Here is a 71,501-nt window from a genome sequence, read left to right on the forward strand (position 1 = left end):
ATGGAGATCCTGTCTTCATAGAGGACTTTAAAAAAGTAGCTCTACCAGAGACTGACAGAGCCTGGAAGACCCTGCCTCCTGGATTTAAGGTAAACATTCATTCATACATTCATGCATACATACATACATACATACATGGTAAAATGGTGCATTTATATAGCGCTTTTATCCAAAGCGCTTTACATATGTAGCAGGGCTATGTAAAGCAATGACTACGCCACCCACACATATAGGAGTGAGGGATCCTTTAAACACATTAACCATGTACTGTATATATAGACATATAGGACTGAACAAGGTAAAGTTCCCCAGAAAGGTACGGGTTCAGAATGAACAGAACCAGAGGCTGATGTATCAAATGTGTCAAGTTTATTCAAACAGTTGGTATAAAAAGTAGTCAGGTTAAAATACAGAAAGGAAGAAAGCGATTAGTATTACTGGGAGTTCTGCAAAGGGACTAAACCCAAAAGGCAAAGGGGCAATAAGGGTAAGGGCTTCGGGGCCTCTAAAGTAAATTACCGAAATTAAACAAATCAAATCCAAATAATGCAAAACCAAAAGCAAATAAAGCAAATAAGCAAATCAACACAAAATACAAATACGCAAAACCAAAATCAAACTCATGCAATGCTACTTAATGGCCCAGTATAGCTCTGTCCTCAGGTTAACCCTATTGCACACAGTCCAATAGCAAAAACCCATCTAAATAGTATATATGGCACGGTGGGAAAAACAGTGATGGTTAGTTCAGCTCCTACAAAAAAATCTAATATTAAAGCATTAGACCAACCCTCCAACAATTCATCCCAGACATTAGGCCCCTATAGCAAGATGACAAAATACAGCAAAATAACAAACATACCCAATGAGTCAATATATGCTCATGGCTCCCATTGATATAGGCCTGCACAGCCACAGGGTACTGCTGCTCAAAGGACATGGAGGCTTCTGGAAATACAGATATATATTAGTATAATTAACAACAGGCCTAATATTGTCAGCCTATCTAAACTCTTATATATATACACTATTGCTACAATGAGTTATAAAAACCTTGTCATTTGTTTCAGATTGTCTTACCGAGAATTAGTCTGTACCCCTCATGCCTCCAGGTCTCTCTCACAAACACTCAAGCCAGGCTTCTGGGCGTTCTGGCTAGACAGGAGGCCACAAACCTGGCCACCCCTCTTTATGCACTTTCCTTAAAGGGCCAGTGCTACACATAGATTGTGCATTACATTCACCCACACATTCATACACCGAGGGCGGAGGAAACCATGCAAGGCACCAACCTGCTCATCAGGAGAAATTAGGGGTTCAGCGTCTTGTACAAAAACAAATTTCACCCACTTTTTTACCTTGTAAACCTGTGATGTGACAATAAACCTGATTCTGATTCTGATTCTGTCTTGCTCAAGCTACCGGCCACTCTACCCCTGAGCCACTGCCGCCCCATACTGTACATATGTTATATATATACATACATTCATGCATGCATGATATCTTAATAGCAATTAAGATATGCATATCTTAACAACTGTCTCTCTCCCTCTCTTTCTCTATCGAACTGCCTGTATGTGTGTGTGTGTGTGTGTGTGTGTGTGTGTGTGTGTGTGTGTGTGTGTGTGTGTGTGTGTGTGTGTGTGTGTGTGTGTGTGTGTTCAGATTAAGCAGTCAGGCATTCCAAACGCAGGTCTAGGAGTGTTTTACTGTGGACACACTAAGCTTGTTGCTGGGACTCACTTTGGGCCGTATGTGGGAGTCAAGACAGACAAAGAGGAAGCTGTGAAGAGTGGATACTCCTGGGTGGTGAGTGTGTGCGTGCGTGCGCGTGTGTGTGCGCGTGTGTGCGTGCGTGCGTGCGTGTGTGTGCGTGCGTGGCAAAATGTGTTCAAGTGGAAGTTTTTGCCTAATGGTGGCGCTAGAGCAGTTATTTGAAGCTTGTAGATCTGCTATTTTCGGCAAATGTTCCCCCCAGAAAATGGATGCTAGGGTGTTTTACGTAAAAAATGTAAAAGATAAAGATACAAATCCTATCCAAACATTTGGCTGTAACAACTCCCAGAGCCCCCTGTTGAAGGCCCGTGATATATTTGTAATGTCAGTATATGATTATAAAACATAAATATGTTTTTTCTTTAGATCCGGAGGGAGAAAAGCCGGTATGACTACATCGATGCTAAGGACGAAACTCGGTCCAACTGGATGAGGTGGGTCATCATTTTCTGGTTGTAAACTGTCCATACAGACAGTACTTGAGTAAATGTACTTAGTTACTTTCCATTAGCAGTGAGCGCTATTAGTAGGCTACAGCAGCAGTTAGGGGTTAAGTGTCTTGCTGCAGTGGCTCAGGGGTAGAGTGGTCGGGTAGAGTGAACTGGAAACCGCAAGGTTCCCAGTCCGATCCTGGGCTGGGGGGCTCCCCCAGAGTTAGTGTCGAAGTGTCCTTGAGCAAGACGCTGAACCCCTAATTGCTCCAGATGAGCAGGTTGGTGCCTTGCATGGTTTCCTCCGCCATCGGTATCAAACACACAAGCCAGGCTTCTGGGCGTTCTGGCTAGACAGGAGGCCACAAACCTGGCCACCCCTCTTTATGCACTTTCCTTAAAGGGCCAGTGCTACACATTTGTGCATTACATTCACCCACACATTCATACACCGAGGGCGGAGGAAACCATGCAAGGCACCAACCTGCTCATCAGGAGAAATTAGGGGTTCAGCGTCTTGCTCAAGCTACCGGCCACTCTACCCCTGAGCCACTGCCGCCCCATACTGTACATATGTTATATATATACATTCATGCATGCATGATATCTTAATAGCAATTAAGATATAGAGTGGTCGGGTAGAGTGAACTGGAAACCGCAAGGTTCCCAGTCCGATCCTGGGCTGGGGGGCTCCCCCAGAGTTAGTGTCGAAGTGTCCTTGAGCAAGACGCTGAACCCCTAATTGCTCCAGATGAGCAGGTTGGTGCCTTGCATGGTTTCCTCCGCCATCGGTATGTGTGTGTGAATGGGTTAATGTAATGCGCAATCTATGTAAAGCGCTTTGGATAAAAGCGCTATATAAATGCACCATTTACCATTTACCATTTTGCTCATGGACACTTCGACACATAGACCAGGGCTGGGATGTGAACTACAGACCCTCTGTTTCCCATTCAGCTATGGCCTATGTGTCAGGAAGGTGAATGAGTAGATGCACATAATGCAGATACAGGCATATTCACCTTTAATGTGACATGTGACCACTCTAACTAAACCACTTGTGGTCTGAATCAAATACATATAGGCCTACAATAAAATTGTATTTGTTATGATACAGTATAGAATAGATTTGTATTTTGCAAATACATAAAATAAATGGGCCTCTATCACTTAGAATGGGTGAATGTAATGCACAATCTATTAAAACGCTTTGGATAAAAGCGCTAGGCCTATATAAATGCACCATTTACCATTTACTTATATAATCTGTCTATAATGAAACAGACAGACGGACGATACTGACACTGTGTGTGTGTGTGTGTGTGTGTGTGTGTGTGTGTGTGTGTGTGTGTGTGTGTGTGTGTGTGTGTGTGTGTGTGTGTGTGTGTGTGTGTGTGTGTGTGTGTGTGTGTGTGTGTGTGTGTGTGTGTGTGTGTGTGTGTGTGTGTGTGTGTGTGCGCGTGTGCGCATGTGTGTGTCAGGTATGTGAACTGTGCCCGTCATGAGACAGAACAGAACCTGATAGCGTTCCAGCATAAAGGACGGGTCTTGTATCGTTGCTGTCGTCCTGTGGCCAGAGGAGAAGAGCTGCTGGTTTGGTACGGAGACGATTATGCCAAGGAGCTGGGAATCATCTTTGATGAGCTGTGGGACAACAAGAGCTCTGCTACAGGTAACATGTAACCTTTATGTCTGAATAGTGTATGGATCAGTCTAATCTGTAGATTGATCTGTCTATCTATCAGAAATGGATGCATATAGGCTATAAATGTGTATATACTGTATATATATGTGTTCACTCATTCACTCACTCTGTGTGTGTGTGTGTGTGTGTGTGTGTGTGTGTGTGTGTGTGTGTGTGTGTGTGTGTGTGTGTGTGTGTGTGTGTGTGTGTGTGTGTGTGTGTGTGTGTGTGTGTGTGTGTGTGTGTGTGTGTGTGTGTGTATATTTTTTAAATGTATGTGTTATTTGTGTTGCCCTTGACTTTTTGTAATGTTCTGAACTGTAGAGGGTTGAAGTGGACATGACAATAAAGCAAAGATGTGAGAATGTGTTGTGTGTTGTTAAATTCAGTGTTGCATCCCTGATATCTCTGATACTGATTGTATCCACGTCTTCTCTCTGCTCTCTCTCTCTCTCTCTCTCTCTCTCTCTCTCTCTCTCTCTCTCTCTCTCTCTCTCTCTCTCTCTCTCTCTCTCTCTCTCTCTCTCTCAGGAGTGAGGTCCAAGTCCTCTCAGACTAAGGTCTTCTCCTGTTCAGAGTGTCCCTATGCCTTCACGTCTCAGCTCTACCTCCATAAACACACCAAGAGGAGCCACAACGACCTCTACTGGCAAATGGTGAGGAATGGAGAGATCGACTCCGCAGCCTGTCAGCCAATAAGCAGCTCTGTGACCAGTCAGAAACAGCCAATAAGCAGCTCTGTGACCAGTCAGAAACAGCCAATAAGCAGCTCTGTGACCAGTCAGAAACAGGGAGACGCAGACAGTCAGTTAAATACTCTGAAGAGACTCCAGTTAATCCACACTGGAGAAAAACCTTTCCACTGTAAAAAGTGTGACAAGAGTTTCAGTCAGTCATATCTCCTGAAGAGACACCAGTTTGTCCACACTGGAGAAAAACCTTTCCACTGTAATCAGTGTGATAAGAGTTTCAGTCGGTCAAGTCTCCTGAAGACACACCAGTATACCCACACTCGAGAAAAACCTTTCCACTGTAATCGGTGTGATAAGAGTTTCAGTCAGTCAAATCACCTGAAGACACACCAGTTTGTCCACACTGGAGAAAGACCTTACGCCTGTAATAAGTGTTACAAGAGTTTCAGTGATTTAAACACTCTGAAGACACACCTGGTTGTCCACACTGGAGACAAAGCTTACGCCTGTAAACTGTGTGATAAGAGTTTCAGTCTGTCAAGTAGCCTGAAGAAACACCAGTATACCCACACCGGAGAAAAACCTTACGCCTGTAATAAGTGTGACAAGAGTTTCAGTCATTTAGGTAATCTGAAGACACACCAGGTTGTCCACACTGGAGACAAACCTTTCCACTGTAATAAGTGTGACAAGAGCTTCAGTCAGTTTGGTAATCTGAAGACACACCAGTATACCCACACTGGAGACAAACCTTTCCACTGTAATCAGTGTGACAAGAGTTTCAGTCGGTTTGGTCGTCTGAAGACACACCAGGTTGTCCACGCTGTAGAAAAAGCTTACAACGTGTAATCAGTGTAAAAAAAACTGTTTCAACCAGCGGGGTCGCCTGAAAATACACCAGCATACACCAGCATATTCACACCGAAGGATAAACATCAGATCAGCAGATTCACACAATGTTTTTCAATGTTTTATCATAAAGCATAATCAGTCAAATAAAGTCTTCCATGTTCCACTTTCTCTCATGTACAGTAGGTGTCTTGAGAGATGTTTTAACATATCGTATTGTTAATTGTGTGTCACTGTAACTTTTAAATGTTGCCCCACTGCCTTTCTTGACTACTGTATAGCCTACCATGAAAAATAAATGACATCTTAAAGACGGGGTGCCGTGATTTTCAGTGATTCCCCCCCCCCCTAAAACATAATTATCAGGTATTATGGTTATACTAGGAGGAAGATTTTTTTCAAAAAAGTGTACAGAAAGTGTTAAAATTATGTTTTTATGTGGACACGCCTCCAGTTCATTAAGTGTACCTGGTTCTCACCTTAGCACCTCCTCCACCACCTTAGCACCACCCACCTGTCCTAGTCCCTCCTCCTCCTCATGCCCACACCTGTTGTGTTATGATAAGGGGGAGGGTATAATTTTACTGTGTCATTAAAGTGCTGTTTCTCTATTTGCACATTTGACCCTCAAGGTTTCAGCCTCCAGGAAGAAACTCAAAATAGTCAGAGAAGACATAAAACACCATAAAAACACCACCAGGGGGCTTAGTGAAGTTCTATCAACCTCATAGACACAAAAGTGCAAAACCATGGCGCCACCTCTTTAAATTATTGTAATTATGGTTGTTCATCAGGAGTGTGGCATTGTGAAAGAGAATACATTTATGTCTAGATAATGGCTTCAGTGTTCTAAACCTTCATCCTGCCATGTCTATGGGTGCAGTGTATCTCATGGGACCCTGGAAGACCTTTTTAGGGTGGCACCACCTGATGGCATAAAATAAAACTCTCATATAAAATTCTCATGCAGCGTGGATGATGGTCTCAGCCACGGTGTCTGGGAGTGAGGGCCAAATTATGATTTGGTAATAATTGAGGCTAGTTCAAAATTCAATTCCATTCAAATTCAATCTATTTCTCTCTCTCTGGCCCCTCTCTTTGGCTCTCTCCTTTTGTCTTTGTATTATAATTTGCAGAAGTATTGCTGTAATTACTGCATGTTATAGGATTCATTCATGTATTTATTGTGTGAGAGCAAAACGTCTGTATAGGTTCAGAAATTGAGCTAAAATGGAAAAAAGAAACCTTACGCTCTTGTTCCACTAGATGGCGGCATTACAATATGTATTGATTATGATGAACCATGTTGCTTCTACAATCTCCCTGAGAATCCTAATAAATCACACATCACAACAGTCCTATATAATGCATTCATTCACATCTATCGTATAAACCCACTACCCTATAAAACAGGGTTAAAGTAATTCAACTGTTTTCGATGCTATATCAGCAGAGGTTGCTGGGGACCCCCTCAAGGACCCCCGGACCCCACTTTGAGAACCACTAATGCTTGATCTAACATGATAACTGGTTACCACAGTTGACGTATAGGCTACAGTATAGAGCAGTGATTCTCAACCATTTTAATTTCAAGGACCCCCAGTTTGACATGCATTAGGGTATACAGACCCCCATTTAATGGCATTTTAAAATCTATGTCAATGTAACTCTGAGAGTGTACACATGTTGTACAAACATTTGTACAGACCCATAAGGGTCCATTTGGTGCCTAATATATCATTTAGCTGGGGACCCCCTGGAACTCCCACAAGGATCCCTGGGGGTCCCCGGACCCCACTTTGAGAACCAATGGTATACTATAGACTATAGAGTATAACCCAATTTCTTCACTTTAACAGGATCATTTTCAGGGGCGGACAGGAGAACACATTCAACCTTTGTGATTGCATTACTTTGTACTACTAATACTAAGCACTAATACTTTTGTACTTTTGAAGTACTTTTGAAGTACTTTTGAATACTCCAGTACTCTAACTCAAGTACAAATTTGAATTTTCCCCCAAAAGTTATAATGAAAAATTGTTTATTTTGGTCATCCTGGCCCCTTGCTGTGACCCCCACGTATGTTTCATGACCCACAATATATATATATATATATATATATATATATATATATATATATATATATAAAATACTTTGCATTCAACATTCTTTTTTCTCAGAAGAGACCACCAGCCAGTGAGTAATTCACAGGCCCCATGAATTAATCTTTAACAGGGATTCCCTGGGTCAAACTTTGTACGGTGCACACCGGTACAAAGTTTGACTCTGGGCGGCCAGTAGGCATTCAGGGTGGGAAAAGCAAGTGTTTGGAACGAACGAGGACTCTGGAGGGGCGCAGAATTACTATAAAGGTGAGTGGAGCAATAAATGTCATGATAGTTGCGTAGTATTAATTGGTGAAAGATTGAGGGAAAGCTGATAGGAAGAGAGCAGGATCAAAGTTAGAGCTAATCAAACCTATGCACACAGATCTGTCTGCCGGAGAGCAACAGTGAATGGTTAGCGTATGTGTAAATGTGTGTGTGTGTGTGTGTGTGTGTTTGTGTGTTTGTGTGTTTGTGTGTGTGTGTGTGTGTGTGTGTGTGTGTGTGTGTGTGTGTGTGTGTGTGTGTGTGTGTACTTGTAAATGTCCCAGTAAGTATAGTAGAATTTGAGAAAAGGGGCAATTTTCCTCAACTTCACAAGAGAAATGGTTGTTTTATGGTTAAAGATTTTTTAGAACTATAGACTTACAAGTAGGAAAATATTCAGGATAGGGTTTAGGATAGACATTTAGAGATTAGATTTAAGGGTTGGGGTTGGAGTTAAGCATGCTTTATATTTATACAGCTGTCTTGCTGCCGATCTGCCGATCTTGTAGATCGACTATTTTCGGCCTCAGGGTTATGGTTAAAATAGCAACAAATTCACAAATGTGTTAATGTTCTTAGGACAGATCTTAGGACAGATGATATGTTCATTGTTTACCTGCAAGGTTACCCTAGTTTCTTTGCACTCTAGGCACTATTTTTCTTTGCACTCTTCTTATGTGACTATTTTGTTGTTTGTAGTTGACTATTCATGTTCATGCTTACTTTACTAAGTTGCTCTGGCAAAATGGCTAAATCGTAAATGGTTATTAATATATTACTGTCTTCCTTTGGACAGGATATGGCTTCCAGTTCTTCTACGCTAAGGATCGGAGTCGTAGGATATGGGCATCTAGGTACTCAGCCAGCTAGCGATGAATGTATATTCCACCACCACCATCATTCTAGTTAATAACATAATCAATGAAATTGTCAATCAATTTTCTAATTTGCGCTTCTTTAAATAATTATCACACAATGTTCTATCCATAGCTTTCCTTGATATAATATGTGTGTGTGTGTGTGTGTGTGTGTGTGTGTGTGTGTGTGTGTGTGTGTGTGTGTGTGTGTGTGTGTGTGTGTGTTGTAGGACAGTTCCTGGTGGAGAGGATCCTAAAAGAAGGATCTGGTGCAGGTGTGTCACTGGCCTTTGTTTGGAACAGAAATACTAATAAACTCAAGGGTTGCGTTCCAGAAGACCTTATACTGAGCGACCTAGCGACCTTTACAGACAGGTGCACACACACACACACACACACACACACACACACACACACACACACACACACACACACACACACACACACACACACACACACACACACACACACACACACACGCACGCACGCACGCACGCACCCACCCACGCAAGCACGCATGCACCCACACACAAGCACACACAAAAAAATTGAACAATATTTGTTTTTCAGCATAAAATTAACAAGTATTTGTGTTACAGGAAATGTGATGTCATTGTAGAGGTTTGTCACCCTCAGATAGTGAAGGATTTTGGGCTCCAGTTCCTCTCTCAGGCTAATTTCTTGGTAAGAAACGCCTCTTCTGAGACATAAGGTCAGATATTGTGTACATGCATCTCTTTAAAGTGACATCACTGTTTGAGTTTCAATCTGAACACATACTGTTTCCTATCATGTAGGTACTTGATTACCACACACCAGTGGTGGAAGAAGTACTTTAGCAATACCACAGTGTAGTGTATCTCAGGGTTGTCTGTTTTCAAATAGCACAAGTACAAAATAGGGCTAAGTGGGTAATGTTTGTTTAGTAATAATAATCTAAATCCTCAAAGTAACCAGCAACTAAAGTTTTCAAATAATTGTAGTGGAGTAAAACGTGCAATATTTGCCTCAGGGGTGTAGTGATTAGGAGCATAAAGTATCAAAAATGCAAAACGTAAAGTAAAGGTAGGCTACCTCAGAATTGTACTTAAGTACAGTACTTGGGTAAATATCGTCTCTGTCAGGTGGAAACCTCATTATGTCCAAAACTGTTACTTTTCAAGATTCAAATTCTAAAACAGCAAAAGAAGCAGATCTGCTCAGCACGTCGTGCTGAGTTTCGAGCTTGTAGATCTCAAGATCTGCTACTTTTGGTGCTTTTGTGTGACGCTGTAGTATGATGAAGTATCAGGTTAATTTAAAAGAAAACACAAAAAACACTGTGCGTTTCTCCTCACAGGTGGGTTCTCCCTCGGCCCTCTCTGATCCCACACTGAACCAGAAGCTGCAGCAGGCTGCCAGGCAACATGGCAGGACTCTCTACATCCCCAGTGGTGCATTGTGGGGCGGCCAAGACATCCAGAGGCTGAATGACAGCGGGACGCTGAAGGTATAAAGTGTGTGTTCTGTTTCTGCATAGTGCAGGTTACTGTATAGGGCAGTGTTTCCCTTTTCAATGGTTCGGGACTCATTTTTGGGGCTGTGGACCCATTTTATGGGTCACAAGTAAATATATATGTCTATTGAGAAATAGTAGCTATTGCACCGTTATAGGCTACAAGAAAAAGAAACGTGAATAAAATAGGCTGCAATATGCAAATATTATCAATGTATGGTTTTCATTACAAAGGCTTGCACTTGAAAATGTCTATAATTTAATAGTAGTTCTCTCTCAAATGCTAGGAGAACCTTTTACGCTACTGAGGCGTTGTTGAGGGTGTGAATTGCCCACTTCCCCATCATCTTTTCTTACGCAATGAGCGATTAATCACAGCCGCTTTAAACAGAAATTTGTGATGCTCCAACAGTGGACATGTTTGGAGGTGTTGTTGGGAAGATGACTTGCTGCCTGAGTGACCAGCAGCGGGGCAAGGGCTCAATTGGGTGGGCAGCTGCCCGCATTGCCCAGTGCTGGCTGCAGTGGTTCTCAAAGTGGGATCTGAGGACCCCCAGGGGTCCTTGAGGGTATTCCATGGGGGTCCCTGGCACAAAACCTTTTAAATTGGGTGGCCAAATACATATCATTTTGGGGGTCCTTGACATGAAAATGTTTGATAACCACTGTTGTACTCTACAGAGTGAGGCAGACGCTCAGCAGAAGGGCTAAGTACTGTAAAGTTACAGAAACTGACTCCAAATCCTCACATGGATGCTGTTTTCATGGGGAGAACTGACTGATGTGAATCAGTCCATCGACTTTTCAGTACATCAGCTCTCTGACCCACATAGATAGTGGCATAGTAACAAATGTGGTCGTATTTTCGTTCCAGTGAGCCGACTTATAAAGATTTGCTTTCTAATCTCATGGCACAATGATAACCGGCTAAAAACATATATTATTTGATAAAATGCTGATAGTTTCCTTTAAGTCCAATTGAGCCAGGCTATTGAAAACAGTGAATAATTTTTACTTGTCACCATGAGTTTGAGTTAAGGCACCATGTCAGTGATCCGAGGTCAGGCGTTGTGAAAAAGTCAACAGAATGAGTTTCAGTGGTGATAACATGCCTGTGTCATGATTCAACTCTCTCCATTCTCATGATCACTTTGCAGGCTTTGTTCATAAGAATGTCCAAACATCCTTCATGCTTCCGGCTGACAGGAGACATGCTCTCTGACTGGACAGAGGGAGAGGGGAGGCGGGTCTTGTACAGTGGCTCGGTGGCTGAGCTGTGCCCTCTGGCCCCTAACAATGTTAATACCATGGCAGCAGCGGCGATGGCAGCTGGAACGCTTGGCTTTGCAGGCGTTCAGGGAGAGATTGTTTCTGACACAGCGTGAGTTTCCAAATAAGAACTGCACTGAAACACACATGAAGCAACTCATATCCCAGAGATGTTTTTTTTTCATTCATTCAGTCATTTGAGACGCATCCAAGTCAAGTCGTCACGATTTTCATGTACTTACTATTATGTCCGACTCAAGACTGAAGTCTACTGTTACAGTAGACTTCAGTCTACTGTAACATTTACATTTCTTATATGTCTCAGTGAATCTCTAAATAGTACAAATCAGAAGTTTTCAAAGTGGGGTCCGGGGACCCCATGGGTCCTTGAGGAGTTACGGGTCTGTAAGTCTGAGTGTACAAATATTTGGTCCGATTTCTGACTACACTCTGAGTTAAATTAACACTGAATAGTTTACATTGTAGATTGGGGTCCCAGGGATACAACAAAATCATATCAGACTGGAGGTCCTATATTTATATATATATTTTTTGTTGAGAACCATTGGTATAAATTAGGTTTAAACTAGGCTAATACATCTCTCCCCCCGCCCCAGGTTAAGTGACTTCCATGTGGTGGAGGTGGAGGTTACTGGCTCCAATGGTTTCTCAGTGCACACAGTGAGGAGGAACCCAGCCAAACTGGGAGCCGTGACGGGCAGTGCCACTTATAACTCCTTCTGGAACAGTTTATTAGGTGGGTCCTGCCATGCATCCCACAAACTCCTTTCATACGTAGTTGTACGACGGTGTCGCATGTAAGTCAATGACTTGCTCAAAACAGGGACGACAGCTAGGTTCAAAGGGGTTAATACCCATTGATCCGATGGAAGGCTCCATTCATTTTAAGATTGATCAGCTGTGATGATGCATTGCATTGGAAACCTGTAGTCATTAAGGCTTGTCGTACGCTGGTCATCAGTAATCACAAACATGCAAAAAATATTTCAATGATAAGCTAATGGGTCCATGGATTAATTTAAATGTAAACACATTTCCCCAGAGATTAAATTGAGAGATCAATTTGCTAAATGTTGTTTGGTATATAGCACGTTAGCAATGAGGATATGTTTGTAGAATTTTTCATCTCTGGCCATTGTTTTCACTGATGGTGTAATCAAACTTTGTACATCTCAACGGCATGCCTTTCGTTAACTTTCCTCACTCTTGTCTTTTCAGTGTGCCAAGGGCACGGGGGTCGAGTTTACTTGTGTTGAAGGAGGTGGAGACTCAGGGAAATACACAACACATGGTGAGACGTTACTGACAAGGGTTGCCTCTTTGTGCCACTGTGAAGTAAACAAAAGGTGCAAGTTACTTTTAACCACTAAAGCCCTATACATTTCGTTGTACGTCAAATAGTGGAAATAGGCGATCTACATGCTCACAACGCGACATGTTGTGAGCATGTAGATCTGCTATTTTCGCCTAATGTTCTATTATGACATGCCCAGAATAGGGATGCTAGGGTTCATGTGGTTCAGATGAAAAATATTTTGCTAAATGTTAAGACATGTGGAGGAAGTCTATCGCTGTGGTCTCATATCTGCAGGGTCCAACACCCACAAACCCCTGATTCTACAATAAAACACATCTACGCAAAGAATAAAGAGGCTGTTTTGTCATTCCTAAACACACATAGCATACAGGTATATAGACTTTATTATATTTCAACTGGTGCAAGATTGTAACAAATACAGGGAGTGTGTTTGCTCCTGGTAAAATTATCTTTCTCTTCTCAGACAGGCAAGTAGATAGACGTGCAATGGCTGCCTGTCCCTTTTCTCTTACATCCCTCACCTACAGTAAAAACATGGCTGCTATCACAGGGCTTGTTCCTTTTCTCCCCTTTCTCTAGAGTGGACGGTATAGCATTTCATCACCTTACAGTACATTCCTTACACATATAAATACCCATACAAACACTGGCAATACCATCTACATACACGCACACGCACACACACGCACACAAACACACACGGATAACCAGCACAGAAATATCCTCAGTGTTAATTTAATTGTGTAAAAATTGACCCGTAAGGGTCCCTTTTTGGGTCCACTGGTGATTTTACTGTGAGGAGTGTTGAGGTTACTGACCGATAGTTGTCACGCAAAGGCTCTGATACAGTAAGGCGAAGAAACGGAAAAATTATAATAAAAAAATATATGTGCAAAAAAACTCTAATCTCAGAATAATAGAACAATGAGCTTTAGAGCCTTATGTTCTGAAGAAATGTTGAGTGTTTCATCTTGCTTTCAGAGAAGACGAAATAAGTGCTATCACCAGGTGGGCAATTGAGTTAAAAACAGTATGTCGAACGATCGTCTGTTTGAGCATGATAAATTAGTTACATTAGTGCTCTCTCTATGGTTAAATCAGTGTTTACACAGTTAATTTCTATCAGGACACTGGCCGTAGTAATCTTCCTTCAACTTATGGCAACGATGTCAAGCTGGTAAAAAGGAGGCCTACATGTATACTTTGCCACAAAAATGGTGTAACTCGCTGAAATCTCTTAGCTAATTCTATCATTTTTGGCAAGTAACACCGTTGTGTGATATAGATTTGGCTTAAATTGTCCCTCTTTTGCCTTCCTTTCAAGCTACCATGAAAGCCTTGGTTAAAGATCCAATAGTTTGTAAATCCAGTGTTAGCAGAACGCTACAAAATACAGCTATGACGTGTTCACCTGCTGAGCTTTCATTTAGCCCTTTCTAGCCACTTAAATTGTTCCATCAAATAAAGCCACTGGCACAACTGCTGGTGTGGCGATTCCACGGCACATTCAATCAACAGACATCTGAAAAATACTGAGGCGATTGCAGACTAGCCTAGGAAGACACTGAGGGTAATGTGGTTTTCACAGCAAGCCAATACAACATCTTCATGTCCGTATAAGGATGGCTGCAAGGATTGCGATAGGAAAGTATCACTAGTGAGTTCAGCGGTGGTGTTTGTGTGTGTGTGTGTGTGTGTGTGTGTGTGTGTGTGTCTGTGTTTGTGTGTGTTGCCATGCATCTGTATCAGTTCTCGCCGAGGTCATCTTCTCCATCTCCACTCCCATTGGCCCCGGGGACGGCGTAGAGCTTGCTTTTCCCTGGCAGTGCATACGGCTGGCGGATGTTCTGGCGGTCCTTCTCCGCCTCCAGGTCCTCGTCGTAGCGCTCGTCCTCGTCATCGTTGTCCTCGGCCTCGCTGTGGTGGGGCGAGGAATGGCGGGAGAGAGCCGGAGACGGCGGCACGGAGGCTGGGCGTGGGTAACGGAAGCCAGAGGCCTGGGGAACAGAGGCAAAATGATGTCAGAACCACAGGAGGGGGTTGGAACTGTACTCCTAAGAGAGAGGATAGTGTGTATATCTGCATCAGTGGTTCTCAATCCCAAACCTTTTTGGATCAGGGCCCACTTGAAAATCTCGAAAGTGTTGGCGGGCCACCAATCTGACCACTTAACATGGAAGCCAGATGGCATGCATTTTCAGACCATGTTCATTGTCTTCGCCAGGGGGAAGGCTGTTTGTGCTTGATAACATTTTCTGCTACTACTCCTACAGATTTTGCTACTACTCCTATAGATTTTGTCCAAAACTCACATAAATTATACACACAATTGTACACATTATCTCTGAGGTTATGTGATCAAGGAGGAGCACACCTTTCTAGTTTTAATGATCAATCAATCGATTTTGTTTCAGCTCAGATCAATGGAACTAACAGAGTATACTTTAAGTTCCTATTTATCAGTATCACAATGAAAACTAATTTTTCAAGGTTATAGAGCAAAAATACCATGGCTGCCTGTTCAAGTCAACTTACCGAGGTGGGTTCATGAGGTTCATATATGTAGGTGTCAGGGAAGGCCTTAGCAAGCGCCATATGACGGGCACATATGTAATACTAGAGTGAATCAACACAGAGAGAGAAAACAACAGAAGTCAGGTTAAGGTACGTAGGTCCTGTTAAACTAGCGATAGGGCTGTCAAAATCATAACATTTTACTTTACAATTAATCATCATCATCATCAAATTATTGTGATTAACTTGGTTTGTGTTTTGGGCGTTGAACATCGGAACAAAAAAAAAAAACACTTCCGTTTTCCTTTCGGGCTGTTTAAACAAAGATTGCTCAAGGCAGATATGACAACTTAAATATACAAAAGAAATGACTGACAATGACTGGTACCAATAATCAAAATAAATAATGTACTATGGCCAAAATAGAGTGGAAATGGCCGATCTACATGCTCTGCTATTTCCACTATTTTTGAAAATGTGAACATTTTCAACAGATTAATTTACACAGGTGAATAGAAAGGATTCTGACGAGTGTGCAAAAATAATTGCGATTATCTCAAAATAATTGCGATGAGGTGATCATGTCACACTTGTGACAGGCCTAACGAGCGAGCGGATTGTTCTGTTTGGCTGAGATTGCTCCCGCACCCTGCCTAGGTATCTCCAGTCCAGGAGGTCGCTCAGACGTTCTGTGCGGTTCCTCTGGATGATCCGCTGGCGTCGACTCTGCTTGCAGAACTGGAACAGGAAGGAAGTGAGCTGGTTGCAAGATTCATCAACCCCCCGGTACCTTCGATCCAGTATGTAAATTCCTGCAGTGTGAAAACAGCATCCGAGAAGAGGAAATGACAATAATGTATTAATTCCCATAGATGTACGGCATGCAGAATATGAAAAGACATGTTTACAAATGTTCTGGTCCGCTGTCTGAGAATCACTACAGTACATAAAAGGAACAAACCGTATGCTGAAGGGTCTGCTATGTGCTCCTCCATGAAGCAGCCAAAACCAGACAGGTTAGTGGAGATTGATGGGATTCCCATGACTGTGCACTCAGCTGAGAGGGAAACAGAGACAGGCCTGTCTTCAGTGTTTCAATGGGCTCCATCAACAGACACATGAAACATAAACACACTGTGTGTCGTTTGCTGAACCTCCATCAAGGACAAAGCCAAGGTGGTTATTATAGCTCCTGACAGTAAGGTTCCAAAGGTCATGTCTGACCATTCCTTTGCTTTATGGTCTATCCTTAGAAACCTAGGAGTTATTTTTGACCTGTTCTTGTTTTTTTGTTTTGTTTCTCAATTGAGAAACATTGCTGATCTCAGGTCTGCTGTGTGTTCATGCTTTTATTTCGTCTGGCCTGGACTAGTACAATTCCCTTTTTACTTTCCTCAGTAGGTCATCCGTGGACCATCTACAGGCCTAGAACGCTGCTGCCAAGCTTCTCACATCACACCCATCTTGACCTCTTTGACTGGCTGTCGATCGAATTCTTAGTGATTTTGTCCTTATTTACAATATAGTGTGTAGCACTTTTCCAGATCAGTGTCACAAATAACTTTGGCTCATTTATACAAAGTATGACTCATACAGTACCTGGAGTGTATCCCCAGGGCTCATAGTAAGAAGGGAAGACGCCAAGATGGCAGCCTCTTACAAACTCCTCATAATCCATTGGAAGAAGAGGAGAGGTGGATGACAGAAACTCTGGGTGGAAGATAATCTAATGGATGAAAACAGAAGTATCAAATAGCAGAACTACTGTGTGTATATCACATTACACAACAATTATTGCAGTAGATTTTCTTTAAACACATTTGATTCACTGCAGTGATACTCCCATGCACTAGAACATTTCCAATCAAACCGGGGACTTGCCACCATGGCATTAAAGCCCATGTGGTATGCACCTTAACCACTCAGCTATCGGGTCGTCCTGGTAACAATGTTTTTTTTACAATTTATGACATAACATTTATGATGTACCTTGACTCGGTCCGCAGAGCTGTTGAAAAGGCCGATGCGACGGACGCAATTAAGAATGGGGTCAGAGCTGTCCTCCAGCATGTTATGGGTACAAATGGGAGGCTGACACGTCCTCTGGGTCGCAAAGATGGCACGCTTCATTATGGTGAAATCCTCCTTGTCCAGTATCTTTGACACATCTGGTAGCTGCCCGCTAAGAAGGGGGGAGGGGGGGGGGCCCGCACAAAATTAGAACAGCAAAATTATAGCCTTCATCAGATCTTCCAATATATTTTTGGTAATTTGTCCTCACAAATATTTTGAATGAGGGCACCGATAGCCGAGTGGTTAAGGCGTGTACCACAAAGGCCCCCATGAGCATGGATAGAAACACGTGCAGTTTAAGCTGTTTATATTTTTAATAGCTATTGTGTATTTGTGAGGCAGTCAGTGGCTTCCAAAACGAGTATTGCGGTCCTGTTTAAGTTCAACACACCAAAATCATGGAGCAACTAGTTCCACACAATACCGCTTGTTAAGGTGTATATTCATTTGATGCTCTTTTTTTTATGAATGTTCCCCCCCAGAGTAGGGACCCTAGTGCTCAAGTGGTAAAAGACAATCCATAAATCACAATTTTGCACCTAGAAGACCACAGTCTAGAAATGTTATATTAGTAAAGTTGACCCTTTTTGAGAAATTGCTGGGCGTCATCCACTCTTTTTAAATGTTATTACAGTTCCATTATTAAATACATTTTAATTTATGTTGTCTTTAGAGAGAAAACTGCAGTCTACTTACACTAGCAGAGACTCGTAAAGTTTCTTTCCAAAGCGTTCCTTAACGGTCTGAGCCGTATCCCTGTCAATGAAAAACAAAACACAATCCAATAACAACACAGAGAAACATCACAAAAATACAAACTAGAGCTCATATATTTGCCTACAGTATAGGGCTGGGCGATATGACTTCAATTCCTTTAGGATTAATGAACGTTTCTTTTAGTTTTGTGTGTGTGAAAATAGCAGATTGATGCAACACATTGTGAGCTTGGCTATTGTCACTACTTCTGTACGCCCCATTGTACAACAAAGTATAACACAGGGTTAGATGGTTAATCAGACTAATCGATTTAGTCGATTATAAAAACTGAGTCAACATTTTTTGTGTAAATTTGTTGATAAATGTATAAAAAGAAAAAGAAAAACCTGCTTTTTGATTATTCTATTAACCTCCATCAAGGAATGGATGGCAAACAATTTCCTGCAACTTAATGCAGATTAAGTCGGTTATTGGTTCTAATTATCTGTTCCGATATACTTTCGGTTAATTGCCCAGCCCTCCTACAGTATTTACTGTATCAGGGTAGTCGTACCATAGCTGCTTCCTGACTGCTTGGCCTTTCAAGGTCTCCACGTTGAAGTTGTTTGTCCTGGCTGGCATGATGAAGAACGCAATGACAGTCACATCACTGTGGTTGACCTGTGACATGCAGGTGGGTATCAGGGTTACGGTTCAATGCAAAGGCACACACACACACACACACACACACACACACACACACACACACGCACACGCACACGCACGCACACACACTTACTCTCAGCAGATAGTTGAGTCTGGCTAAAGACTCCAGGAAGAGGTCGGCTCCTTTATTAGAGAATTCATATCTTCCAGCAATGAACAGGAACACACACTTGTCCAGGTTAAAGTCTAAGTGTCTGTCGGAAAAGGAAACATTTATACGTAATTTAGCCACAACATATGGACCAGTAAACATTTTAATTTTGTCCACAAAGTCTGTGGCTATTAAAATACAACATAAAAATTACAAAAAACTTTACAATTATCATGACCAGAAAATTAAATAAATCACAAAACACATCCACTGTGGTGCTAATGGTAATAAATATTCACTACAAACTTGAATGATAACCTGTTCATAATGTACATATAGTGATGGTAAAAGAAATGGTAAATGGTGCATTTATATAGCGCTTTTATCCAAAGCACTTTACATAGATTGTGCATTACATTCACCCATTCACTCACACATTCATACACCGATGGCGGAGGTAACCATGCAAGGCACCAGCCTGTTCATCGGGAGCAATTAGGGGTTCAGCGTCTTGCTCAAGGACACTTCGACATTAACTCTGGGGGAGCCCCCCAGCCCGGGATCGAACTGGGAACCTTGCGGTTTCCAGTTCACTCTGCCCGGCCACTCTACCCCCTGAGCCACTGCCGCCCAGTGATGAGCATTTAACATTGTTTTGTATTTTATTTTACATTTTATGGTCTAAATTAACTTCATAGATTAATTGAATAACCAGAATTGTTAGTTGTGGCCCTTATGTCATCAACATTCCTTGAATGTGCTATGAGTGGTAGGAATGTCTGGATTGCTTGTGCAATATTAGGAGAGAGAGAAATGGAGAGAGAGTGAGAGAAATGGAGACAGAGGTGTGTGTGTGTGTGTGTGTGTGTGTGTGTGTGTGTGTGTGTGTGTGTGTGTGTGTGTGTGTGTGTGTGTGTGTGTGTGTGTGTGTGAGAGAGAGAGAGACACATACCCATAGAAGTGTCCCCTAACAAACTCCTGGATGCGGCTCTTGCTTTGAGCGTGGAGATTCTGGAACTCGTGCATGGCTGAGAACTTCTTCACATTCAACCCGTTTGGAGTGATAATGTCTGTGTGATGAGAAGGAAAACCATGTCAGTGTTAGATTTTTTACCTTTTGGTACAGTAGCTACTGGTCTCTATGACAGAGGTTGGACAAATGGAACTTTACAGTTCAGTTATGGGGGTCCATAGCCTAATCATGCACACCAAATTAAAGTTTGATAACCACTGGTCTATGACACTTCAACAGTGAAGAGGAGTCCCACTGGCTGGTCCTGTAATTCAAGCTGTCCTTCCCTGAACATAGACTAAAGGTCTCGAGTGCCACAGCCCAGACTAGAGACTTCTATTAATACAAGTGCTCCCGTCTACTATGGTGACAATGACCTTGACCTTTGACCTCAACCTTGGGAGCAGAATGCTGAAACCCGAACTCATTGAACCCCTGCATGAGTTTTCATTCAAATCAAAGCCCAAATGAACGTGATAGATTATAGAGCGATGACCTCTCTATAATTTTTAATTCTATGGTTCATTCCAATACAAGTGGACACACACACACACACACACACCTGGTTTCCTTTTTAGCAGGTATTCTGCCTCGATGGCTGTGATCTGCGACACAGTGGTGAAGACGTGAGCGCAGCGCGCGGCTGATCGCTCTATACAGTAACGGTGGTAGATCTGTCTGTCGCCTGCTTCCTTGTCCACGTTGAACTGGGGATAAGAACAAGACATTTAACAGAATCAGAATCAACTTTGTCACATCGGACGGACGGTGTCACAAACATAACATCCGGACTTCATTGGCCAACCCTACCCATCGGCTTTGCGTGTTGGCCAAGCTTCTCGTGAAGTATTCCTCTGATCAGTATGGAGACCACTTTAAAGTAGATTTTCAGACATGATGTTCAGAGGCTTTCACATATAGATTTTTTTTTACAATTGAAAAAGATCTATAAAGCTCTCAATGCATCATCACGCCTTGTGAGCTTGTAGATATGCTACTTCATCATAAGTATAAAGTAGGGCTTGGCCACTTGAACTCTAGGTCAAAGCCTTAGACCCTTAATCAGGCAAGGGAAAACCCTTGCGTCAGGGGTGCGTCCATGCCAATTTGACAAGTTAGATCAACGCAGTGGATGTATTAAGACATAGTGGGCACTGGGTCTAAAAATGACTTGTGCGAAAGTAGCAGTGACAGTTCCTTTGCGCCGGGCAGAAAATAGGACCCTTAGACTCTTAAGGGACCAGTAGGTGTCATTTGGATGTTAATCTTCTTAAGCTGGCCATTCCACAATCTAAATGTTGACATTTTAAACGCACTCCATTTACACCTCCAACTTCACTTCAACTCTGAAACGGATCACCTACAGAAGTTCTCAGATGTCATTGTCAGCTGCACAGACGAACACAATGCCCTGGTAGAGAGCTTCGTGAGGTCGAATGACAGTAACCCCCTCCCGATCAACACAGGCAAGACCTGGTGGCCACGATTTGTTTGTCCCCACACATTTCAGTCTGGCTGTTCCCGTTATGTACACTAGTATGTTTGTGCTCTGCATTCCCGAGATCTTGAAATTGTTCCCGAGAACAATTTCACCTGCTTCATAGAAAATGATAGGGGAGCGTGAAAAAATAAAAAGAACATGCACCGCTTGGGGCATGTGTAAACGCACCGTTAGTATTTTGTAGCTCCCTTAGCTGTATCTACTTTTTTTCTTCTATATCTGCCCTGTGTTTTTAACTGCCTCCGGCAACTTAATTTCACTTTTCCCAAATTTAAGCTGTTCATTACCGTTTTTGTGAATGGTCCTCGCAGACTATGGGATCTGTAGTCGTCGTGGTTGCTGTCCTTTAGCCCGGATGGACAATGGGTGGACATTATGGGTATATGGACTAGTCTTTATTATTATAATAATATGTGGATGTGGATGCATAAGTAGGGAAGTCATAAACATTGCAAAGGTGGATGCAGAACATATTTATTATAATGCCGTGTTGGATCATTTACTCACTGAATTTCTGCCTTCCTGTTGGAAATGAAATGAATTGCATATTTGCAGGGAATGAATCTCTGTTACACTGTTTTCAGGTCCTGTGCTGTGGATTTATTGTCTTGTTTGCTTTCAATTCATCCACAATAAAGCCATCTCAAGTTAAAGCCAATTAAGGCATCTGATCTGAGTGGACATTACTGTCTCCCCACCTACCTCGTCCAGGTTGTTGTAGAAGTCCACATTGCCAGCACACAGGTAGCGCCCGAGCAGGGTGGCGTGCGTTGTGAAGATGGTGGCCACAGGCAGCTTCCTCTGTCGACACAGCATCAGACCCAGGCCCGCCAGCCACTCATGGAAATGGGCCAGAATGTGGGGAGGCTCCTCACACTGGGATGCATACTGGAACACAGCAGAGAGCATGTCGAGACTGTACGTCAAAGTACAACACATACACACACTGTGGACCACTATAGAAATAAGCTCTCTCAAGCTTTATCGTTTTATTTTTTTGACAATCAATCCACACGCATGCACGCACACTTTCTGTTTGGCTTTGTAAACAAAAATTGCACAGGGAAGATATGAAAACTAACAAATAACAGAATTTTATCATTTATATACTTTATACAAAAAACATGGAAATGATGACGATTATGCAAATAATATTGCTATTATTACAAATAATTGCGATTGGGCAAGTTTGTAATAATTGTGACATGAGCATCTACTGACCTCTCCAAGCAGCCAGGCTGTCAGGAATCCAAACAGCACACAGTCGTTGGCTTCACGGTCGAACCATGGCACGCCGATGCCAGTGTTCTCCCACAGCTCAGCCTTCCACTTGTCCAGAGACCAGGCCGTGAAGGCCACGTCAATCAGCACCACATAGGGACTGCCCTCAATAAGCCAACGCCCAAAATACACCTGAGGAGGAGGGAGAGAGTAAATGGGTGCACTTGCTTTTAACCACTTTCAAGATGGCGTAAAGACTTGCTGTGTTGGTCAATCTTGATAAGCTGTGTTGAAGGGATTTAAGCTGACAAGCATCAGCGTAATATAAATAATACAAATTAACACATTTTTACAGATGTTTTGTACCATTTTGTTATTCTATTGTTTGAGGTCAAATAGTACCATATATTCCAAACCATGCCTTATTATGTAACTTTGTGAACTATTTTTGTCCAATCTGTATGGTAGAGGATGTTAACACAATTTAACTTATACAATCCTGTTTCTGGTTTGACACACTTTCTCCCCAGAGCAAGCAGGCAGCTCAGTGGTAAAAATGTCAGCACTTAAGTTGTGCAGGGGATCCGGATTCGAATCCGGGGTAGAACAGGAAAGTTACATAGTGCAGCTTTAACTGTTAAGGCATGTTCAAAGGTATAGTTAAGGGTTTAAGACGTGATCATAAAACCATTGTCCCTTTAAGATAGTACTGTAGTTCTAATACTCCTACAAGAACTAGGGCCACCCTGCGTAGCCTTGACCCAAAAGTCTAGGGTGCTCCCAAAGTCACATGGCATGTGGGGTGCTCCCATGGTCACATGGCAATCACACATAAAGCATGGAAAGGTTATCGGCACACAAACGCATGCATCTATTTCTGGTGTGTGTGTGTGCCTGTGATACTGGTATAACCTCTAACCTTTGAGGGGAAATGCCACACAGATTACAGCCATGACAGACCGATGGACCTTTTCGACTATGAAGGGTAACCCAGAACCTTCTATAACCTGAAACGTTCCATAACCCGTGAGGTTCTGTGATGTGTACTTGTTTACTTTTACCATTATATTCAGAACCAGCCCTGAAGGGGTAGGTACCGTTATTAAAAAAGAAAAATGAAAATAGCCGCTCATTGTGAGCTTGGCCTTGTATATCGGATATTTTTGCTATTTCAGAAAAGAAAAAAAAGCTCTCTAGATAGAACGTGAATTGATGCCGTATATTCGTATGGTAGTACCTTACACCCATTGGAGTTCATCTTGTCGATGGTTCTCTTGAGGACCGGGTTGGTGGGCTCAATCAGCTCCACCTGGGTGCGCACGTTGCTCTCCACGTAGGGGCCCACCAGGAAGTAGTTCTCCCCCCATTCCTCTGCTGTCAAACGGGCTTTGGTCTGGATAACAGTGTAGATCCCTCCGACTGTACACATGCAGTATACATGCAAACACAAATACAACCAAGATAAGGACATCTCCTTAACCCATTAAAACGTGTGGGCGATTCCACAAATGCCTTCTAAATCAATAGCTCACACTTTCAAACATTTTCAAAAAATGATCAAAAATAGCAGATGTACAAGCTTGCAGCGCTGTGAGCTTGTATATCGCAAGAATCTAAAATGACACAGATGCTTTCCCGGTTTTAATGGGTTAAGAATGAGTCAAGTGTGTAAATAAAAAGGCAAAGAAGTGCTCCAAAATAATTCCAAAAAAGAAGAATGAGCATATAAATGCACATAAGGCACCAAGCGGCATACAATATGTGTGCTTGTACATGCTGATATGTAAATTACACACACTAAGACAATGGTACTCAAAGTGGGGTTCATGGAGGGGAAAGGAACTGGTTGGAATAATGTGTTCCTTCCACGCTACGTCCAACCGGGGAAACTCCCCCCTGTCAGATGATAAGAAGTGGCTTGCTAGCTCCTCATGCATTGAAGGAGGCATGGGCTCAGCTCTGGACTCTCACTAGGCTGGCAGAGGGAGAGTAGCGCCCTGGTTTACATAGTCAATTGGCACTGGGTTAAAAAAAATACATAATAGGTTACAAAATTGTGGGATAAAAAGTATAGAAAAAAAGAAAGTGAGGTTCAGGGACATTCAGGGTTCCAAATGGACCCTTGCATGTCTGTAACTCTGAGAGTGTTATGGGGGTCCTTGAAATCAAAAGCGTTTGAGCATGCACCATTTAAGCATGCACCTATCCACAGTTCCACACATGCACATCCACACGCTTGCCTTTGTTGGCGACCTCCCAGGCAATCTCAAAGAGAACAGCATCCTCCAGGTCGAACTCCTCGTCCCATTCCTCCATTCCTGACAAGGAGGTGATGGACAGGCTGCGAGCCAGCGGCATTTTGGTGCTGGTAAACACAGGTGTGAGAATATTGTCATTCTTGATTAAGTTGATTGCACTTAATTTCCCAGCAAAACAATAAATAAAACCAATCTCTCTCTCTCTATACATTATATAATAATATTTTTTATTTGTAACGCACTTTACATTTTAACAAATGTCAAAGTGAGATTATTTATTTTTATTTTTAATAAAATATATTTTTGGGGGCTTTTATGCCTTTATTTGACAGGACATTAGGCTGACAGGAAACGGGGAGAAAGATGGGGGGGTGACACACAGCAAAGGTCGTCGGGATCGGTAGTCGAACCCACGACACCAGCAGGATTACCAGCGTATGTGGTATGCGCCTGGACCGCTAGGCCAGCGGACGCCCCTCAAAGTGAGATTCTACCAGAATATAGTGTGTGAAAAATGAAACTTCTGCTTTTCTTTCCTGGCTGTTGTTCATTAACACCTCTCTACATGATCATAGTCATGACCAAGAGACACAGGATGTTTTGTTACATATGTGATGGTCAGTTTGACTTTGAGCCCTCCATCTTTACCAGGGGCTACACGGACGATCTAGGAATCGGAGCTCATCGTTTTGCTTTCAGTCATGCATTGATATGAATAGGAATTCTATCTAAATGCCAAATCAGGCTGACACATGATACTCTCCCCACATGACTCAACACTGGCAGTTCCAGAAACTATTGTGTAAACAATTAATCAGTAAAAACCCTATTAGGTTAGGTTATGATACTGCATACATGATCCAGACTAATATTTGGGTGTTTAGGTAGTGGCTTACATGGATGGTTAAGTCAATATGCTCAGCTTTCTCCTTCATTGGAAACACACCAAAGGTGCAAGCTCTTCCACCAGAAAATGATGAGTAATTTTAGATTTCATAAGGGAAGTAGAAAAGAGAAATGTAATGTATAGATCCTATTATGTCCTTCAGTAGGACTCATACAAGAAGCAGACCAGCCCACATCAGACCAGATTTTAAGTGATAGTAAGAAAGTACATTAACACATATACATATATACATATACAATATATAGTACTGTGTCTGTGTCTGTGTGTGCACTCGCACGTACTTATGTGCGGTTACTGCACTTAGTGGAATATGAGGCGCCGAGGCGACCAATGCCTTTTCCTGGGAACTGTCCCATGAGGCTACACACTTGATATATATGCTCACTGCTAACACATGCACACAAATGCCAGTCACATACATAATTTGGTGCCACTTCCAACTAATGAGTATTCATTTAAAGTAGACTCTTTGTGTGAGAGTGAGGCAGAGAGAGAGACAGAGAGACAGAGAGACAGAGAGAGAGAGAGAGAGAGAGAGAGAGAGACAGAGATTAATCCCAAGGAAAAACACATACTGTACAGTATATGACAAGTTTCCTTATCAGTCTTGACATTGTTCTTACATCAGAGGCACATGGGTAGCAGTGGGGAGCTACTGGAACTGATACATTGTTAAGGGAGACACTCTATTTAATACAATACTTCCTTTAACCCATTAAGACCTGAGGCTGATTCTACAAATGTCTTCTAAATCAGTAGTTCTCACACTTTTAAGATTTTTCAAAAATGTTCAAAAAATAGCAGATATATAAGCTCGCAGCGCTGCACAAAGTGATGCGCTGTGAGCTTGCACATCTGCTATTTTTGAATATCCAACGGTGCCATGTGATGCAACCTCCTGCAAAGTCAAGGGCAGGATGGTGTGACAGAACGATGGAGAGAGGGCACAGAACAGGAAGTGGAAGACGAGTTGCATCAACTTGATTTAGCCATTCACAGTTTGGCATTTCTCAACATGCCCCAACGACATGCTCTCTCTATGTGAAGTTGAGACATGATTAGGAATAAAAGACAACAAGAGGAGGGAAAACGCTTCCCTGTTTTGTCACAGATCTCTCGTTAGCTCTCCTTCTGTTTACCTGAATTGCAACAGTGTGACATCACAGCAAGCCATTTCGGTGTAATGTTGATGTCATTAGTGAGTGCGGTATGACAAATGATTCCCACGGTTTCCCATATTGAATAACGATGCCATTCCTTCACAGGCTCTGTTATGACATGCACAGTTCAGCTCGGCCCATGGTTGTGTGAGCTGGCCTGTCATTTGGATGCAGAGGGATCCTACTGATTACATAGATGATATCATATACGGTTTAAATAATAGTGCTGCTGGTTGATTCACTGTATCAAACACTCACTACTGAAAAGGGATGGTTTATGTGTACTTGCTGTGAAGTTTGGCAGTCTGCAGTAAGTGACACAACCGGTCTAAAATGTACCACCCTGTAATAGTACCTAAATAGTGCTCTATATCCTCTCCATACACGTCATCTTGGCCAAACAGAATATTTATTTCCGTTTTCTGAGGTAAGGGTCTGGTATAAAAAAAAACAGACAGAGGACCTCTTGAGTTGCCATACATACACCTGGCTAGGTTGGCTATGAAAGCCAAGCTTTGTATGCCCCACCCCTCCCCCCCATCTAAAGATTTGAGGAGGTAACAGGATAGGTGGGCACCAAGGCAGAGTGGGCACCTCAGTGTTAAATTAGCTAATTTGTCTTTTTTTTTTTCAAAATGTAAAAAAATGTAATATTTTGATTTTTAATGTAAAGTAAAGTATACATGATTAGAACATTGCTACATATAACTGCAAAACCTGTATCCAGTCATTTTGGGGCATAAACAAGAAGTTAAAGGATAAAATTAAGTCTGATAATGATGTATCGTGCATGTTCACCTCATGTGTACTTTACATTACTTAAGACCATTTATCTACACTGTATATATATATTTTTTTAATTTTGGACAAAATGGCCAATTTTACATGGAGGTGCCCAGATGTCCCTAGTGCCCACCTTTCCTGTATCCTCCGATGATATGTCAACGGCGAACAGCTCATCAGCATACAAACCATCCATGCAGTATTAATAATGTGGATGTCGATTACGATGGCATACACCATATACTCGTGTGTTAATGATGCATGAGGTGAAGCGCATTAGCCACAACACAGAGAGACCAATATGTAATGTGAGCAGATAGATGTGAACGTGACAGGAGGCAGCTACACTGCACTCCCGTTGCGGAAATGCACGAATAATAACACGGTGTTCTTCTGCTGTACTGTACCCTCTGAGGGAATAAAAAAAAAATCACAATCATTATTTTAACAAATATACATATATACACAAAATATCCTACTCACCCTTTAGATATTGTCCCAAGTTCACAAAGGACAAGCTATTGCAATATTAGCATCTGTTGCAGTCAATCACATACAGAGAGAAGCGACTGAAGGGGGCGGCAACCTGGGTTAAATGTTAGTGCGTTCGCATTGGTTTGATTCATGTTGTCCTGGAAGCAAGGCGGGGACTAGCCCTGAAACATGACTGTCATATCATGACAGTCATGGATGAACTTCAACCTGGTGTTTGCACTTTCTCCATTTACGACTCGCACATCTACATAAACGTTCAAATTTCAAATATAAAGTCCTTATCCTATGGCCACAAATGTTACAATTATGTATGGGCCCACACAAGTACCCGTATCTTCCGTATTGTTCAATAAAAAGGATTTTAATCCAATCGGTGGCCATTTTATTGGTATTGTTGCCTTGTGCTTTCAAACACGTGACCCTATCGGTTGGGAGGTGTACTGCACTTTGATACATTATAACTCTATGAGAAAATGGCCACCAATCGGATTCAAATGCTTTTTATTGAACAATACGGAAGATACGGGTACTTTTGTGGTCCCGTACATAATTGTAACATCCGTGGCAATAGGGTAAGCACTTTATATTTGAAATTTAAACGTTTGTGTAGATGTGCAGAAAATAACCAATATATATACTCTACAAAGCTCGCATGTTGATCTGTTCTTTTTGGCGAGCGACACTGTCGTATATACGGACCATAAAATAGACATTATATGTGAATTATTTTATTTCAGTGTTTGTTTCTGCACACACAGAACTCACAGCAGAGGTGTAAAGTAACTGAGTACATTTACAAAGTACTGTACTTAAGTACAATTTTGAGGTATTTTTTTTACTTTACTCAGTACTTTTACTTCTACTCCACTACATCTCAGAGGCGAATATTGTACTTTTACTCCACTACAATTATTTGAAAACTTTAGTTACTAGTTACTTTGTAGATTTTGATTATTACGAAACATACATTAACCACAAGTTCAGCCCTATATACATTTGCATGTTGCTGCGATGCATTGTGAGCTTGTAGATCTGTTATTTTCAAAATATGTTTATCTATTTTGGACTTGTGAAATGAGACATTCTGCATAAATGAGTACTTTCTACGTTTGGTACATTAAGTACATTTTGACACCAATACTTAAGTACTTTTACTCAAGTAAATTTTGATTACCGGACTTTTACTTGCAACAGAGCATTTCTACATTGCAGAATTGATACTTTTACTTAAGTAAAACTTTTTCCACCACTGGTGTTTGTTCACACACAGGCCTATAGAGTGTGTCTCTCCGCCTCCAGAGGACACCACGGGGAGGTTTCCCCAGCAGAGAGATGCTATTGGCTCAGCGGTGTTTAAAGGGATTTACCAACAGTGGCTGACTGGTGGTGAATTGTCAAAAAGAGAGATGTCTGTAACGTGAGCTGTTGGTACATGGTCTTCAAAGAGGAGAAAAGGGCAAGCGAGTTATTTATAATGTCCAGTGGTGGAAAGTAACTAAGTACACTTACTCAAATACTGTACTTTTAAGTAACATTTTGATGTATTTTTAACTTTACTGGTGTGTTTCCCATTTTCAATACTTTTACTGCTACTCCACTACATCTCCCTATATACTTTGGCTATTTGAAAATAGCCAATCTACAAGCTTACAACACAGACAAAGCGACGTGCTGTGAGCTTGTAGATCTGCTATTTTCATTTATATACACCTTACACACTTCCGGATTTTTTCTTGTAACAGATTAGTTCTACATTGCAGAATTGATACTTTTAAGCAAAAAACGTGAGTACTTTTTCCACCACTGATAATGGCTGTAATATGCAGGCAGAGTACAAAGTTAAGACTAGTATGGAATACATAGTACCCCCCCCCCCCCCCCCTACTTTCCCTCTGTGTTGTAACCTTATAGCTATTTTCCAAAGGGGTAAAGCTGAGCATCTGAAAATAATGACATTTAAGCTATAGGAGACACAATCAGTTTATGCAACAATGCCGTCATCGAATACAGGCTACTGGAACTATAGTGTTTTAAAGGGATGCAGGCTCCATGAATGGTTTCATCTGACTTAGGCCTACTACAAGAATAGAAAACTAACAGTGTGATCTCTTTCCATGGTAGTGAATTCATTCATACAAGTGATTTCATACATAAAGTAAACTTTTGTTCATAGCTTGGTTAATAGCCAGTCAAAGATGAACTTTTAGAATGAATAAACTATATAGAAGCCCACGTTATATCAGGTCTAGTGTCATTGCCCTTGAACTTGACCAGAGGACTGACCTTATAGATGCAGGACCCCAGGCGCCGCCCAGTGGCTACACACAAGTACTGCTCCTAATATTAAGGCACTGTGGCTGCCAACATTTTGCGGTGTGTGGTTTGGAGGGGAGATCGTGGCCACTAGCCACACCCCCAGCACCCTCACACAACCCACACACCATATATATATATATATAAAAAAATACTATAATAAAGACTTTGAATTGAAAGTAAAATTACTTTTTAATTAGTCAACATCGCAAAATAAACATGATAGACGTTCACTGGAAAGGGTTTACAACTAAGCTTACAGTGTTTATTATTAACTGTTCCACAGATGTAACAGACTCTGACTGCATTACATGTTGTACTCGTACGTGGCAGACTTGGCAGCATTTAGCACCTTCTCAGAGGGAACATACATGTGAACAAGGCCTGTGTAGTTGATTTTTACAGAGAGAAGTGCACACAGAGTCGAGTTATCCATGCTCATTGTGTTATCCGTGAGGATGTTGTTCAGCATGCTGAATGCTCTCTCTGAGCCGGCATTGCTGTGAGGGATGCAAAGCATTGCTTTCATCAGCGCTGCCAGAGTTTTGAACTTCTCATCTTTTCCAAGAAGGCCCCAAAACCGGTCAACCCTCTCTTCCTGTGGTAGATCCTCATTGGCCATCATTTGATAGTCAATGAACTGTAGCCTCAGTTCATCCGCCTTCAAGCCCAGTTGAGGAAACAGGACTCGCAATCTTTCAACTGAAAAATAAACGGTTAAAACAGTTATTGACTGACTTGATGATTTATCTATGTCAATCTTAACTTAACACCCAAAAGAAAGCATAATCCCACCTGTGTCTAGAGGAATGTCGTCTCGACAGGTTGGGTCCAGTACTCTCAGGTCACGCAGGATTTGGGAGTCTATGGGGAATCCTTCCAGCATTTCCCCAATAACCGCTTCATAGAATGCCCTCACAGTCCTAAAGAAAGTTGAAATATGACAATGTTTAGTGCACAAGGAGGATCACTGTACAGTTTCATAATAATTTCACAGTCATGATAATGTACTGTGTGTGTGTGTGTGTGTGTGTGTGTGTGTGCAGGGGTTAAAGCAAAAAAGAATCCCAAGACTGAAAATTATTTTCAGACCATGTCCCAATATGTGATTTTTGATTTTTAAACATGGCACATGGAATCCTCAAGACTGAAATCAGTCCCCAGGGCTGAGAACTTTAATCCCTGTGTGTGTGTGTGTGTGTGTGTGTGTGTGTGTGTGTGTGTGTGTGTGTGTGTGTGTGTGTGTGTGTGTGTGTGTGTGTGTGTGTGTGTGTGTGTGTGAGTGTGAGTGTGAGTGTGTGTGTGTGTGTGTATATATATATATATATATACGGCTCATACATGATGTGAAATAGTGATGGGTCGGTCATGATCGATTCGTTCATAAGAACTAGTTATTTGCCTTGAACGTGAACGAACCCGTTCACTTCTTGAAACTGTTAACGTTCACGATGTCGTTCATGCCCCCCCCCCCTCGCCCCCGCGGACAGGATGGGCGGGCTGTTCCTCCCACGACAGACAGACCATCATACAGACAGACAGCTGTGCGGTACAGTTTTTCACTATACTATAGACATGCATGTGTACTGCTATTTCAATTGAAATAATGTAGCCTACTGTTGTTCCTGGACAAAAGACAGATAGTGTTAGCAGAACATAGTATCAAAAGAAACAAATATGCATGGTCCTAGACAAAGGAGAGATAGGTAGCCTACTGGTCAATTAACATGTTTTAGTTTGAATAGAAGATGCAAATAAATAGTATACTACAACTACTATTCATGAACTAAGTTAAAGACATGGTTGGAAATCGATAGTCATGTGAGTGTACTGACATAGGCTGCTTGTAATAAAATATTGCATTTGTGGAAATAATTATCAACTAATAAAAATAACTTTATATTATATATTGTAGTTATGTATTACTTCTACACATTATTATATTACAAAGAAGATGGTGCAATTAGATGGTGAATGACAGTGCTGTGTTTCTGTGCAGACTGTGCAGTCATGTCAGTGGGATCAGATGCACACAGTTGCATGCATATAATAGCTTGTGTGCTCCGCCAGGACCGGAAGTGCTACTGAACTAAAACGTGAATGAATCATTTGAACGAATCATTGCTGTGAACGTGAACGAAATCGTTCATTCACTGAAATGAGCGTTTTTCCCACCACTAATGTGAAACCCAACAACCCGTGTTAGAATGGTGAGGATCACAGTACAGTTTCATAATAATCTCACACTTGAACATCAAGTGACAACAAGTAGTGAACTCACTGAAAGATTCTCTTTGTGGTTGTGGGGGGAAGGTCTTCATTTCGGAGAAACTCCTTGGTGTCTGACCCTATGTATAGGTCTTCATCCGACAGCTGATTTTCCTGGCCATGGTAGTCCACCTCTGTGAGCGGGGTACCCTTGATGGACCTTACAGGAACAAGGTTTGCCATGAATTTCCTGATCAGCGTCGTCATCTCTCTCTCCAGTCTGTGAATCATCACTCCCTCTGACTGTAGGTAAATAGAAGGAATAGAAGGAATGTTAGATAACAAGTATCCTTTCAAACTGAAAGATTTTGAAAAGATTTGGAAGCCTTTAGTCTCCTTTCTTAAAGGTTGAAAGGCTAATCCTTGTGGATGACCCGTGTCGCACGCAATCTGGGGCAGCACTTCTGGGGAGGGGGAAGGGAGGCGGGAGGGTCCCTTTCTTTATGGGGCCAGGCTTCCAGCATGGACCCATATTGTTATTCGCATTATTCCATTTCTTCTTCTTCTTCTTCTTCTTCTGCCACTTTTGGCAGTTCTGGCTGAACCGTGCAGTCGCTTTTTATGAAACTCGGCCATATGATAGATGGTCATGAAAAACGATCAAAAAATAAATCTCACAATCTTTCGTCAAAAGGTGGCGCTATAGCACTCAGTTGAAAATGACAACTTTGAACAGGTACAACTCATGCCCTGTTTCACCTACAGCCATGAAACTTCGATGCACACATGCGTCTCCTCATGCTGAACAACTTTCACACTCTCACTTTTGACCTCTGACCTTTAGATCTCCCACCATTTTGAATTATATGAAAAACAGTTAAAACCTATCTCCTCCTGGGATTTTTGAGTAATCTGCACGAAACTTTTTACACATGAACTTTGGACCTATACCAAAAAACGTTTGCAAAATATCTTCCATAAGTGAAAAAATGAAGCTTTAATGAGCCAATGAATATTGCAGTTTTATGACAATTATTCATCTGCCCCTAACACATACATGCAGACTTACCATTCTTTGAAACTTTGCAGAAATGTAAAGGGCCATTCCAAATATCACTGAAACCAATCTTACTCCAATTGGTCAAACGGGGGCGCTATAGCAATTTTTTGAAAATTGAAACTTTAAACAGGCAAAAGTCATGCCTCGTTTGGCCGACAGCCATTAGACCTGCTTACACATGTGCCTTGACTAATGAGGAACACATCTATCACGTTGACCAGTAAGCACCGCCCTTAGATTGTCCGCAATCTTGAGCAGTTTGAAAAACACTTAAACCCAGGATTTTTCAGCTATTTGCGTGAAACTGTATGATCTGTGTGATCTCCTTTTTCACAGGTTCTTGTCTGTTGGTGGCTTCTCGCTTAAATGTGTGCCCCACAACCTGAAGGTCACCAGTTCAAGCCTCACTTGGTGCAGACTTCATCTAAGTTGCATTTCACACAACATGACTATCAATGAATACATCTGCAATTGTTAAAGATAACATGAAATACTTAATTGAGTGTTTTTTACATACAGCTGATCTACAATCTCACAACTTTTCAGATAGCAATGAGAGTATCTTTTTTCAATGTATAACATACTTCATTGTGAAAATAGCCAATGTACAATCTGACAACTTTTAATGGTTTGTGAGCTTGTAGATCGGCTACTTTCACTAATTTTGGTTCTGAGGAGATGTACAATTTCTTCATTGGTAAATGGTTTGTGAACGAGTGATCTTAGTGTTAGTGAAACAGGGGCTTGGGTCATGACAGAAGGCAAGAGTTTGTGAACCTCAACAGACAATATCAGCCTGGACAAAGATATAGCACTATAGGTAGTGTTGCAGCTACCTAAGCGTGCTTCATGACCGTAAGGTTGCCGGTTCAAGCCTCACTTGATGCAGACTCATTTAAGTTGAAATGCAAAAAACATGACTCAATCTATTCCGTTTCCATGGCGCTCTCTCTCTCTCTTCAATCTATTCCATTTCCATGTCTTTCTCTTCAATCTATTCCGTTTCCATGTCTCTGTCTCTTCAATCTATTCCATTTGTCTCTCTCTATGTCTCTTCAATCTATTCCGTATCTATCTATCTATCTATATCTCTCTCTCTCTCTCTCTCTCTCTCTCTCTCTCTCTCTCTCTCTCTCTCTCTCTCTCTCTCTCTCTCTCTCTCTCTCTCTCTCTCTCTCTCTCTCTCTCTCTCTCTCTCTCTCTCTCTCTCTCTCTCTCTCTCTCTCTCTCTCTCTCTCTCTCTCTCTCTCTCTCTCTCTCTCTCTCTCTCTCTCTCTCTCTCTCTCTCTCTCTCTCTCTCCCTCCCTCCCTCTCTGAGGGGTGGCCATAGCTGAGTGGTTAGTGAGCCCGCCTAGGGAGCCAGAGACTCTGCTTGCCCCAGGTACGATTCCAGGCCAGGTCAGCAAATGTGTCGATGAAATGAAATTTGTCCCTGAGCAAGACTCTTAACCCCTAATTGCTCACAGGCACTCATTGGAAACAAGACCGCAAGGACTTTCATGAACTGACCTATTAAAGGAATTATCATTTCTCTTTCTCTCTCCTGGCCCCATATTATCGCTGCTTGCAGCTATATTTTTTGCTTAAGTTTGAGTTGTTTTTTTTTCATGTTACCTGTCTGTTTTGTGTTTATGTCTGTTTGTTTTTGTTTACAAAAAGGAAGCTATCCATGTATGAACAGAAATGTATATATGTATATGATTGTTATTACGCAGTATCTACCTGAAAGGCGATGTTGAATTGAGCCAAAGGCTTGAGAGCGACGCTCAGGAACATGAAGTAAGCTTTCATCTCTGGGTTAAGGAGATGACTTGCCATGGTAAGGATCTTGGGGATCTTCTCTACATCTTCATGGCTCACAAAGTAGGCTTGCAGAGCTTCCCATTGATTCAGTACTCTCTCAATGCATGGAAGGAGACTGAGCCATCTGGTTGCGCAGTACCTGCCAAGATTCACAATGTATTATTACATCTTGTATGTACACAGAGTACAATATTTGGTTTTGGTTCAACAGCAGCAATAATAATTAAGAAAAACAAATAGTGAGGAAATAGGTAAATACCTGAGTAGCTTCAGGGAATCAGAATCTGTGAAGGCCACAAATTCCTTGTCCTGCTCAATGCGCTTAGCAGCACTGTAATAGAGAAAATAATATAATTAGGTTTGAATCTTGGAAAGTGTTATGTTCATAGCAAGACATAACACTGCATGCTGTACTATTTTATTTTCCACCACAGCTAATGAGTGAATATTCAGGGTACTTGCCTTTTGTCAAAGTGGTAGTATATACCAGTTAAAAAGCTCTCCACCGGAAGATTTATGGCCCCCACACCACAACCAGCGGCAAGCTGCACAAGATGACATATGCAGCCCATGTCCTGGACATTCGGCTGGCTGGTCCGAAGTCTGGATATAACAGAGTTGCGGTTATCCTTCATGACACTACAGTTGTCAGAGTTGAAGGCAACCAGCCCCTTCCATGGAATGCTTCTTTCCCTTTAACAAACAAAAAACATGCTTGCAGTTAGACAACATGCATTGAACTGATGATATACTGTGTGTGAAAGCATCCATTCCAACAACAACGAGCAATCATTGGGTTTGCATATGAAAGAGGTGGTGGGCGAGGTTTCACAAACTTGTTTATTTGGTCAAAAGAACACATTCACACTTTAGGGCACGGTCACTTTTATTTCACCTATGGGGCGGAATCTGCCAAGCTTTGTAAATGCAAATGCATGGATTCATGGTCTTGCTCGTCTTTCTGGAGAATCCACGCATTTGCATTGACAAACATTGGCGAATGTGTTAACTTTTGTTGGGCACTCACTTGAAGGTTGATGCTATCTTTTCAAATAGATTTTCAGCAGAGCCAATATTGCAGATTGGCATGTCAAGGAATTTGGTGGAGACCTGTAACGCAAAATACAAGGCATGTTTATTGCACATGACATTTCAACACGGCAATGAAAGTGCTTTACATAAAATATTAAGATATCCAGAGTGATACAAATCAAAATAAACAAAACATACCTGTAGAAGATGTTCGTCATAGATCCTTGCCAAAATGACAAACGCTCTCTCAGTTTTGATGATATTAGATTCAAAACATAGCAGTGAAAACGGCTGGTTCTGGCAAATCTTTGAGACTTCGTCGTTCAATTCCATGGCTATGGCACCTATAATAAAAATATGTCATTAAGAAAGAGATATCAGAATTAATCTTATGGATAGAGAAGCAGATCATACAAGAAAATAGAGAAGAGTCCGTTTGAATGAATTAGAGAGTCCGTTTAAAACAGTTCAGTTCCGTCTGTGCAGTGGTAATAAGCCTGTAATATTGAGTGAGGACATCACACACATCAACACTTTCATAATAACAGGATCTCTATTACCTTTAACGATTTGTGTTGATTTGGTTCTCCCTGCAGAGTACTTCTGAGCGATGGTCGAATCAGAAAACGCTCGAGAAACAACTTTGTTCAAGGTTTCACAAAACGAAAAAGGTATATTGCTATGAGCAACAATCATGGACATTATAACTTCTGCATTGATGATCTGCTCGGCTTCCGTCAGACTCTGACCTTGCATGTTGATGAACGAGTCAATGCTTGGAGTTCCCTTCTGTGCCGCCACGTTCCTTCTATGTTTATCAGTGTTTTGATGTTTGCTCACGTCGGATTTCCCCGCGTGTTCTATACTAATATCGACCTGACATATTTTACAAAACGCCTGGTGCTTGTTGCCAGGGCTTGCTGCTATAAAGTCACATGTCTCCATCCATTCTGACTTAAAGCTCGATGCATACTTCCTCTTCTTCTCGTTTGGTTGAGGCAGATATGCATCCATCTGTCTCCACAACAAGTAATCAACTGATTGTTGATGTTCTTCTTCCTCTTCGAATGGGATTTCTGGCTGTGGTGATGGTGGGATTTCTGGCTGTGGTGATGGTGTCTGCTCCGTTTTAGTTCCATTCTGTGACTCCGCGTTCCTTTTATGTTTAGCAGACTTTTGATGTTGGCTCACGTCGGATTTCCCACCGTGTTCTATACTAATATCGACCTGACATATTTTACAAAACGCCCGGTGCCTGCTGCCAGGGCTAGCTGCTATAAAGTCCCATGTCTCCATCCATTCTGACTTAAAGCTCGATGCATACTTCATCTTCTTCTCCTTTGGTTGAGGCATGTATGCGTCCATGTCTCCACAAGTAAACACCAAACAACTGGTTGTTGATGTATTCTTCTTCGAATCGTTCTCTGGCTGCGTTGGTTGGTGTCTCTGCTCCGTATTAGTGCCCTCCGCAGTTCAGGATGAGTAATACATACACTGAAGTGAGCAAAGAGAGGGGCAGTCTCTATGGGCGGTCTTATGTGTGCGCTGTTGGACGACGGATACCCGCCATGCAATTACGTCACAGTGTAATCCCGTTCCTATTGGTCCTGGTCTCAAATACGGAACCTTTTGGCGCGTTCTGCAGAGCAAGCTCACGAATTAAAGCAGAGTGTGGCGGGAGCTGTTGTCAAGAGAGGATTATTGTTTAGACTGAAGGATCTATCAAAGGTAATGTAATCTATCTGTAATAATCACATTCATTGTGGACAACTAGCTCCATTCTCCACGGTCATTGTTGCCATGTCTCTTTATTATTAGCGACTTTGGGCTTGTAAATATTGGTTGCGGTGTTTTGGGCTTGTTTCTAAAGTGTAGTTGCTTATCTTGGGTTTGTTTCCTAATGTTTGTTTCCTAATGTTCCTAGTGTTTCTCAAACATTTCATGTCAAGGACCCCCAAAATGAATATGTATTTGTCTACCGAGCCCCCCACCCCTCATCTGAAAATCATTTGTGCCCGGGACCCCCATACAAGATTTGTGTTGTTAAAATATTCCAACCCCCCCCCACAAAAAAGATTTTATTTGAACATAGCAAATGCGACGCGCTGTGACTTGTGAGCTTGTAGATCGGATAGCCGATGCGTATCGGTTTTAAAGTGCGTAGTGTGTAATGTGGCCTAAGTGGCTTCTTTTTAGCTTGTTTTCCTAGACCTGGTTGCTTATATATCTCACAAAATATGGCAACACTGGATCCTGGGTTTGTTTGTTAGCTAATGGTAACGTTAGCTGCAGGTTGCTAAAGCAACCAGCTGCTGCTGTGATGTTGATCTAATACAGTTCAGTTAGACTTGAAGTGTATTTTTTAAAATATTTTTTAAAAGCCATCATCATCCCGAGGTTTAAATAAAGGTGGAATGAAAGGGTGATTTGTGCAAATATGTGACGTTAAGCTGTTGTTGTAAACATCCTGCGTCATCATATAAGTGCAAAACAAACGTAACACAAGAGATACAACGTAACAATACAGTGTAACGACAAGGCCCTCCGTGAACGTTATTGAACTAGTTAATTAGACCAGTGGTGTAAAACAGGAGAGTTGGCAGGTATGATATAGGGCTGAAGTGGTCATTGTATGTTTTGTAATAATAATCAAAATCTACAAAGTAATTATAGTTTTCAAATAATTGTAGTGGAGTAAAAGTACAATATTAATTTGCCTCTGAGATGTAGTGGAGTAAAAGTATTGGAAATACTCAAGTGAAGTACAAATACCTCAACGTTGTACTTACAGTACTTGAGTACATGTACTTACTACTTAGTTACTTTCCACCACTGAATTAGACCAGCAGCATTGTGTGAATCTGTTAGAGAAGTCATTCAGGCACCTTAAGTATGCTATCAGTTTGTTTTAGACATGTTGTATACTTTTGCAGACTATAAAATCGTTGAATGAGCTATTGTGTAATATTTTCCATAATATGTATCCATACACTTTGGTGGTTTATCTCCTGAATACATCTCTGACATAGTCACTGCCTATGTGATGAATCAGACCTCTCAGATCAACAGACATAAAATCTACATCTGATGAAACATTTCATCACTATGATCTTACCTAACAAACTGCCGTGCCCGATGACCTGAGATCTGCTATAACTCCTCTTTTAAAAGCAAGCTTAAGTTCTGCCTATTTTCTCAGCCCGTGTGTGTGTGTCAGTGAGATCTTGGCTGTGTGGAGTTTATACATTCTGTAATCTATTTTATGTGTGGGGGTGGGACCTTCTATAATCCACTCCTGTTCACTATTCCCTCGTAAACTTAAACAAAGAATTTGCTCTGTAAACTTAAACCGTTACATCTATCGAAAATGATTATTTCTTTCTTTGTAACTTTTCATTTAGACTTAATGTCAACTAAGTACCGTAGTAAGTACATATTCTTAACAGTGTGGCTTGCTGCCCAAGAATTGATTATGATTATTGGTTTTAAGCAGCATATATTTTGTTATACAGATGAGCTTGCCTCATTGCAAATTGTTTTGTTCCCTGCCTTCACTTAGAATATTGTAAATCAAATGTGACTTTTTTGAGTGGTACTTGTCAAACTGCATAAGTCATCTAATCTCGCCTTGATTGTCATAGGCATGGAGGCCATAAAACGCAATGGTGGCCCGATGAGGGGTGGATCTCAGGGGAAGCGGCCCAAAGCAGGGGGTGACTGGGATGACAGCCCGTCACTCTTTGAAGAGGAACTGGCCATGTTCGAAGAAGCAGAGATGGAGACTGAAGACAGGGAAGGGCAGGCAGGTCATGATGTTATTCCTGTAGGTGAGTTGCTGATTGCATATTAATACCCGTTTGTCCCCGATTTATACTTCGTGTGACGAAAATAGCAGATCTGCAAGCTCGCAACATGTCACATTCACGACACGTTGTGAGCTTGTAGACTATTGGTGACGCGCAACAAGGTAAAAATCACATCAGGCTAGGTACGGTACACGGTCTTGAAGAATTTTCACCATTGATTTGTAGCATGCCAACTAAATGACTATACTGTAGGTAGTACTGTAGGTCTCATTGTGGTTCTGTTATCACAGCCAAGAATGCCCTCTTCCTCTTGGATATTCCTGATATAATTAACCCCTGATTTGTGTGTCAGGTGAGCTGTTCTCTTCGGCAAATATCAACCCCAACTGGAAGCGGCCTAACGCCCCTACACTGGACACCACCTCTGACACACTGGTTTTTCAGCAAGTTGACCTCGACTACTATTTAGGTAATGTGAAAAGACCAGACGGAGACTACTCTTTAATGGCGGTAAAGTACTGAACTAGATCTGTCCTGCATGTATGCATATTTGTATTGCATTGTGCATGCAGTGCACACATTTCAACATATCTCACCTTAACTTATGCTTTTGCTGTTGAGGAACAGGAAAAGTAACAGTGGCTTTGTTAAGACTGCAGAGAAAACTGAAATATATAAACTCGAATATGATTTTTAGGACTGATTGTCCACTCCGTTATTCAGACATTGTCAAACTGCTTTGGTTGCTGAGGTAATGACATAGGCATGAGTAATGCTTAAATTATACTCTGTTGTAACTCGGCAAAAATGGCAGATCTACAAGACATCGCAATGCGACCCATAGTGACCTTGTACAGTAGATCGGCTATTTTCAGTGAGCCACACCGCTGTATGAGAAAGTATAAATCAGGCTTCAGTGTCCGAGTGTCCAGACTCGGACTCTTTTAATAGAAATCAGATTTGAATCGCACTTCAAATCACCTTGGAATGTGGTTCAAATCCGATTGTAATTCACAAGAATCAGTTTCCGTTTGGCTTTTTGCTCTTCAGACTTGATAAAACTAATCCTTGATTCCATTCAGAAAATCAGATTTGGGCTGCCAGTGTCGACAAACATAGCCTGAGTCTCTTGTACATTTGTGACATGTAGGGTCGGCGGTGGCTGGCATGCCTGGTCAGTCGCAGGGTAACGTTCCCATCATCCGAATGTTTGGAGTAACAGACAGTGGGCTCAGCGTGTGTTGCCATGTTCATGGTTTCGCACCTTACTTCTACGTCCCTGCACCCAGTGGTGAGTACCAACATGTTCTGCATTTGTCACATTCCTGATCAGTGGTTTATCCAACATTTGAGGGATATTTCTTCATTGATTACATGGGATGTGCAAGCATGCACTGATGCACACTTCATATTTCGAGTCATTATTTACTCGAACAGTGCACTCGATTAGCCCCCCATGCCTTATGATTTGCAATCCCAATATAACGCCACTTTCTGTTCATTGGGACAATCCGAATTCCGTTCCTTCTATTATTGACACCATACATACCTCTGTTTCTTCCATCTGTCTTTCTCCTCGACAAAGGTTTCACACGTGAAAACTTGGGTGAGTTTAAAAGGGAGCTGAACTCTGCTGTGTTGAAGGACATGCGCTACAACAAGGACAACATCTCTGTCACAGTCCTGGCTGTGGACATAACTCGCAAAGAGAGTGAGTACACGATAAAGAGGAATTACAAAATAATCCACCTGTCCTATTTTGTTGTAGTTCACAAATAGATTTTTGTTTTGTGAATGTTTTATATATATATAAGTGCTGCTATGGTATATCAGTTATTCAGAAGAACGTACAGTTACATTTTTTTGCAGATAAACTCTTAACCCATTAAAACCGGGAAAGCACGAAGTGACTCAACATTTTTGCTAATCTTTGAATGTATATATTTTTCAAAGCAAACATCTTTAACTAAAAACTTTTGCTTCTTCTTATATGTGTTTGGGGGACAACATCAGCAACATCAGTTTTTCAGAAAAATCTCAATGGGTTAAGACATCGTTCCATTTTGCATTGAAGTTTTGTGTCAATCTCACATTTTGTGTGTCAGAGAGACAGAAGCATGTGAAGAATGTAATTTTTTGAGAGGAGCTCTTGTCACCCCCTGCGACTCACTGCACTTGCCACAGACTTGCACCATGAAGAGCAATAAACTCACTCCAATGTTCACACAGACACGCACCATAAAGGGCAATAAACTCGCTCTAATGTTCCATACATTCCGTATGTTTATAGGATGGCAGAAGATAACAATATTCCAAATCATTAGTATACATACTATTATGTATCATAGGACAATAAATAAAAACTATATCTATTGTATATACTGTGTATATTTATACACACACACAATAAAAGTACATATATTATATATAATGCGTAAAAGGTGAACATTCTGTCAATGTTCACACTAAACATCAAGGGTTAATGTGTGTGTTTCTTTAACGTGGAACTTTTCTTTTTAGATATGTATGGTTTCCATGGGAACCGGATTCTGGATTTCCTGCGGATCACCATGGCAATGCCTCGTCTCATTGCCCCTGCCAAGCGCCTCCTGGAGCAGGGCTTTAAGTTTGGATCCTTCCCCCATCAGAACTATCCTCCCTTTGAGGCCAACATTGACTTTGAAATCAGGTGTGTGTCTCTACTGGCCCAGTGATTCTCAAACGTTTGAATTTGAAGGACCCCCAGTTTGATATACATAAGGCCATCGACCCCCATTTGATAATAAAATAAATAATAATCTTTGAGACCCCAAACAACACGGTAAAATCATCAGTGCTAATTTAATTCTGAAAGTGTACAAATGTTACCAAAAAACAAAAGAGTTACAGACCCGTTTCCGGACCCGACGTCAAGAGTGTACTGGCCTATCTGCCGTCATTAACAAATGCATGTTTAGAAAAGTAATTTCTGCATGAAGTAGTTGGTTACGCATTGCATGAGCTGGCAGATTGGCTATGTTGAGCACGGGACACCATAGCATGACAAAAGTATAAATGAAGTTTAAGGAGAGTCTGTGGCAGGTTTATGGGGTAAATAAAGTTTCCCTCTTTGCGTTGGCAGGTTTATGGTGGACTGTGATGTTGTTGGATGCAGCTGGATAGAGCTTCCCAAAGGAAAGTACAGAGTACGGGAAGAGAAGAGTGGTGCGGACACAGATACACGCTACCCCGGAAAAGTATGTCTAAATATGAAATATTGTACCTGTTGAATGCTGCCTTCAGCTTCACTGAATTTGGCACTTTTCTTTTTCATCCTCGCTGCCATAATTTGTAGAAGCTTGTACTATCGTAATCGTGTCTGATTTTGAGGTTCCAGCTCAGTGAGCAGAGCATTTCATCAACACCAGGATATAGGCATATTAAGCCATTGGAAAATGTCTGTTATTATCGTCATTTTATGGTCTAAATTAATGACAGAGATTAATCAATTACAAAAATAACCATTAGTTGCATCCCTAGTTGTAATGACATTCATCAAAATGACCTTTAAAACCTGTCCCCTCACTCTGTCACTCAGACGTCATGGTGCCAGTATGAGGTGGACGTTGGATGGACAGATATGATAAGTCACCCAGCGGAGGGAGAGTGGCAGAGGATCGCCCCACTCAGGGTGCTCAGCTTTGACATTGAGTGCGCTGGAAGAAAGGGTGTGTGGCGCCTACCTTATTTACCGTAGTATTTTCTTCTGTACTATCATTTCATGTGTCAAGTGAAACTTGCATTTCTAACATATGTACGACATAAAGAAAATTGACACCGGTATTTATTTATTATGCAAAATGTATACTAGTGCTTCAGGTTGTGTTAGTGTTCTAAGAGTGTTGTTTTAAGCACTGCAGACCGTACTACCACTGTAGCAATACAACCAAATGGGGACAGATGTGGCATGAACAAGGCAAACTCCATAGCGTTACCAACACTGCTTCACAAGAATACCTGTACATAATGTTCCATTTGTACGAACACAGAGTTAACTTGTATGTACACAGAGTTAAAGTAGTTATCAAAGGAACAATAAGAATGTTACTGTGTGCATGTAAAAAGGCCCTGCAGATGCTCCATTTGACCTGGATGTTAACCCCTTCCCTTCCAGGGATCTTCCCAGAGGCAGACAAAGACCCTGTGATTCAGATCGCGTCCATGGTGCAGAGACAGGGAGAGAAGGAGCCCTTCATTCGCACAGTGTTCACTCTGCAGTCCTGTGCTAGCATTGTGGGCTCTAAGATACTGTGCTTTACCCAAGAGAAACACTTGCTGCAGGTAAACACACACACACACACACACACACACACACACACACACACACACACTTATGTAGGGCTGTCACGATTGTGACATTTTACTTGCCGATGAATTGTCGCTCTATATATATATGTATATATATATAATGTGTGTGTATATATTTAAACGTCTATTTTGGTGTGCATATGCAGAGCTGGGCAGAGTTTGTGAGGACTGTGGATGCAGACATCGTCACTGGCTACAACATCCAAAATTTCGACTTTCCCTACCTGATCAACAGGGCACTTGCTCTAAAGGTGAGAAAAACACACCTCCGAGCACGCATTTTATTTCCTAGACCCCCTGCCGAGCCATACTTTGTTGTACAACAAATAGCAAAACTAGACGAGCTTGTTGATCTGCTGTTTTCGCTATTTGTGGCCTAACATTGGCACGCCAGGTTAAATGTGGTTAAGACGTAGAGATGATTCTGTATGTACAGTATACTGTTTGATAGAGAAGTTATATGATGACCAAAGTTTCAATTCTTAATGCCAGGAGTTTTGTTGGTGAAAATGCTGAGTTTTTTCTCAAGAAAAGTCAAACATACAAACTCGCATTATTATCATCTGTGCTTGAAATACAGCAAAACGTTTAAGCCTATGGCTAGGCCTCCATTCGATGATTTGAAGCCCCACCAAAAATATAATGAGCCCTTAGCCCTGCACTTCCTGGAGCTGGATTGTATTCTACAAGCCACTAGAGGTCCTCCTCTCCTTCTCTACTTACTAAAGCGAATGCTTGCTTGTGTGTGCAGGCTACTACGTTTCCCTACCTGGGCCGAGTACGAGGCATCAAGTCGGTCCTGAAAGACTCGAGCTTCCAGAGCAAACAGATGGGCCGCCGAGAGAACAAGATCATGAACATGGAGGGTCGAGTTCAGTTTGACCTGCTGCAGGTCTGATCTTTCTGCTGTTTGGTGGTGGTGAAAGCACCGTAAATGTACAGTAAATAACACACAAATATACAGTAAATATTTCTACTTCACCCAAAAGATGAAGGAAAAAAAAAGTTGCCTGCTGGGTTAACGTATTAAGAAATGTCAAGCTGTCTGTTTGGGTTCAGATAATTTGTGTGATCATTTACCATCAAATAACCTTATTTTGCTCTGTGTTATGGTCTAAATTAATCTCATGGATCAATCAAAAGATGAATCGATTAGATAAATCATCGTTTGTCTTCCAGGTGCTCCTCAGGGATTACAAACTCCGTTCATACACACTAAACGCCGTCAGTTTTCACTTTTTGCAAGAGCAGAAGGAAGATGTTCAACATTCCATCATCACTGATCTGCAGGTGGGTCTGAAAGGCGGCTGGGTCAGTGCAAGGTCTGTCCAAAGAGTGAAGACTTGAGCATTGTGTCTAAACAAAGTTAGTTACCCCTTAAGACCTGAGGCCGATTTCTAAAAATGCCTTCTAAATGTGTGAAAAAAATCTGAAAAACCTCTGTTGCTGCTGTCGGACAGCAATGATTTTTTTTCCGTAAATTAACGCCCTACTTGATCATACTACAGTGTCACACAAAAGCATCAGAAGTAGCAGATCTGCAAGCACAAAGCCATGTTTTGAGCTTGTGGATCTGCTGCTTTTGCTCCTTTTTGAAAAGTAACAGGTTTAGACATATGAGGTTTCCACCCGACAGACTATTTATAGCTAAAATCTAAAATGACACAGATGCGTTCCCGGTTATAACGGGTTAATGTGTGCGCGTGTGTGCCGTCCTCCAACTCAGAACGGCAACGAGCAGACGCGCCGGCGCCTGGCCGTCTACTGCCTGAAAGACGCCTACCTGCCTCTGCGGCTGCTGCAGAAGCTGATGTGTGTGATCAACTACATGGAGATGGCCAGAGTCACCGGCGTGCCCCTCACTTACCTGCTCTCCAGGGGACAGCAGATCAAAGTCGTCTCCCAGCTGCTGCGACAGGTAACGAAGGACGACGCACACTGGACAGTTGATGCCAATAACGCTCTGATCTATGGATGGACAGTGGACACCATATTATACCATGTGTTTTTTAATGCCAAGCTTGTGTGTGTGTGTGTTAGGCCATGAAACAGAACCTGGTCATGCCGGTCATGATGAAGTCACAGGGACAGGAGGACTATACTGGTGCTACGGTCATTGAGCCAGAGAAAGGGTGCGTGCATTAATAATCGACCTCTCTACCTTTACTTGGTGCCCAGTTTGTAGGTTTCGTTAAGTACACTTGTCAAATGACTCCCCCTTGTGGCGTGTGTAGGTACTACAGCGTCCCCATTGCAACGCTGGATTTCTCCTCCTTGTATCCATCCATTATGCAGGCTCACAACCTGTGTTACACCACCCTGCTGCAGAAAGGATCTTACGAGAAACTGGGGTAAGGACTCATCCATGTCAATTTCAAAACCCTCAAACTAAATGCATTGGTACCGGTAATTCTTTTTTTTATTCTTTATTATTAGTTTAATAATCGAGAAACGGTATAAAAAATAATCAACACGAAAAAGTAATCTTCTAATCAATTAAATTGATAGTCCAATTAACTGTTGCAACCCTACTTTTTGCGTGTGTGTGTAATCAGTTGAACGTTAGTATATACTACAATAAGTTTATATCAGTTCAGTTGTGAAATGGGATGTGATGAAGCGTTTCGTCTCCTCAGTCTGTCCCAAGATGACTTCATCAAGACTCCTACTGGTGACCTGTTTGTCAAGACGTCTGTGAGGAAGGGACTTCTTCCTGAGATTCTGGAAAACCTGCTGGCCGCCAGGAAGAAGTAGGAACTAGTCTAAATTAGAACGAATATTTACCTAGGCTAGGACAGTGGTTCTCAAAATGTTTAATTTCAAGCTCCACCGTAACTCTCAGAGTTACAGACCTGTAAGGGTCCATTTGGAACCCCCTCTACTCTAGGAACCCTGAGGGTGCCTGGACCCCACTTTGAGAACCGCTGCACTGACCCAGAGGATTTGAGTGTGAAATTACTATTTGCTCAAAAGTCACAAAAGTAAAATGGTTAATTTCAATTGATGATCACTAGCACTCACATTCAGCTTGTTCTGAATCAAGAGGTTTCATCTAACAGAAACGTATGGACATGGCAGCAGTCTTGTCACTATGGAGTTAAAACTATATGTCCTCACTGCTATGACGCTTTATTCAGCTTACAACTACCTATCACTGCTACAGCCTTGTGACTTCCTTGAAAACGAGAATCATTACTTTCAATTATCATAGATCTACATCCATGCAGGGACTAACTTGGAACACTGTATATGCTTAATTTAACTGACTAAATCTGAGCTGGATGAAATCACCACTTTTGACTAGAACAGGACTGAAAAATCTAAAATGAAATGCGATGGTAACTTTGATTGATGAAGTGCTCCTTAATTTATTATGCATAATGCATGTAGGGTAGATGTATATCTGTCCAAAACATGTCCATACATGACGACTCACATGTGTCCACAGAGCCAAAGCGGAACTGAAGAAGGAGACGGACCCTTTCAAGAAGCAGGTGCTGGATGGCCGACAGCTGGCCCTGAAGATCAGCGCCAACTCTGTGTATGGCTTCACAGGAGCCCAGGTGGGAAAGTTGCCCTGCCTGGAAATCTCTGGGGTAAGCACCTTTTTTTTTTTTATACTGCGTGCCTTGCTCAAGGGCACGTCGGTGGGTCGAACCACTGGACTCCCAGTGTGGATTTAGCTATATTTTGTGAGGAGAAACCCATATCGCTGTTGTCGGGCAGAAACCTCTTATCTCCATATAACTTTTTGTGTTTTTTTTCTCTCGTAAATTAATGAACTGCTTTATCATACTACAGTGTCACACAAAAGTATCAACGTGTTTCGAGGCTTGTAGATCTGCTGCTTTTGCTATTTATTTATATATAATATATATTGATATATATTATATATTAAAATCCTGAAACGACGTGGTCCTCTCAGACCAAGGAACCGCAATGGAAATCAGTCTCACGACTTTGTTGTGTTTTATATCCCTCACGTTTCTCCGATAAACATGTAACATGTGTTTTTATTTTATGACATCTAATAAAATAAAAAAAGTAGCAGTTTTAGACATATGAGGTTTCCACCCGACAGAGACGATATTTGAATCTCATGCATGATCTGTGATATGCTGCCGTTTTTGTCCCCCAATAGAGTGTCACTGGCTTTGGAAGGCAGATGATCGAGAAAACCAAGCAGTTAGTAGAGTCCAAGTATACCATCGCCAATGGTTATCAAGCAGATGCTAAGGTGAGCTCTACAGACCTCATATTTGTAGACGCTTTCTTGACTGGGGAAAGAAACAAGAGGGACAAACAAGGGTTTAAAAACGACTTGGCCAGCGAGCAGTGGTGGAAAGTAATACATGTACTCATGTACTGTACTTTTAGGTACTTTTACTTTACTGGAGTATTTCCAATTCTCAATAATACTTTTACTTCTACCCCACTACGTCTCGGAGGCAAATATTGTACTTTTACCCCGCAAAAAAAATTGAAAACTTAAGTTACTTTGCTAATTATTATTATTACAAAACCACTTCAGCCCTATTTAAGCTTGATATCTGAAAATGTTTTTGGCTCTTTGAAAATAGCCGATCTACAAGCCCACAACGCGTCGCGCTGCGATGTGTTATGGGCTTGTAGATCGGCTATTTTCAAAAGATTTGTATACATTTTATACATATGATACCTTGTGAAATGGGACATTCTGCTTCCATTTTTCCTTCTTTTTTTAGGCTTTTCTGGCTTTATTGATAGTCTGCATAAATTAGTACTTTTACTTTTGCTACTTAAAGTATATTTTGATGCCAATACTTTTACTCAAGCAGATTTTGAATACCAGGACTTTTACTTGTAACGGAGTGTGGCAAAACACTGTCGTAGATTCAGATTGTATATATGCCCCTGGTCAGCTAAATATGAGTTTATTAAGTATAGAGGGGTTAAGTGGTATGTACATAATAAGCCCGGGGATGCAACACATCTTTAACTGCAGGTCATGTGCCCTCATCATCGTGGAAGGTTGTTGAGACTGTGTGAATGTGTGTTTTAGGTGATTTATGGGGACACAGACTCTGTCATGGTGAAGCTGGGCGTGGCCACCGTGAAGGAGGCCATGGAGGTGGGCAGGGAGGCTGCAGAGTGGGTCTCCTCTCATTTCGTCGATCCAATCAAACTGGAGTTTGAAAAGGTAATCGTCTCATTATCGTCAACTTACACTTTAACCACTTGAACCACACACATACAGCCCCACCGGTTCATGTCTAGAATAGATAACCACCAGTTTGAATGGATGGGGCTTAGTTTTTATTTTGTTTTTTACCTTTATTTAATTCTCAGAAAACACTGAGGGCTGAGACCCTCTTTTGCAGTGGTGCCAATATTACAAGTCTGAGAAAAGCACAAACAATATTTAAAAAAATAGAAAAATAACATGATTTAAAAGAAACATCAATTAAAACGGGTGCAATTTAGATTGGCCAAAGTTGACGTATCCGACTGAAAATGACCTAGGGGAACAAGACCGCTGTACTTAAGCAAACTCTTAAGTTGTTTATTTTTAACATTTTAGAAAAATCTAAAAGGCATTTGTAGAATCGGCCTCAGGTCTTTAATTGGGGGGGGGGGGGGGGGGAGAAGCAGATTGAATTTAGCAATGTGTGATTCCTCAGGTTTACTACCCATACCTGCTGATCAACAAGAAGCGCTATGCAGGCCTCTACTTCTCCTCCAGTGCAGACACACATGACAAGATGGACTGCAAGGGCATAGAGACCGTCCGCAGAGACAACTGCCCCCTGGTGGCCAACCTTATTAATACTTGTCTGCAGAGCATCCTCATAGACAGGTACACACACACACACACACACACACACACACACACACACACACACACACACACACACACACACACACACACACACACACACACACACACACAGTAGAGTCCTACAATCGCTCAAGTGCAAATAGTGTTGTACCGCAAACTTAACTTAAACTGTCATTTACTTATATAACTATAATTAGTAAATGATAAACACATGAAAATGAGAAACACATGGCGTGGCTTCCATGTGGATCTCTGCCGTCATGGTGATTATGTCATATCGATGACATCACTCTTGCCCAAATACGGAGGGTGGGCAGCAGCCTGCGCACATCGGTGTTGCTAGGCATGCATGGCAACCTATTGTGTTGTGAGTGAGGTCAGACCAAAGCTCTGCTCAGCATATATGAGGTGTGAAGTTACTTTAGACTCCCTCTTCATTCCACTGAGACCAGAGGATGGTGTGACTGCAGATTGTGTTGCGAGAGAAAGGGATACAGAACTTTGGGAGACAAAGAATACAGGGGGATAGAGAGAGGACACATTTTCCAGCCTCAACAGAACCTACAACTGAGTGTACCTTCACGACGAGCAGACACAGACCCACCGAAACCTCAAAGGTTTACTGAGATTTTAACTCGACCAGGAGATGTAAAGAAAAATCAGACGATTTACACAGGAAAGAAAACTCACATCTGTAAACAGTGTGACAAAGGTTTCAGTAAGTTAAGTCACCTGAAGACACATGAGCGTATCCACACTGGGGAAAAACCTTTCCATTGTAAACGGTGTGACAAGAGTTTCAGTGACTCAGGTAGTCTGACCAAACACCACGTATCCACACTGGAGAAAAGCCTTTCCATTGCAAACAGTGTGACAAGAGTTTCAGTCAGTCAGTGAACAAACATCACCGTATCCACACTGGAGAAAAGCCTTTCCTTTGTAAACAGTGTGACAAGAGTTGCAGTGATTCAAATAGTCTGAACAATCACCTGCGTGTCCACACTAGGGAAACGCCTTTCCTTTGTAAACTATGTGACAAGAGTTTCAGTAACAATCTGAAGACACATCTGCGTATCCACACTGGAGAAAAGCCTTTCCACTGTAAACTATGTGACAAGAGTTTCAGTAGGTCAACTATTCTGAGGACGCACCAGCGTGTCCACACTGGAGAAAAGCCTTTTCTTTGTAAACAGTGCAACAAGAGTTTCAGTCAGTTGACTAATCTGAGGACACACCAGCGTGTCCACGCGGGAGAAAAAGCCTTTCCACTGTAAACAGTGTGACAAGAGTTTCAGCATAGTTTTAAGACACACCGGCATTTGTGAAACATGTATGATCCAAAATGAACTCGCAGAGCTGTCCAATCCATGCTGTAGGCTACTATCACCAAATCAGGCTGCTAATGCATGCTTACAGATATACAAGCTCACAGCGCGTCACTTCGTGCCGGTTGTACATCTGCTATTTTTGAGTGTTTGAAAAATGTAAAGTAATTTAGATTTTTTTTTTTTTACACAAATCTTCTCTTCTGGGGGGTCCCTGGAACAAAATACTTTGAGATGGGGGTCGGCGGCCAAATACATATCATATCACATGTGAGTCCTTGACATGAAAGAGTTTGCATGTCAAGGAGCACCACTCCTTGTGGTGCAAACCACAAGGAGTGGTTTGCACCACTGAGATAGAAACCTAGGTTTTTCAGAAAACTGTTCTCAAAGACATTTGTAGAAACAGCCTCAGGTGGTCAGAGGTCTCAATGGGAAAAGAGTGTGAATGTCAACCAAAGGTGACCTGTTCCCCCTCAGGGACCCCCAGGGTGCAGTGGCCCACGCCAAAGAGGTGATCTCAGACCTGCTGTGTAACCGCATCGACATCAGCCAGCTGGTCATCACCAAGGAGCTGACCCGCACCGCCCAGGAGTACTCTAGCAAACAGGCCCACGTGGAGCTGGCAGAGAGGTCAGAGTTTCCTTCATTCAGGGCTGCAACAGTTAGTTGAACTAATAAATATAATCGATTATTAAAATCAATAGTTATTTGAAAAATCACACCCTGTGTGAAGGTAGCGGCGCCTTTGAATACATTATGTCATCGATATGTGTTTATAATGTGTTTATAGCCATGTGTCATGTGAAGCTTGACCAATCACTTTGTTGACGGGTCTGACCAATCAGAGCGTCGACGACAGATAAAGTTAAATTGAGGATCTAACTTTAAATAACTTACCTAGAAGGAGACTTTAGCCAAATAAAAATATATACAAAAAAAAACATGAGGAAATAAAAAATAAACCTTGACATCATAGTGATGTCATGAATAGTCCCCTTGCCTGACAAATCACAACCTTGATGGGCCTGACCAATCAGAACCTTGACGGGCCTGACCAATCAGAACCTTGACGGGCCTGACCAATCAGAACCTTAACGGACTCTTGGATTCTCGATCGTCTCTATCAAACCATTCTGTCATAACGGATGACTGGGTCCCGAACTCAGACTTTCTATACATTCACCCTTCATCTGTTCTTGTATCTTTCTCTTTCTATTCGTCATATTAACTTTAAATAACTTACCTAGACGGAGACTTTAGCCAAATGAATAATAAGATGAAGTCATTGTCATCGTTTATATAGACATCGAATTCTATATTCATGACATCATAGTGATGTCATGAATAGTGACCAATCACAACTTTGGCGCACCTGACCAATCAGAACGTTGACGCACCTGACCAATCAGAACGTTGGCGCACCTGACCAATCAGAACGTTGACGCAAAAGCCAGGCATAGAGGGCTAATATCCGCTCTATACCTAAAGGTATAGAGCGGCTAGCGCCGCTAAAAAAATATAGACTAATTGATTTTCAAAAAATGTGAAAATAGCAGATCTACCAGATATAGACGGTTTTGGCACTCGACTGGTGTATTTGAAAAAATCACACCCAGTGTGAAGTGGGCGGTGTGTGGTCATCACAACATGACTCACTTTAAAAAAAGGATAAATGACTTTTTTTAAAGTCCATACTGCTATTCATAGGGCTGCACATGTGTCATGTGTTTCGCTAGCCAATCACAGTCCTGAATTTGCAAAGTCAGCCAATCACATTACAGTTAGTGGTGATGACACTAGCTGTAATGTGATTGGCTGATATGAAAAAAGTATCGATTTGCATTAACAATGGAAGGGTTAGAGGGTACACACATTTTTTTGGTCGGTGTCCAAAACTCACTTATAGGGGGCGGCTACACCGCCCCAAAAAACGGCTATATCCGTTTTGGTACTCAATGTGTTAACACATTCGGTGCCAGAGTTTTATTAAAAAAGTGTACGTTGAGTGCCTGGATGGTAAATTATGGTCCCATTTATTATTAAAATTGATAATAAAGTAGGGAATGCTGTAGGAGGGGCGTGGCTACCTTGTGATGATTTGATTGACACAACCAATAGCATTCATTCCCCACCCCCGATCTGGTCCCGACCAATAGCATTCATTTCCGAGTGCATAGGATATGACACAATATAGAAAGATTTGAAATTGCTGAAAAATAGGCTTCATTTACGGTCTGTAGAGTCTATGGGCGTCTATGCTGTAAACCCAAGGCAGTCACTTCTAAATCAACAATGTCTGATACTCCACAAGTTCATTGTGCTCAGTGGGGCCATATGGGAGTGGCCTGAAAGCAGATACATCAGCTCCATGTGCAGTGTTGAACGGCCTTTACACATGATGTGTTATTGTCTTCTTTCGAGGCTCAGAAAACAACAATGTAAGTAGGGCTGCAAGTATCAATTACCTTACCGATTATTTTTTATGATTAATTGAGAAGCACATCCGTTTGTTTTTTATATGAATGAATCAACAATCAGATGTTTTACATTAGACTTAAGGTAATAAAATAAAGTCTAAAGTTCAGCAAAAACCCACCCACTTGAATGGAAAGTATTTTTTTCTGACACCAGCGGGGTAAAATAGCGAAACTACAGGCCATTCATATGAACTGTCACTTCCTATACAGCCTCAATTTACAACTGAGAAGCTGCTTGGTTTACAGTAGGCTCGTCCTCTTTGCCCAAAATGGAAATGGTGATGAGGACAAACACATTCTTAAGACATTCACTGCCAGGGGTTTTCTAAAACAGGCTGCAGCCTCTGCCAGCATTTAACGATTTTCTTACCTTTTCAAGTAGTCATAGAATATTTATCTCCAGTATAATCAATCCCCATATGGTTGCTAATTACGGAGGGTTTCAGTGTGCTTCCGCAAAAGGGAAGAAAAAAAACCGCGACCTCCCGTTAGCTTGTTACTGTATACGCCGTTGAAAATGGCATGTCTCGCCAAAAATACATCACAGCAACACAGGAGCCGAGATACAGAATATTTCCCAAATACTTTAACCGGGAAGTGAATGGAGCAGTAAATCTTTGGATCACGTTATCTCCTGGTTCTGACGTAAAAAATAAATTAAAATAAAAAATCAACTGATGACAAATCCATAATTGGACTGGTCTGCCGATGACGCTTGTGCATCCGTTATTGATGGAATGAATCCATATTTATGTGACTATAGGCCCTGTGCACAACTGTAATCCCAGCTTTCAGAAGGTGGCATACCCGTTTCCCGTTCCCGGTTCAGTGTCCCATGGCTTTGTTTGAAGCATATTTGAAACACGAAACGCATTTGAAGATGTAATGTGTTTCCAGTTCAAACCTGCTGCTGAGCCAATTGAACTAAGAGATCCACAAGTTTCCTATGGCGTTGTGGGCATCGCTGTCGATTTGATGTAGGTATCGGGGATCAAATCAACAGGAAGTAATGCCCACAATGCCCTAGATACTTGTGGATATGAAAATGAGCTGGAACAGAAAACGGGTATACCTCCTTCTGAACATTGGGGCTACATTTCTGCACAGAGCCGATTGTTGGAGACGGCTGTAGAGCTGTTTCTCTGGTGTTTATGGGTTGTGTGTTGACAGAATGAAGAAGAGAGATGCAGGCAGCGCCCCTCATCTAGGAGACAGAGTTCCCTACGTCATCATCAAAGCTACAAAGGGAGTGGCAGCCTACATGAAGTCAGAGGTCTGTACTATTGTTTGTGTGCGCGTATAATGATGATAATTATAATAATCTGTGTGTGTGTCCTGTCCTCCTCATTTTCTGTCCAATGTTACATTTTTGTTGTAATCTTCCAAAATGGCCGATTTACACACTCACAATGAGTTTGTAGATGGGCTACTTTTTTCACTAAGCGTCGGATGAATACGTCCGTACAGTATATAGGGCTTGAGTGATTAAGTTGTATCCCTGTATGTTTTCTACCAGGACCCCATCTATGTGCTGGAGAACAACATTCCTATCGACTCTCAGCACTACCTGGAACAACAGCTATCCAAACCACTCCTGAGAATCTTTGAGCCCATCCTGGGAGAGAAGGCAGAGAGCGTTCTGCTCAGTGAGTACACACACACACACACACATACATACACATACACATACACATACACATACACACACACACACACACATTCAACTAAACTTAAGCCATTTAAACCGGGAAAGCATCTGTGGCATTTTAGCGTTAGCTATTCAAAAATAGCAGATGTTAAAATCTTGGAAAGTGTGAGAACTACTGATTTTAGAAGGCATTTTGTAGAATTGGCCTCAGGTCTTAATGGGTTAAAGTCCCTAACATAACAAGCAACCAACAGAAAGCAGGTCCTGTGTTCTGTAACGGCAAAAACAGACCAGGCCAAGCCAGACATTCTGTTAACAACAGTGAGGGTTGCCAGTGATCCTTCGGACAGACCGCTCTCACAGCACTGCCGCATCCCTTCCTCATTTGCACAACAACAACCGGATCATTTCTCTGTGTGTACTTCGATATTTGGAACCCTCACCATTATAGGCCAATTGCTTGGTGTGGTGTGTGCTAACCACTTGAACCGTAGCGTCACTATTCTGGGGCGAATATTCTGTGAAAATGACTGATCTACATGGTCACAATGCGACGCATGAGTTTGTAAATTGGCTATTTTCGGGGAAGAGATTTGGTGTTGGGGGGGGGGGGGGGGGGGCAGGGTTTAATACTATGACGTTATGAATGATCCCTGAATTTGTGAAAAATCTACACGATAACGATGCACTGCAGATATAAAGAATGTAATTGAATACCTGTTTAAGAACCTTTTTTTGTAAATCTCTTCCTGTTTGTATTGCAGAGGGGGACCATACACGCTGTAAAACTGTGTTGACCTCCAAGGTGGGAGGCCTGATGGCATTCGCTACGAAGAGGAGCACCTGCATCGGCTGCAAAGCTGTGCTCAAAACAGATGGTGTGTGCGTGTTGTGTTCTCATTCAGTCCAAGCTGGTTCAACGTCTCAGATTAGATCATTTAGATACTGTTGTCTGCGTTATATCCAGTGTGTGTCAGCGTCTAACATGTATTCTCGTCACAGTGGCCGTATGTGATTTCTGTAAGCAGAAGGAGTCAGAACTGTATCAGAAGGAGGTAAGCAGGATTTAGAATATCACTCAATATATCTAAACACATCCAGGTGTTTGTGCTCCAAGTGTTATGACAGCGTTGCTGTCCGGCTGAAACTAGCTAACTCCGTTTTGATGCTTTTGCATTTTTTCCCATAAATCAGGGCCATTGAACAGCCTTTACGTCTGTGTTGGTAAAGAAAATATTCCAATACTCCACCGAAGTTAACTGGTTTTGCTGCCTCCAGGCTCCACCCCCTTTTGACCTCCAACCTCATTGTGAGCCTGGAGGTCCATTCAGCTGTTCTTATCAATGATGAACAAAACCTCCTAACGATTTTTTTCATTTCCTGAAAAATTAACATTTTGGAGTTGAGCTGGTTTCTGCCGGACAGCAGAGATAGGCAATTTAATGGAAAATGTTTATATACTGACTGTAGAGCCCTAAGTTAAGTATTTTGTCTAATTAATAAAGCCTTTTTTTTGGCAGGTACGTTTTTGACGTTTACTATTTGATTAGAGTGTATGTCCTAAACAAAGGTTCTTGCAGTTGATTGATCAAGAGAAATTATTTTGTCCATTCTGTCGTTTTACATGGACCATAATGCCTGGCAACAGAAGTCACTGTAGCTAAATCCAGTTTAGGGTTACATTATTGGAAGGTGTTTATCTTTGGGGCGGTATTGAGTTCACAAGTTCACAATACAGCCTCCATCGGGGATCGCTCAGAGATGAGTTTACTCCAACCGGCGCCCAGTCGAACCAATCAGTGGCAGCTACGGGCGGGATCTCGGCGAGACCGGGTGTGATGCCATCGATAAGCACCTGTTCCATTGTAGTTCTTTCACTATACATCATGGTTGAATAGTATACAAAAGAACTGCTACTATACGTCATATAGACACGTCAATATGATTGACGTGGAGTTAGCACGCCCAGACGGGTGATAGAAAGACGGTCCCATCCAATTACCTGCCAAATAGCTTTAAAAAAGGGACCGCCCTCTTCAGCGGTTGGGCTACCGAGATACCAGATGGAAGTAGGTTGTGAAGCAAGCTTCTTCCATCTGGCGGAGTCAGGTTAAGTATTTCCGGCAAGCGTTGAAATGGGAGCCTAAAGGCATTATGTTCTATTTAAAACCACCATATGGGAAGATGAATGGGCTGCATATGGGAAGATGAATGGGCTGCAGATGATCAGGGCATCATGTCTGGTGAAGTTACATTCTGTTGACGTTGAGCTTGTGAATTCCAGATCTTTCATCTCAACACTCTGGAGGAACGCTTTGCTCGCCTATGGACTCAGTGTCAGCGCTGTCAGGGCTCCCTTCATGAGGATGTGCTTTGTACCAGGTACGTACAGCTGCTCACATGATTGTACAAAATTATGTTTATTAACCCTTTAAGACCTGAGGCCGATGCTAAAAAATCTTCTAAATCCTAACGGTTTTCTGAAAAACGTATGTTGCTATATCAGTGATGCTCAAACCTTTTCATGTAAAGGACCCCTAAAAATGATATGTATTTTGCCGCGGACCCCCATCAAAATATTTCGCTCCAGGGACCCCAGAAGCAAAGAATTGAGTTAAAAATGTTCGCTTTAAATATTCAAAGATTTGCAAAAATTTTCAGATCTACCAGCTCATAGACGTTAGTGACAATCACGAAATGACACGCGATTAGCTTGTATATCTGCTATTTTTGAAGAGCCAAAGTATAACCTTAGGGTTAAAATGATTGTGATGCTATATTAACTTAACACACACACACACACACACACACACACACACACACACACACACACACACACACACACGTGTGTATGTATATATCTGTCTGTCTAGTATAAATCGGGCTCTCATTGCAAATCTTTGGTCTGAACTAGGCTTAAACTAAAGTCTCTCACTCATTCACACCTGCTAACCACTACTCCTCTGTGCTGCCCTGTAGCCGTGATTGTCCCATCTTCTACATGAGGAAGAAGGTTCAGAAAGACCTGGAGGACCAGAGCAAGCTAGTAACTCGTTTCGGATCGTGAGGCAAACACTTCCCCTCGTCCTCACGTGCCTCCTTTTTGTATCATCACAGACTTATCGTTTTCAGTTCACTGTCTTTTGAGTGCTTGTAAAAAATGCAAATGTTTATTTTTTACTAGTTTTTGGATTATGAATAAAGTTACAATAAATATAATCTTTTGTAAACTATATACTGTGCTGTGTGTGTGTATATATCAATTATTTTTGATGTTTGAAAAATCACTGCATAAAGTCGAGCTTGTTACGCCCCTGATTCAGAGGGAAGCTACATAAACAATCAATCGGGTATTATTAACTAAAACAGTCTTTTCTGTGGAGTAACATTATACTGTGAATGTTTTCAACATTTTGTGATGAAAATAATTGCCCAGTGAAAAGAAACATCCATGTACAAAGGGGCATTACAGTGTATCAGAGTTGATGGTAGCATTTTGAAAGGAGTGGATGAATCCAGTGCACAGTATGTGTGAGTAGTATTCACTGTCAACCACGTAAGCACTGTTTTAAAAAACATCTTTCATAAATGGAGTCGCTCAAACACAGCTTTTGAAATGTTAAGTACAGTACATTTTCACATATGGTATGCTCAAAATAGGGACACAGTGGTTAAGAGGTATAGTGAACCTTATTTGGGCAGAGCCAATGAACGGCCAATAAAACAAGTATAATAATTGAAAGGCCCAAACAACACTACTCCAGAAATGTGTTCGGTAGCACTTTACAATAATCACCCGTTATAAAGCATTTATAAACGTTTATAAGCAGTTTGTAGACTATTAACAAATCATTAACAACCTGTTTATTGACATTCGTAAATAATTACTAAAACCTTTATAACTACGGTTACAAATCATCTATAAAGGTATTAGTAACTATTCATGAATAAGCCATGTATAATACATCTGTAAATGATTATTACATCATTTGTAACTGATGTTACATAATATATACAAGCTATTGGTAGCTTGTTCATGTTTAACATATGCTTTGTTAAACATTCCTAAAGTATCTATAAATCCTTAGTACATGTTATTATGTGAGTCATTCCACGAATTCGGTACACTTTGCACTTTTTTTTTGTGAAAAATCGATGGAAACAAATTACTTTTTTGAATAGCCCACACCATTAAGGACATATTTAACATGCAGAAAAAACATATTTTCCCATCTCAGGCATTAAATTAATATTTTTATATGGAATAATATATGTAACAGGGTTGAAATTCATAACGGGGTTGAGTGGAACGGGGTTGAGATTTTTTACTCAAGATGGCCATAACTCTACCTGTGATGATTAAGAGGAGACCACATGGCATGCATGACATAGTCAATCACATATATTGCTGAAATGACAAAGACAATTTAAAATAATAATAGTTTTCTATCTTTATTTCATGTAACGGGGTTGAGTTGTTATGCTTTACGACCACGCTTTGAAAGTATAAATGACCCTAAATAGCTGTATAAGAAGTTCGAAATGTTCCTCTTTCTGCAGCATCTTGCTCAGAAGACTTGTAGAATGCCATCACATGTTGTTGATGCCACTAAAGGGTCAGTTTATACTTTTTACAGAGAGGAGAATGACTTGTGTAACGGGGTTGAGTGTGACTGTGGGACAGAGCTATATAACGTGATTTTAATGATAAATCAACTATTTATTAAAAAACGAAACATGACTAGCAATAGAGTACATTGCTGGTTTTATGTGAATAATATAAGTTATGGATTATTCTACACTTTTAGTAGTCATATCTGAAGGCCAATCTCTATCGGCCATTGGGGACATGAAAAATGGGCAAATTTAGGCGGTGTCTACTGTAGAAAAGGCAGATAATTTCAGATATAAAGATAAAATATATAATATTTGTACACAATAGTAAAGGGAACATGTCAATTGATTCTAAAAAGCTTTTAAAATTTGATTTTGGTGACCCGATGGATACAATACACTTAAAAAGGTCAGAGGGGACTGCAAAGTGAATTCGTGGAATGACTCATGTGCCCTATAGTAAAGTGAAGACAGTGCATCATTTACAACTGACTGTTAATGTGTTTGTTCATGTTTAACATGCTTTGTAAAACATTCCTAAAATATCTATAAATCCTTTGTACATGTTATTATGTGCCCTACAGTAAAGTGAAGACAGTTCATCATTTATGACTGTCTGTTAATGTGGACTTTCTCCTTACCTGTTGCAAACTACCTGGCTTTCATGAATGCAGACACCAAACAATTACTAGAATTATCATTCATGTTAAGCAAATGATGCGTAAGACATTCGTAAAGAGTATGTAAACCATTTGTGGTGTTAGGGACCAAAAAAGTCACTACAAAGTACTACCAATCAACTCTAAATTGCCTGAAACGTACTCCTAACAGGTTTTTGGGGGGACGATTTTGGCCTCCACACTTAGTGATTATTTCGGATTTAACTTTCGTTTCGGTGGTGACCAACTTTCGTTTCGGTAGTTTTATTACAAAATGTAAGTTGTGTAAAAAATAATCTGACTATACTAAATTGTTGTTTGTTTAAGTCAGGCTATACTCTACTCAGAGTCATAAGTTTACAAAATGTACTAAAGTACAGTGAACGTCTGTGCGGTTTGTCTTCATCACTGAAAATAACGTACATGTAAACTGATGTCATGTGAAGAAACACAACCATTTCACTCCTAATAATACCTATTTGATTTGACATCCTAACTTGCTGCTGTAGCTGAGGCTTGAACCTGTTACCTGCGGCTCACTAGTCAGTGACTCTATCCATTCACCTACAGCTGTTTCCTTGGAATCTGTGGTTCTGAAACGTTTTGTTGTCAACCCCCCAAATTGACATGTATTTGGGCAGTGGACCCCAATGTGAAAAGATGTAGTGTCAGGGCCCCCCATGAAAAAGATTTATATTTATACTGTAACACATTTTTTTAAAGTTATTGGTGGTGACTGGATTTGAACGAGGACAATCCTACAAGTTATTCTACGGATATCAGTCAATTTATCCGCTGCCCCAATTTACCGGGGACTTGACGTTAGTGGGAATCGAACCCAGGACCGCTCGTACAACAGCACACTCCTACACGTTATTCTACGGATATCAGTCAATTTATCCGTTGCCCCAAGTTACCTGGGACACTTGACTCGAGTGGGAATCGAACCCACTCAAGTCAAGTCATGTTATTGGACAGACGCTCTACCAGTCGAGCTATGCTGTTGGCTGAGTTACAGGTTTCCTGGTGGTTTTAACTTGTTTTCTAGAAGTTAGTCTGCAAAGGGAAGCATCACTAAGGATATCAGTCAATTTATCCGTTGCCCCAAGATACCGGGGACACTTGACTCAAATCGAACCCACTCAAGTCAAGTCAAGTCATGTTATTGGACAGACGCTCTACCAGTTGAGCTATGCTGTAGGCTGAAAGTTACAGGTTTCCTGGTGGTTTTAACTTGTTTTTCTAGAAACAGGTTGTTAATGATTTGTTAATAGTCTACAAACTGCTTATAAACGTTTATAAATGCTTTAGAATGGGTCGTTACAAATGATTTAATAATCTTTTACAGATGTATATAAATGGCTTATTCATGAATAGTTCACTACTTACTAATACTTTACAAATGATTTGTAACTGTAGTTATAAAGGTTTTAGTAATCATTTACTAATGTCAACAAACAGGTTGTTAATGCTTTGTTAATAGTTTACAAACTACTTATAAACGTTTATAAATGCTTTATAACGGGTCATTATTGTAAAGTGCTACCATGTGTTCTTTCTTTTTAAAGAAGTGATTGATACCCTACAGCTGTGAGAGCCATCAGTTGACCATAACCTCTTCTATTGCAAATGTTTTATTTCTCACTTCATGTTACGTCATATCAATGAGGATGTGACCATTTCTATAAAGTGGACAACAGTAATGAATGAACAAAGCACTTACTGGTTGATTAAGAAATAATGTAACTAAGCTTAGTCCCACCCTACCAAAATATTGACAGATTAAAGTGTTTTAGTATACGTTTAAAATGTTCTGTTAAAACATCTTATTTCTGACTTACAGATGTACATCAAGGTGTTTTTGGGGGGGGTGGTTTAAGGCTGGTTGTGTTCCATGCGATCGGCTTGTCTTGTCAAGGTACGATCCATTGCATCAAAGATCATATACCACTATGGAATTTCAGTCACCCGCGCTTTCCTCGCCTAAAGGATTGAGGTAACAACAGGTTAGAGAAGTCTTGGTCGAGGCAGATCTTTTACACCACATTTGGTAAGTTCTGCAATTTCACAACCAAGATGCAAGGAAGGTGGGGACTGTGGAGCTGACCTGAAGTTAGTGAACTTCAACCCAGTTATATGATCATCAGCAGAATATGGACATTTTCAATATTACTGATATTTCTTAAACTTCTGGAATAATGCATTCTGGCTAGATTCCAATGCAATAATGCAGTCATAATAAAAACCTTTCAAAAGTGAATTACTTTTGAATACTTAATTTTGAAAAGCAAGCAAATTTGACAGAGCAGCCTTCACTTGTAGTCAAGTAATATTTGACCAGGTTTATCTATACTTGAGTACTTTCCTTCCTGATCTGTATTCATTCATTCGGTTTGTTTTCATGGTCAATAACCTGCCACTGTCGCATTCCAATCCATCATTAGTCTCTCAGTATATACTGTCTATCAATCCATACACTAGTTCTGTTACACATTGACTTCAATGCATTCCATCAAACCTTGGGCTCTTGTTTGCCTCCCAGAGCGACAGATCTCGGACCAAGGAAGTGGTGTTTACACCGTGCCTTGTTAGTAGTCTGTGTTCATCCAAGGCAACCCACTGTCATCCTTTGAAGTACCTTCTTGTAAATGGCACCATCAGTAAATGTTATTACAGCTGCCTATGTTCAGAAAAGATGACTGTTTTTGGAACTAATGAGGGCTATTGTAATACTCTCTGTAGTCACCTGACACCAGATTATTTTGATTAGGATATTTAAAAAGTTATTCTGTTCTTGATCCGTCTCAACTCCTTGGGCTCGATTTCGACTTGGTCTGGCTTTAGACGGTCTCAAATACATCACTAGGGTATATATCCTACTCATTATATTGTATAATAGAATGCAATAATTTACCATAATGCATATACAGGGTCCCCCTGTGCCCCCTTGTCTACCCCTAGACAAACAGGGAGTGCCTTTTTGGAGTCATAGAAACATACGGTTATGGACTTTAGAAGTCAAATTAACATTTTTGTCAATGGGGGAACCAACCACTTTTCCTCAGTGCATAAAAGGTTTATTTTTGGACGCGCACTGTTATCGTGGGACAATGGTTATATTTTTGCACAATTTAGGCATTTAGCAGATGCTTTTATCCAGAGATTACAAAGTGCAACATCGGAGTAAGTGGCATGAACCTTTGTCAACAAATGACGGTAAAAGGTCAAGTAAAAATAGTGCAAAGAAAATTAAATGCTACAAAATAACTAGGATACCAGGTCAAGACAAGTTAACACAAATTCAGTCCTTAGTCAAATCAAGCACAATAATTCTCTAAGCAAAACATAAAATAACTGACTACTTCACCTAGTCCATAAGATACAAGTTCAACACTTCACTCTTCAAAAAACTTGCCGTTTAGTCTCCCTGTTACGTTCATTGGACTTTTTGGGGGATATGCAATGAACACATTTGTGCTAATATAGGACAAAATATTATTGAATGAAAAATCCCTCCCAACAATGTACTACAGCTTTAAATCATACTAAAAACATGGACTGAATCAAATTTTTTGATGCGAGTGCAGATACTGTACAGTACAAAAAGGCCAAGGGAACATTTGGCCCTGCATGGTGGACACTGCATCAAGTGAGTATTGCTTTCTTGCAAATCCCTCATTTTTAATTCTTAGTCAAATATGTTTGAAGTATTCACAAAAGCTGAGCTTCAAACAAGCTGTGACCCTTTTAAGCCCGGTAATCTTACTTTGTCATAAGACGAATAGTGAAAATAGCTAATCTATGAGCTTGCAGATCTGCTATTTTTGACCATATACTGACATGGACACCAGGTTTCAAGTGGTTAAAAAAAAGTCCTTCCTTTTTAATTGTTTCATATCAAAAAGAAAAGAAAAAGAAAAGTATGCATCAGGTAAATTCACAGCATTAACAACTTAAACCCGCTAGTCTCATTAAAACGGACATGAGTTACAACTGTACTCGGACCATTTTTTCCTGTCTACACCAAATATCTTCAGCAAAAATAGCAGATCTACAAGTTCACAGAGCTTGTAGATATGACATTTTTAACAAAGTCCCCCCCAGAATAGGGATGCTGGGGTTCAAGTGTTAATGGACGCTGCCCTCTGGTAGGGAGACCATGTGAATGTAAAAGTACAAGTTGTGGCAGCAGGAAGTGGAGACTTTATTTGCAATCACCATTTCCCCGTCCAGAGTATGGTTGACCATCTCCAACGTGACAGAGGTGCTGTGAGTGTTATGCCGCGTTCACACTAGCTGCGACAAAAGCAACAGACTATAAGTCACTAAAGTCATAAGCCAGAGACATGATGAAGCTACAAACTAATGCCCGACACGGGTGTCAGTTTGTAGTTCACAATTCAACTTCTTTTCTGCTCTCCAATGACACAGTGAAGCATCAACCATTATGTTTTTGTTTCACCATTTCCATTCCCCTTCTCTCACCCCACAATTCCTGCTCTGTTCTGTAAAATAAAGAGGAACTCATTGTTGCCAACATTAACCAGTTCCCTGTGCCATTTAACCCAATACCCTTTTCTTTTACACAGTGCGGCTTGAGCAGCACTTCAACGGCAACTCAGCAGCAATGTAGCTGGCCACGCTTGGCCAAATGGCCGTTTTGTAGCTTTTGTCGCCACTAGTGTGAATGTAGCTTTAGACAAGTGCTATGGCAGATGATGTTGCTCTGTGTGTGTGTGTGTGTGTGTGTGTGTGTGTGTGTGTGTGTGTGTGTGTGTGTGTGGTGCTATAATAACGTGCAGCGTCTCGGAGTGTTCTTCTTGCTCTTCTTGTTGCTGCGGTTGGTTTCTTTATATTTCCTAATCTCCCGTACTAATGAATAGAAGGCTTCCTCCACGCCCTGAGAGAGAGAATAAAAAAGAATCATTCCTTGACCCACAAATATAGACCTTGTAAAACAAACAATCAACATCTGGCCACTTAGGCTCTATTTCAATAATAGAAAAAATTGCCAATCTTCAATCTCACAACACATCACATTTGCGACAAACAACAAAACAAGTTTGAAAAGTTATATAATAATGACATGCCTAGAATAGGGATGCCAGGTAAAGAAAAGTGGCCAAAGACTTTAAAAGCCCAACCTGCCGAAGTCCAAATCAACAGTGTTTGTTAAAAAGTGATGTTGGTATGGCTGCAGTAGCATGATCTGTGACCGCAGTAGAGTTAGCTGTTATTCTAATGCTTCAAATGAACATGGGACTTACAGAGAACACTGTTTGCTGTTGAATCGCTGGTATAAACCCTTATGCACATGTCAGTGAGAGATGAATATCTCTGCTGTCCAGCGCGAAACTGCTAACTCCAAAACGCTCATTGTTCAGGAAACGAAAAAACAAAATATACGTTTTTCAGAAAATGAAGAAAACCTTATATTTTTAAAACAAAGCAATACTACCTCATCAAAGTTGGTATAGTGACTGTATATGTTGTGAGATACTTGCATGTGTCATTATATTATCAACACTTTATCCAAATCGCGGGTAAATCAACACTTTACCCAGCGCGAGTGGAGTTAGAAGTTTCAGACGAGCAGAAATCAAGCTGAAATGGAGTTAGGTGTCCAAACAACAGTAGCTCCACTCGCTGCTGAGAGAGAGGTTTCAAAAGGGTACATTCCCAAAAGCTAACAATGGATCTCCAAGCTCACAATGCATCACAACAACGTGTGAATTAATGCCCTGATGCTTCATGACACTTATTATATAGGCCTACAACAATAAACAGGACTTTAAATATTACAATAACTTCTGCTAAGAGGTAGTAGAACACTAGCGCGACAGAAATGCTATGAACGTCTTTCTTCTTATCACAATGCTCTCCTCATTAAACACTTCATAGATTTTAGAAATATAATTACTTGTTTTCATAACATTAGCGTCAGTGCTGTTTGATAAACAGGTACACTGCATAGTTTTAACAGACTACGGGGAGTCTGTTTACGTGTTCCTCCTCGTTCACTGCGCAACGCGCACTGCTAATGCTGTGCTGTAGCACTGTGTAGAGGAGAGGGGGGAGTTGTTTGTTTTTGACGGACAGTTTGAGGATCCAATGGAGTTGGGAGTTTTCGTCTGAGGCGCTTTTTAATACTTTTCATTGGTTCAAATGTTTAGATTTTTTACACAGATGTGAAGGGTGTTCAATAGCGTTGATTTATGAAAAGATGAAAATGGAGTTAGCTGGTTCGTCCTGGACACCGACGATATATTGGGTTCTGTCAGTTATTGTCATTTTAAATTTAGAGTAGCCAATCACTTTTTACCTATTTTCTCCCCAATTTAGTTATGCCAATTGATAACTAACTTGTTAATTCCAAGCCTCTTGAGTGGTGGAATGTCCTCTTCAAATGAACGCATAGGACGTGTATGTTTCGCTTTGTGGTAGGCCAACAGAAATTTATTACACAGTGCTATTTTGCACCACATCACGGTTCGTTCATCATCATCGGTGACGAGTGCCTGTGTAACGCAGCCAGCAGCTTGCTGTGTGCGACTGACTGTGTCAGGATTCGAGGCCACAATCACACATTCACATGCAGCATGCGTCCCCTCCGCCTCCGCCGCATGGGTGTGTATGGGGCGCGGACGCGTGCGTCACCGTGAATGTGTGAGTGTGGCTTCAGGAAGTAAATTCCTGTCCCAGCGGTCCCAGCAGTTGGTACGAGAGAGCGCCTCCCTTCGTCTGATGTGCCACGCAGCGTGCATTTTGACGATGCATGCGCACTTGCGCACCAGTTATGTGCACCCCTGATTATCACCCTCCCCGGCCGGCTCCCCCCGACAAAGCCGGCTGCACCACGGTGGATTCGAACCCACAACCTCTGTGGTGGTGGTGTCTGTTATTGAACTGGTCCGGTACCTGTCTGGTTTTGGCAGAGGTCTCCACAAATGGAACTCCATAGCTGCGGGCCAGTTCCGACGCCTGTCGCGTCTCAACGCCTCGAGAACCCAGGTCACTTTTGTTGCCCACCAGAACCATGGGTACACTGTCGCTGTCCTTCACTCTGTTAATCTGCTCTCTGTGTTAGAGAAGTGACAAGGCAAACCCTCAGCATACTGGCACATTACCGTCCTAGACCAGTGGTTCTCAACATGTGAGCCGGTGCCCACTGGTGGGCCGTGAGGGTAGTGCAAGTGGGCCCCCAAATAATTGGCAAAACACTTAAGATTTTAATGATAATATAACATTAATGATAACAAGTGATATCAATAAATAAGAACTTAAAGTATACTACGTCAGTTCCATTGATCCATGGTGGAACACAATGGATTGATTGATCATTCAAATAAACATGCTCTGAAAATGTACGCGCCGCCCCCAGCTGATGGGTGGGTGGGCCACTCAGCTGATGGGTGGGTGGGCCACTCAGCTGATGGGTGGGTGGGCCGTGAATGCTTTCAATATTTGAAAGTGCAAAGCCAAATATGTTTCTTTTCATTGCATTGCTATCGTTGATAGTTGGTTTTCTTTATTTTGCTCTTTAGTCTTTCGTTTCCTTTTTTTCTATTGTGACAATGAATTCAAATATGAATAAGGTGGAAATAATAAGCTCCGGCTTCAGCCCATACCCTTTCGGGCAACAGCTATCTTGTTACCTTTATTCTGTATGTTCAACTGTTGTGTTAATCATGAACGAAATAAATCAACTACCTAACTAACTAAAAGTGGGCCCTGATCCAGAAAAGGTTGAGAACCACTGACCTAGACCAGTGATTCTCAACCTTTTTAATTACAAGGACCCCCAGTTTGATATGCATTAGGCCACAGACCCCATTTGATTTTTTATCTTTGGGATTTCTTGGACCCCAGGAAGACTAGCTGCCGTTCAGGTGGTAGCTAATGGGGATCCTTTCCAAATAAACAAATAATCATATTTCTTTTAATCGTTCATTGATGCGAAAGTTTGGAATAATATTGACATTGATTTGAAGTCATTTCGCCCTAACTTTAACTCTAACTTGCAGCATAAAACTCACAAATGAAAAGCAGACTCTTCATTTGGATGAAGGCCAGTTACTTTGAAAGGACAAGCACGTTTTTGCCCAACTAGTCTCAATGTTGTTTCACTGTCCTGAGATGGTGGCTGCTTGGTACTGACACTGATACCTGTAAAGATGGACGTCCTCAAAGGACTTGATGTTGTTGATGGCGAACACACAGAGGAAGCCCTCTCCTGTCCTCATGTACTGGTCTCTCATGGCACTGTACTCCTCCTGACCTGCAGTGTCCAGGATGTCCAGCAGACATGTCTCCCCATCAATTACCACCTGCTTCCTGTACGAGTCCTGCAAACAACGCATACTGGTCAGGGTTCGATTTATAATATATGCACATTTTCGTAACCACTTAAGCCCTGTATACTTTGTCGTACTTGCACGACAAATAGCTAAAATAGCCGTTCCACAAGTTCGTGATGCATTGTGAGTTTGTAGATCTGCTATTTTACGCAATTTTTGAATAAAGAAATAAAACAGAAAAGCGACACCAGGGTTAATGAGGATAATATACATTTTTTATTATATTGATAAATTATGATATTCTCAAACACATCCCAAAACAAAATGCATGTATTTCATTCAGTCTGGCCGGAAGCAGGGATAAAAATGAATGACCAGATGGGGGATATCAGCAGAGGCATGGATTTCCCACCAGCAAATCGAACCCTATGTATTACATTTGTCAGTCACCCTGAATTATTATTGCATCGTGTAATAATAACCAGCAACACATTCAGACATAATAATGGAATTTGATGTTTCAGAAGTGGGGAATGACAGTTAGATAATTTTGCAGGTTTGCCTGAAAACAGAACACTGTGACTTTGGCATCATCAGTGGTTTTCAAAGTGTTGTGTCAAGGACCCCCACATTGATATGCATTTGGCCCATCTGAAAATGTTTTGTGCCAGGAACCCCGAGAAGAGAAGATTTGTGTTAAAAAAAAATGCAAAGATTATTCAAAATCTTCCAAAAAATAAAATAGCAGAAGTACAAGCTCGCAGCGTATATTTGCTATTTTTGAATAGCCAACGTATGAATGGATAAAGTGGTTAAATGATTGTGATGCTGTATTAATGATTTGGCTGGGGACCTCCCCCAAGGACCCCTGGGGGTCCCCGGACCCCACTTTGAGAACCACTGGGCTACATTAGCCTATTAGAATATGACAGGTGCATGATCTGACTGTAATTCATAAAACTTAATGAAGAGACCAATGGTTCTAAATGTGCAGACCCTCAGAGTTCCTGGTTAAAGGACTGATAATTAGGAACCAAATATTGTTTATTGTGTATTACGGATCCCCATTAGTCATCACCACAGTGAAGGCTACTCTTCCTGGGGTCCAAATAGACCCTTACAGGTCTGTAACTCTCAGAGTTAAATTAACACAGAGGGTTTTACAGTGTAGCTAGGGGTACACAAGCAATGTCTCTCACCTCGATGGTAGGATCATACTCATCAACGAAGTGATTCTGAATGAGTTGGATGGTAAGTGCACTCTTCCCCACACCTCCTGCTCCAACCACCACAAGTTTGTACTCCGTCATGCCTGAAAGAATGAAGTGTCAGCGACATGTTTTCATCTAGACTTCGTTCTGATTTTAAGATGCTTCTGCCTGTTAAGTTAGGTACACACACACACACGTGGAAAGTAAAAAAGTACATGTACTCAAGTACTGTATTTAAGTACCATTTTTGATATATTTTTACTTGACTGGAGTATTTACAAATGTTTATATTTTTACTTCTACTCCACTACATCTCAGAGGCAAATATTGTACTTTTACTCTTCTACATTTAAAAAAAAAACTTGAGTTAGTTACTTAGTAAAACATACATTAACCACTTCAGCCATGGCTAATTGAAAATAGCCAATCTAGATCGGCTATTTTCAAATGATTTTAATACATTTGGAAACCTGTGAAATGGGATAGTGCATAATAAGTACTTTTACTACTTTAATTTTTTGACGCCAATACTTTATTACTTTTACTCAAGTAAATGTTGAATTCCAGACTTTCAGTTGTAACAGAATATTTCTACATTGCAGTATTGATACTTTTATTTAAGTAACAAATGTGAATACTTTTACCACCACTGCACACACACGGTGTATTTTCTGAG

General features: G+C 41.4%; 5 protein-coding genes across 7 annotated transcripts in view; 2 read left to right on the forward strand and 3 right to left on the reverse strand.

Moving 5' to 3' along the window:
- Positions 1-8,606: 8,606 nt before the first annotated feature.
- Positions 8,607-12,705, forward strand: aspdh (aspartate dehydrogenase domain containing; the record flags this gene model as incomplete). Its single annotated transcript, XM_084071096.1, has 7 exons — positions 8,607-8,661; positions 8,895-9,039; positions 9,264-9,348; positions 10,004-10,153; positions 11,317-11,540; positions 12,046-12,185; positions 12,668-12,705. The coding sequence occupies 7 exons, from the start codon at positions 8,607-8,609 to the stop codon at positions 12,703-12,705; spliced, it is 837 nt and encodes a 278-aa protein (XP_083927222.1).
- A 400-nt stretch (positions 12,706-13,105) lies between these two features.
- Positions 13,106-28,299, reverse strand: gys1 (glycogen synthase 1 (muscle)). The gene is made up of 16 exons (XM_084072395.1): positions 28,193-28,299; positions 24,842-24,966; positions 23,839-24,020; positions 22,602-22,793; positions 22,083-22,268; positions 20,442-20,586; positions 19,820-19,937; positions 18,850-18,970; positions 18,625-18,731; positions 18,051-18,110; positions 17,271-17,463; positions 16,881-17,007; positions 16,243-16,338; positions 15,930-16,093; positions 15,303-15,383; positions 13,106-14,764 (listed from the first exon to the last, which is right to left on the reverse strand). The coding sequence occupies exons 2-16, from the start codon at positions 24,957-24,959 to the stop codon at positions 14,513-14,515; spliced, it is 2,142 nt and encodes a 713-aa protein (XP_083928521.1). The 5' UTR covers positions 24,960-24,966; positions 28,193-28,299; the 3' UTR covers positions 13,106-14,512.
- A 2,457-nt stretch (positions 28,300-30,756) lies between these two features.
- LOC311054641 (uncharacterized protein) lies at positions 30,757-38,014 on the reverse strand. Its single transcript, XM_084070647.1, has 9 exons — positions 37,181-38,014; positions 36,819-36,964; positions 36,616-36,698; positions 36,051-36,281; positions 35,848-35,919; positions 35,508-35,727; positions 32,799-33,028; positions 31,313-31,440; positions 30,757-31,219 (listed from the first exon to the last, which is right to left on the reverse strand). Exons 1-9 carry the CDS (start codon positions 37,983-37,985, stop codon positions 30,825-30,827), a joined length of 2,310 nt encoding a protein of 769 aa, XP_083926773.1. The 5' UTR covers positions 37,986-38,014; the 3' UTR covers positions 30,757-30,824.
- A 247-nt stretch (positions 38,015-38,261) lies between these two features.
- Positions 38,262-59,262, forward strand: pold1 (polymerase (DNA directed), delta 1, catalytic subunit). The gene is made up of 27 exons (XM_084071074.1): positions 38,262-38,348; positions 40,262-40,447; positions 40,779-40,895; positions 41,577-41,717; positions 42,012-42,137; positions 42,947-43,115; positions 43,548-43,662; positions 44,004-44,133; positions 44,580-44,746; positions 44,920-45,024; positions 45,525-45,665; positions 45,953-46,063; positions 46,500-46,691; positions 46,814-46,905; positions 47,008-47,124; positions 47,410-47,523; positions 48,222-48,369; positions 48,915-49,010; positions 49,815-49,952; positions 50,434-50,609; positions 52,397-52,549; positions 55,567-55,669; positions 55,913-56,042; positions 56,809-56,922; positions 57,047-57,099; positions 58,329-58,426; positions 59,024-59,262. Exons 2-27 carry the CDS (start codon positions 40,264-40,266, stop codon positions 59,109-59,111), a joined length of 3,318 nt encoding a protein of 1,105 aa, XP_083927200.1. The 5' UTR covers positions 38,262-38,348; positions 40,262-40,263; the 3' UTR covers positions 59,112-59,262.
- A 3,922-nt stretch (positions 59,263-63,184) lies between these two features.
- The window catches only part of LOC311056324 (GTPase KRas), an 8,770-nt gene continuing 453 nt past the window's right edge, over positions 63,185-71,501 (reverse strand). The window contains exons 2-6 of one of the 3 annotated variants that reach the window (XM_084072876.1): positions 71,470-71,501; positions 70,814-70,926; positions 69,484-69,662; positions 68,236-68,395; positions 63,185-66,217 (exon numbers count right to left, since the gene is read on the reverse strand). The exon at positions 71,470-71,501 is cut by the window's right edge and continues 31 nt beyond it. In XM_084072876.1, the coding sequence (XP_083929002.1) occupies positions 66,104-66,217; positions 68,236-68,395; positions 69,484-69,662; positions 70,814-70,924 (564 nt within the window). In that variant the 5' untranslated portion in view covers positions 70,925-70,926; positions 71,470-71,501 and the 3' untranslated portion in view covers positions 63,185-66,103. Of the gene's footprint in view, positions 66,218-68,235; positions 68,396-69,483; positions 69,663-70,813; positions 70,927-71,463 lie in introns of all 3 variants that reach the window. The other 2 variants (XM_084072875.1, XM_084072874.1) reach the window with 2 other exon arrangements.

This window comes from Gymnoscopelus microlampas (genome assembly GCF_963454915.1).
Source record: "Gymnoscopelus microlampas genome assembly, chromosome: 11".
Taxonomy (NCBI): domain Eukaryota; kingdom Metazoa; phylum Chordata; class Actinopteri; order Myctophiformes; family Myctophidae; genus Gymnoscopelus; species Gymnoscopelus microlampas.

Bases quoted from the DNA above. Each gene is read 5' to 3' on its own strand.
- pold1 (XM_084071074.1), top strand. From the start codon at position 40,264: ATGGAGGCCATAAAACGCAATGGTGGCCCGATGAGGGGTGGATCTCAG. The intron at 47,524-48,221 runs GTAGGAACTAGT...ATGTGTCCACAG, and splicing joins CTGCTGGCCGCCAGGAAGAA to AGCCAAAGCGGAACTGAAGA. The intron at 58,427-59,023 runs GTACGTACAGCT...GCTGCCCTGTAG, and splicing joins GAGGATGTGCTTTGTACCAG to CCGTGATTGTCCCATCTTCT.
- LOC311054641 (XM_084070647.1), bottom strand. From the start codon at position 37,985: ATGGACGCATACATGCCTCAACCAAAGGAGAAGAAGATGAAGTATGCA. The intron at 36,282-36,615 runs GTGAGTGCCCAA...TGTTTGTTAAAG, and splicing joins AAGATAGCATCAACCTTCAA to GGAAAGAAGCATTCCATGGA. The intron at 31,441-32,798 runs GTGAGTTCACTA...AACTTTCTTTAG, and splicing joins ACCACAAAGAGAATCTTTCA to GACTGTGAGGGCATTCTATG.
- gys1 (XM_084072395.1), bottom strand. From the start codon at position 24,959: ATGCCGCTGGCTCGCAGCCTGTCCATCACCTCCTTGTCAGGAATGGAG. The intron at 24,021-24,841 runs GCAAGCGTGTGG...GCATGTGTACAG, and splicing joins CTGGGAGGTCGCCAACAAAG to TCGGAGGGATCTACACTGTT. The intron at 20,587-22,082 runs GTAGGTGGGGAG...TCTTATCCCCAG, and splicing joins TCTACAACAACCTGGACGAG to TTCAACGTGGACAAGGAAGC.